The sequence below is a fragment of the Dermacentor albipictus genome, chromosome 2, assembly GCF_038994185.2.
Source record: "Dermacentor albipictus isolate Rhodes 1998 colony chromosome 2, USDA_Dalb.pri_finalv2, whole genome shotgun sequence".
Classification (NCBI taxonomy): Eukaryota; Metazoa; Arthropoda; class Arachnida; order Ixodida; family Ixodidae; genus Dermacentor; species Dermacentor albipictus.
Window position 1 is genome coordinate 29,844,477 of NC_091822.1, and position 72,089 is coordinate 29,916,565.

General features: G+C 48.4%; 1 protein-coding gene across 2 annotated transcripts; it reads left to right on the forward strand.

Moving 5' to 3' along the window:
• Positions 1–17,323: 17,323 nt before the first annotated feature.
• LOC135897764 (uncharacterized) lies at positions 17,324–59,521 on the forward strand. 2 transcript variants are annotated; one of them, XM_070532792.1, is made up of 5 exons: positions 17,324–17,634; positions 28,621–28,783; positions 32,812–32,932; positions 38,796–38,977; positions 59,231–59,521. In XM_070532792.1, the coding sequence occupies exons 1-5, from the start codon at positions 17,342–17,344 to the stop codon at positions 59,372–59,374; spliced, it is 903 nt and encodes a 300-aa protein (XP_070388893.1). In that variant the 5' UTR covers positions 17,324–17,341; the 3' UTR covers positions 59,375–59,521. The 2 variants fall into 2 exon arrangements, with proteins under 2 accessions (XP_070388893.1, XP_070388894.1); XM_070532793.1 differs by lacking the exon at positions 32,812–32,932 and having other exon boundaries at positions 28,621–28,748.
• Positions 59,522–72,089: the final 12,568 nt, after the last annotated feature.

Genomic DNA, 72,089 nt, shown 5'->3' on the forward strand with positions numbered 1-72,089 from the left:
TGCCGCAGGCGTCACGAGAACGTGATCTTTTCGGGTGAAGGCAACTGGTCAATAAACCCACATATGCTACCTGAAGGCATCGATGTTGCCGGATTCGAGACCGTCGTTATGTGATAAACGAGAAGGAAGGGGGTTAACCGAGGGACCCGATAATTATTGGTCATATAATGAGAAGCCAACAAACACTGACACCAAGTACAACATAAGGGAAATTGCATGTGCTTAATAAATGAAATAAAGTAATGATAAATATATGGAAATTAAAGTGGATGAAAGAACAACTTGCCGCAGGTGGGAACCGAACCCACAACCTTCGCATGTCGCGTGCGATGCTCTACCAATTGAGCTACCGCGGCGGCGTTTCCCCATCCACTTTCTTGGGTATTTATGTGTACTAGTAGAACCCTGGGAGTGTTAGCCAGCGCCCCCACTCACAGACCTTGGCGGCGGACGTGGAACGTCTTTTTTGCCGCAGGCGTCACGAGAACGTGATCTTTTCGGGTGAAGGCAACTGGTCAATAAACCCACATATGCTACCTGAAGGCATCAATGTTGCCGGATTCGAGACCCTCGTTATGTAATAAACGAGAAGGAAGGGGGTTAACCGATGGACCCGATAATTATTAGTCATATAATGAGAAGCCAACAAACACTGACACCAAGTACAACATAAGGGAAATTGCATGTGCTTAATAAATGAAATAAAGTAATGATAAATTAATGAAAATTAAAGTGGATGAAAAACAACTTGCCGCAGGTGGGAACCGAACCCACAACCTTCGCATGTCGCGTGCGATGCTCTACCAATTGAGCTACCGCGGCGGCGTTTCCCCATCCACTTTCTTGGGTATTTATGTGCACTAGTAGAACCCTGGGAGTGTTAGCCAGCGCCCCCACTCACAGACCTTGGCGGCGGACGTCGAACGTCTTTTTTGCCGCAGGCGTCACGAGAACGTGATCTTTTCGGGTGAAGGCAACTGGTCAATAAACCCACATATGCTACCTGAAGGCATCGATGTTGCCGGATTCGATACCGTCGTTATGTGATAAACGAGAAGGAAGGGGGTTAACCGAGGGACCCGATAATTATTAGTCATATAATGAGAAGCCAACATACACTGACACCAAGTACAACATAAGGGAAATTGCATGTGCTTAATAAATGAAATAAAGTAATGATAAATTAATGGAAATTAAAGTGGATGAAAAAACAACTTGCCGCGGGTGGGAACCGAACCCACAACCTTCGCATGTCGCGTGCGATGCTCTACCAATTGAGCTACCGCGGCGGCGTTTCCCCATCCACTTTCTTGGGTATTTATGTGTACTAGTAGAACCCTGGGAGTGTTAGCCAGCGCCCCCACTCACAAACCTTGGCGGCGGACGTGGAACGTCTTTTTTGCCGCAGGCGTCACGAGAACGTGATCTTTTCGGGTGAAGGCAACTGGTCAATAAACCCACATATGCTACCTGAAGGCATCGATGTTGCCGGATTCGAGACCCTCGTTATGTAATAAACGAGAAGGAAGGGGGTTAACCGAGGGTCCCGATAATTATTAGTCATATAATGAGAAGCCAACAAACACTGACACCAAGTGCAACATAAGGGAAATTGCATGTGCTTAATAAATGAAATAAAGTAATGATAAATTAATGGAAATTAAAGTGGATGAAAAAACAACTTGCCGCGGGTGGGAACCGAACCCACAACCTTCGCATGTCGCGTGCGATGCTCTACCAATTGAGCTACCGCGGCGGCGTTTCCCCATCCACTTTCTTGGGTATTTATGTGTACTAGTAGAACCCTGGGAGTGTTAGCCAGCGCCCCCACTCACAAACCTTGGCGGCGGACGTGGAACGTCTTTTTTGCCGCAGGCGTCACGAGAACGTGATCTTTTCGGGTGAAGGCAACTGGTCAATAAACCCACATATGCTACCTGAAGGCATCAATGTTGCCGGATTCGAGACCCTCGTTATGTAATAAACGAGAAGGAAGGGGGTTAACCGATGGACCCGATAATTATTAGTCATATAATGAGAAGCCAACAAACACTGACACCAAGTACAACATAAGGGAAATTGCATGTGCTTAATAAATGAAATAAAGTAATGATAAATTATTGAAAATTAAAGTGGATGAAAAAACAACTTGCCGCAGGTGGGAACCGAACCCACAACCTTCGCATGTCGCGTGCGATGCTCTACCAATTGAGCTACCGCGGCGGCGTTTCCCCATCCACTTTCTTGGGTATTTATGTGTACTAGTAGAACCCTGGGAGTGTTAGCCAGCGCCCCCACTCACAGACCTTGGCGGCGGACGTGGAACGTCTTTTTTGCCGCAGGCGTCACGAGAACGTGATCTTTTCGGGTGAAGGCCACTGGTCAATAAACCCACATATGCTACCTGAAGGCATCAATGTTGCCGGATTCGAGACCCTCGTTATGTAATAAACGAGAAGGAAGGGGGTTAACCGAGGGACCCGATAATTATTAGTCATATAATGAGAAGCCAACAAACACTGACACCAAGTACAACATAAGGGAAATTGCATGTGCCTAATAAATGAAATAAAGTAATGATAAATTAATAGAAATCAAAGTGGATGAAAAAACAACTTGCCGCAGGTGGGAACCGAACCCACAACTTTCGCATGTCGCGTGCGAGGCTCTACCAATTGAGCTACCGAGGCGGCGTTTCCCCATCCACTTTCTTGGGTATTTATGTGTACTAGTAGAACCCTGGGAGTGTTACCCAGCGCCCCCACTCACAGACCTTGGCGGCGGACGTGGAACGTCTTTTTTGCCGCAGGCGTCACGAGAACGTGATCTTTTCGGGTGAAGGCAACTGGTCAATAAACCCACATATGCTACCTGAAGGCATCACTGTTGCCGGATTCGAGACCCTCGTTATGTAATAAACGAGAAGGAAGGGGGTTAACCGAGGGACCCGATAATTATTAGTCATATAATGAGAAGCCAACAAACACTGACACCAAGTACAACATAAGGGAAATTGCATGTGCTTAATAAATGAAATAAAGTAATGATAAATTAATGGAAATTAAAGTGGATGAAAAAACAACTTGCCGCAGGTGGGAACCGAACCCACAACCTTCGCATGTCGCGTGCGATGCTCTACCAATTGAGCTACCGCGGCGGCGTTTCCCCATCCACTTTCTTGGGTATTTATGTGTACTAGTAGAACCCTGGGAGTGTTAGCCAGCGCCCCCACTCACAAACCTTGGCGGCGGACGTGGAACGTCTTTTTTGCCGCAGGCGTCACGAGAACGTGATCTTTTCGGGTGAAGGCAACTGGTCAATAAACCCACATATGCTACCTGAAGGCATCGATGTTGCCGGATTCGAGACCCTCGTTATGTAATAAACGAGAAGGAAGGGGGTTAACCGAGGGACCCGATAATTATTAGTCATATAATGAGAAGCCAACAAACACTGACACCAAGTACAACATAAGGGAAATTGCATGTGCTTAATAAATGAAATAAAGTAATGATAAATTAATGGAAATTAAAGTGGATGAAAAAACAACTTGCCGCAGGTGGGAACCGAACCCACAATCTTCGCATGTCGCGTGCGAGGCTCTACCAATTGAGCTACCGCGGCGGCGTTTCCCCATCCACTTTCTTGGGTATTTATGTGTACTAGTAGAACCCTGGGAGTGTTACCCAGCGCCCCCACTCACAGACCTTGGCGGCGGACGTGGAACGTCTTTTTTGCCGCAGGCGTCACGAGAACGTGATCTTTTCGGGTGAAGGCAACTGGTCAATAAACCCACATATGCTACCTGAAGGCATCAATGTTGCCGGATTCGAGACCCTCGTTATGTAATAAACGAGAAGGAAGGGGGTTAACCGATGGACCCGATAATTATTAGTCATATAATGAGAAGCCAACAAACACTGACACCAAGTACAACATAAGGGAAATTGCATGTGCTTAATAAATGAAATAAAGTAATGATAAATTAATGAAAATTAAAGTGGATGAAAAACAACTTGCCGCAGGTGGGAACCGAACCCACAACCTTCGCATGTCGCGTGCGATGCTCTACCAATTGAGCTACCGCGGCGGCGTTTCCCCATCCACTTTCTTGGGTATTTATGTGCACTAGTAGAACCCTGGGAGTGTTAGCCAGCGCCCCCACTCACAGACCTTGGCGGCGGACGTCGAACGTCTTTTTTGCCGCAGGCGTCACGAGAACGTGATCTTTTCGGGTGAAGGCAACTGGTCAATAAACCCACATATGCTACCTGAAGGCATCGATGTTGCCGGATTCGAGACCGTCGTTATGTGATAAACGAGAAGGAAGGGGGTTAACCGAGGGACCCGATAATTATTAGTCATATAATGAGAAGCCAACATACACTGACACCAAGTACAACATAAGGGAAATTGCATGTGCTTAATAAATGAAATAAAGTAATGATAAATTAATGGAAATTTAAGTGGATGAAAAAACAACTTGCCGCGGGTGGGAACCGAACCCACAACCTTCGCATGTCGCGTGCGATGCTCTACCAATTGAGCTACCGCGGCGGCGTTTCCCCATCCACTTTCTTGGGTATTTATGTGTACTAGTAGAACCCTGGGAGTGTTAGCCAGCGCCCCCACTCACAAACCTTGGCGGCGGACGTGGAACGTCTTTTTTGCCGCAGGCGTCACGAGAACGTGATCTTTTCGGGTGAAGGCAACTGGTCAATAAACCCACATATGCTACCTGAAGGCATCGATGTTGCCGGATTCGAGACCCTCGTTATGTAATAAACGAGAAGGAAGGGGGTTAACCGAGGGACCCGATAATTATTAGTCATATAATGAGAAGCCAACAAACACTGACACCAAGTACAACATAAGGGAAATTGCATGTGCTTAATAAATGAAATAAAGTAATGATAAATTAATGGAAATTAAAGTGGATGAAAAACAACTTGCCGCAGGTGGGAACCGAACCCACAACCTTCGCATGTCGCGTGCGATGCTCTACCAATTGAGGTACCGCGGCGGCGTTTCCCCGTCCACTTTCTTGGGCATTTATGTGTACTAGTAGAACCCTGGGAGTGTTAGCCAGCGCCCCCACTCACAGACCTTGGCGGCGGACGTGGAACGACTTTTTTGCCGCAGGCGTCACGAGAACGTGATCTTTTCGGGTGAAGGCAACTGGTCAATAAACCCACATATGCTACCTGAAGGCATCAATGTTGCCGGATTCGAGACCCTCGTTATGTAATAAACGAGAAGGAAGGGGGTTAACCGAGGGACCCGATAATTATTAGTCATATAATGAGAAGCCAACAAACACTGACACCAAGTACAACATAAGGGAAATTGCATGTGCTTAATAAATGAAATAAAGTAATGATAAATTAATGGAAATTAAAGTGGATGAAAAACAACTTGCCGCAGGTGGGAACCGAACCCACAACCTTCGCATGTCGCGTGCGATGCTCTACCAATTGAGCTACCGCGGCGGCGTTTCCCCATCCACTTTCTTGGGTATTTATGTGTACTAGTAGAACCCTGGGAGTGTTAGCCAGCGCCCCCACTCACAGACCTTGGCGGCGGACGTGGAACGTCTTTTTTGCCGCAGGCGTCACGAGAACGTGATCTTTTCGGGTGAAGGCAACTGGTCAATAAACCCACATATGCTACCTGAAGGCATCAATGTTGCCGGATTCGAGACCCTCGTTATGTAATAAACGAGAAGGAAGGGGGTTAACCGAGGGTCCCGATAATTATTAGTCATATAATGAGAAGCCAACAAACACTGACACCAAGTGCAACATAAGGGAAATTGCATGTGCTTAATAAATGAAATAAAGTAATGATAAATTAATGGAAATTAAAGTGGATGAAAAAACAACTTGCCGCGGGTGGGAACCGAACCCACAACCTTCGCATGTCGCGTGCGATGCTCTACCAATTGAGCTACCGCGGCGGCGTTTCCCCATCCACTTTCTTGGGTATTTATGTGTACTAGTAGAACCCTGGGAGTGTTAGCCAGCGCCCCCACTCACAAACCTTGGCGGCGGACGTGGAACGTCTTTTTTGCCGCAGGCGTCACGAGAACGTGATCTTTTCGGGTGAAGGCAACTGGTCAATAAACCCACATATGCTACCTGAAGGCATCAATGTTGCCGGATTCGAGACCCTCGTTATGTAATAAACGAGAAGGAAGGGGGTTAACCGATGGACCCGATAATTATTAGTCATATAATGAGAAGCCAACAAACACTGACACCAAGTACAACATAAGGGAAATTGCATGTGCTTAATAAATGAAATAAAGTAATGATAAATTATTGAAAATTAAAGTGGATGAAAAAACAACTTGCCGCAGGTGGGAACCGAACCCACAACCTTCGCATGTCGCGTGCGATGCTCTACCAATTGAGCTACCGCGGCGGCGTTTCCCCATCCACTTTCTTGGGTATTTATGTGTACTAGTAGAACCCTGGGAGTGTTAGCCAGCGCCCCCACTCACAGACCTTGGCGGCGGACGTGGAACGTCTTTTTTGCCGCAGGCGGCACGAGAACGTGATCTTTTCGGGTGAAGGCCACTGGTCAATAAACCCACATATGCTACCTGAAGGCATCAATGTTGCCGGATTCGAGACCCTCGTTATGTAATAAACGAGAAGGAAGGGGGTTAACCGAGGGACCCGATAATTATTAGTCATATAATGAGAAGCCAACAAACACTGACACCAAGTACAACATAAGGGAAATTGCATGTGCTTAATAAATGAAATAAAGTAATGATAAATTAATAGAAATCAAAGTGGATGAAAAAACAACTTGCCGCAGGTGGGAACCGAACCCACAACCTTCGCATGTCGCGTGCGAGGCTCTACCAATTGAGCTACCGAGGCGGCGTTTCCCCATCCACTTTCTTGGGTATTTATGTGTACTAGTAGAACCCTGGGAGTGTTACCCAGCGCCCCCACTCACAGACCTTGGCGGCGGACGTGGAACGTCTTTTTTGCCGCAGGCGTCACGAGAACGTGATCTTTTCGGGTGAAGGCAACTGGTCAATAAACCCACATATGCTACCTGAAGGCATCAATGTTGCCGGATTCGAGACCCTCGTTATGTAATAAACGAGAAGGAAGGGGGTTAACCGAGGGACCCGATAATTATTAGTCATATAATGAGAAGCCAACAAACACTGACACCAAGTACAACATAAGGGAAATTGCATGTGCTTAATAAATGAAATAAAGTAATGATAAATTAATGGAAATTAAAGTGGATGAAAAAACAACTTGCCGCAGGTGGGAACCGAACCCACAACCTTCGCATGTCGCGTGCGATGCTCTACCAATTGAGCTACCGCGGCGGCGTTTCCCCATCCACTTTCTTGGGTATTTATGTGTACTAGTAGAACCCTGGGAGTGTTAGCCAGCGCCCCCACTCACAAACCTTGGCGGCGGACGTGGAACGTCTTTTTTGCCGCAGGCGTCACGAGAACGTGATCTTTTCGGGTGAAGGCAACTGGTCAATAAACCCACATATGCTACCTGAAGGCATCGATGTTGCCGGATTCGAGACCCTCGTTATGTAATAAACGAGAAGGAAGGGGGTTAACCGAGGGACCCGATAATTATTAGTCATATAATGAGAAGCCAACAAACACTGACACCAAGTACAACATAAGGGAAATTGCATGTGCTTAATAAATGAAATAAAGTAATGATAAATTAATGGAAATTAAAGTGGATGAAAAAACAACTTGCCGCAGGTGGGAACCGAACCCACAACCTTCGCATGTCGCGTGCGATGCTCTACCAATTGAGCTAGCGCGGCGGCGTTTCCCCATCCACTTTCTTGGGTATTTATGTGTACTAGTAGAACCCTGGGAGTGTTACCCAGCGCCCCCACTCACAGACCTTGGCGGCGGACGTGGAACGTCTTTTTTGCCGCAGGCGTCACGAGAACGTGATCTTTTCGGGTGAAGGCAACTGGTCAATAAACCCACATATGCTACCTGAAGGCATCAATGTTGCCGGATTCGAGACCCTCGTTATGTAATAAACGAGAAGGAAGGGGGTTAACCGAGGGACCCGATAATTATTAGTCATATAATGAGAAGCCAACAAACACTGACACCAAGTACAACATAAGGGAAATTGCATGTGCTTAATAAATGAAATAAAGTAATGATAAATTAATGGAAATTAAAGTGGATGAAAAAACAACTTGCCGCAGGTGGGAACCGAACCCACAACCTTCACATGTCGCGTGCGATGCTCTACCAATTGAGCTACCGCGGCGGCGTTTCCCCATCCACTTTCTTGGGTATTTATGTGTACTAGTAGAACCCTGGGAGTGTTACCCAGCGCCCCCACTCACAGACCTTGGCGGCGGACGTGGAACGTCTTTTTTGCCGCAGGCGTCACGAGAACGTGATCTTTTCGGGTGAAGGCAACTGGTCAATAAACCCACATATGCTACCTGAAGGCATCAATGTTGCCGGATTCGAGACCCTCGTTATGTAATAAACGAGAAGGAAGGGGGTTAACCGAGGGACCCGATAATTATTAGTCATATAATGAGAAGCCAACAAACACTGACACCAAGTACAACATAAGGGAAATTGCATGTGCTTAATAAATGAAATAAAGTAATGATAAATTAATGGAAATTAAAGTGGATGAAAAAACAACTTGCCGCAGGTGGGAACCGAACCCACAACCTTCGCATGTCGCGTGCGATGCTCTACCAATTGAGCTACCGCGGCGGCGTTTCCCCATCCACTTTCTTGGGTATTTATGTGTACTAGTAGAACCCTGGGAGTGTTAGCCAGCGCCCCCACTCACAGACCTTGGCGCTATTGTGTCACTATATATATATATATATATATATATATATATATATATAGTGACACAATGATGTGGGGCCCCCGCGCCACGGCACGGCGCGCGCAAAGGTCGACGCCATGAAATACGATGTCTTCATTCAACGTTACATTTTTCTGGTGGAGGTGCGGGGTACATGCTACCACTCCCAGATCGAACACCGTCTACAAGCTCAGTACGAAGTGCGGTCGAGCTGACTCCTGTTCGCGTACGGACAAGCCATAGACTGCAAGGACTGCCACCTTAGCACGAAGCTCTACCCAATTGAATCAGAAGGATGAGTGCATCAGTTCCGTCTTCTTCCTCAAGGGCACCGACCGAGGTCGTCCTCAACCAGCATCGTGGGGGGACACATTTTTCATGGGGACACCTTCGAGGATGTTGAGGACTGGCTCGAACACTTTGAGCGTGTCGGCGAGAATTCCAGAGCACAAGCTATGCTTCGCCTACTTTGCCCTCGAGGAATATGTGCGGACATGTTATGAGAACCGTGAGGCGGCCCTATCTACATGGGAATTCCAACGGCAGCTAATCAGCACATACGCCAGCCTCGATCGGAAGGAGCGAGCTGAACCTGCAATTCAAGCGAGAATGCAGCGGCCGAGCGAAAGCGTTGCAATGTTTGTCGAAGATATGTGCAGGCTTTCCCGACACGCGGATCCATCCACGCCGGGAGAAAAGAAGCTCAGGAACTTGATGCGCGGTGTCAAGCAAGAGTTGTTCGGTGGCCTAATTCGCAACCCAGCGTTGAAGAGTTTCTTGCACTACAGCACTGCAGACACTGCAGCAGCGAACAAGGCAGTAAAACCGCGACGTGTCGACCCTATCGTGTGATCTTCTCGATATACCCTTGGAAAATACCAACGCCTTGCGGGAGCTTGTTAAGCTTGTTGTTCTAGAAGAGCTCCAAAAGCTTCAGGTGGCTCCCGTATCGGTACCACGACTCGCTTTGACTGAGGTCGTCCGGGATGAAAGCAGGCAGGTAGTACAAGTCCCGGAGCCAAACGAGACACCACAGCATGAGGTACGGCAGCCATAGCGTCTCAATGTCGTATGCAAAAGCTGCGCGAAGTTCATTGTCCCCGATTTTTCACGATGTGCGCGACGTCCCGGACTTTCATGGTGTGCGTGGCGTTGAACAAGCAACTGGCAACTTCAGGACTCGCCGCACGCTATTCTTCGCTGAAACACGCCTACTCCGCAAGAGCGACGTATGGCCCACTGCAGACAGGAGGCCCTTGTGTTTTCATTGCGGTGATGTCGATCACCTCTACAGGGAGTGTCCTTACCGCCCAGTTGGGCTCCGTGGATTTTCACTGAATGCGCCGTGCCCGCGCAATGGTGAACGCCTCCTGGAGATTGAAGCCTACCTCGCGAACACCAGGACCTCATTTTCCCCCTGATTCCGTGACCCCCGGTCACCGTCACCCGCCCGAAACAAGTCTTCCAGCCCCGTCTTCACACCGAGTGCAACAAGGCATTGCTCACCTAGCCTTGCCTCCCGGGAAAACTGAGTCCAGCGACCTGCGAAGGGCAGGTCGCTGACGTTGCGAACGCTTAAGATCCTTTGCTACGGCAAGCGCGATATGAAGTAATTGAGATGCAGAGAAAGCAGTGTAGTTCTGTGTCAGTATCTTGCGACGTATCAGTTGCCATAGATGACCACGAAGTCACGGCGTTAATTGACAAGGATACGGACACGTCTGCTATGAGCCAGAATCTCGCGCGTGTACTGAACAAAATTTCCACGCAATGGACCGCGGCTCAGATTCGTACTGCAGGAGGGGGCACCTCATCACTCCAATGGGCCGGTGCATGGCACGAGTCAAAATTCGGGGCTTCACGTACATCGGCGACTTCGTCATTCTTCCTCAATGTTCAAAGGACCGTATGCTCGGCACGGATTTCTTTCAGGCGAACGGTGCCATCATCGACCTGCAAGAGCCTAGAGCCAGCTTCGCTACTACGCAAGCGATAGCGAACAGTAATGACAACGACCGTGACACCACGCTTCGAGTAGCTGACGATCACGTCACGTTGCCACCCAAGAGCAGCGTGCTTACTCCTGTCCGATGCGACATGGAGGACGACGCCGAAGAAGTTACTGAAGCAAACATCCCCCGGCTTCTTAAGCGCCACATTTGCATAGCCAGAGGGCTTCTTCAAGTGCGAAACAAATGTTCAGTCGTTTTGCTAACAAACTTTAGCAATGAGTATTGGCATGTACCGAGATGAACAACAATCGCATTTCTTTTCGAAATCAGTGATGCTACTGATATTGCCACATTGAAAATCGCATTGTCTCAGCAATCTGAGTACCGCAGCCTGAAAGAACGGATTTACATTAATGCTGCACTGCCGGACCATCAGAAAGACCATCTACTGAGTGTTGTGAATGAATTTGCACACTGTTTTTCAACGTAGTCCAAAGTACGGCGCACGTCCACCATGTCCTCACTGCGATTCATACTGCCGGCCTCACCATCAAGCCTGAAAAATGCTACTTCGATTTCTAACTGTTCAAATTTCTTGGCCATGTCATTGGTCCTAAAGGCGTCCGACCAGACCCCGACAAGTTAGCTGCAGTCCACAGTGCCACAGACAAGAAGGCTGTCCAACGCTTCCTTGGTTAGTGCGCATATAGCCGCTTCGTCGAAGGATTCTCGAGAATTACTGAGCCTCTACCACGGCTTACACGCAACGATGTGCCTTTCATTTTGGCGGACGAGCAGCAGCAGTCGTTCAATGAATTGTGCAAGCGTTTGCAAGCGGCCCCAATACTTGCTCATTTTGACGAAGACGCTAACACTGAAATCCATACTGACGCCAGCAATACGGGTCTCGGCGCAGTTCTTGTGCAGTGGCAAGCTGGTGTGGAACGCCCCATTGCTTATGCAAGCCGCAGTTACACCAAGGCTGAGAAAAACTGCTCAACCACTGAAAAAGAATGCTTAGCATTTGTGTTGGCAATTTGCAAATTCCGATCATACTTGTACGGTAGACTCTTTAAGGCTGTCAGCGATCACCACACCCTGTGCTGGCTTGCCAACCTCAAGGATGCTTCAGGCATACTAGCCTGTGGGAGCCTGCGCTTACAAGAATACGACATAGCAGTTGTCTACCGATCTGTAAGAAAGCACAGCGACACTGACTGTCTTTTACGCGGATCACTACCTAGGACGTCATCGGACTCTGACCATGACTTGCCATTTGTCGGCGTTATCGACGCCACAAATGTTGCTGAGCACCAGTGCGCTGACCCTGAGCTGCTACCTGAGTCACTACAGGCCTACAGATGTTGTGCGCCGGAGGAGGTGAATTTCAAGCATCGTCAAAAAATATCTCATAGAGGGAGTCAAACTTCCGACTATGACAACCATGCATTCGACAGAGCTCAGTCAAATAATCCATAGGCGATAGGTAACTTAATATAGAACAATGTCTATGTGGTTCTGACCTCGTAGTTCCGCAATTCCACGTACGCAGATGGCCGTGAACTCAGCTAGGCAAACCCTACATACGTACCGACGACCATTCACAGTTGCGAATACATGCTCGCGATCTACAGGAGTACAAACGAAAACCCGCGAAAACGAATATAAGTGCAAATGTAGAAGAAATATATGGACGCAAACTACAACTTACTTTTTTGTACTAGATGAAAATAATTATGCGAACTTTGCAACTGTTAACGTTACGTTATTTATTTCTTATTGTTTGCGGGCTACTGCGAACCTTCTCATCATTTTTCTCTTCCTTGAGCGTTGCAATGTATTTCTTTGGGCGGGGGGGGGGGGGAGCTTTCATTAGAAAATCAGCGCGAGGCATGTCAGTAGAGTCAGTTCAAGTCCATTTAGTATAACTCAAATGCCTGAAAACATCCTTTAAGAGGAAGCTTTAGCTCGGGTTCTCCTATCTAAATACATGCAAAAAGAGAATTCATTTTTCTCGGCAACCACTGCACCAAATTTGACGAGGTTTCTTGCATTTAAAACAAAAACTTAGAATATAGTGACTGTTTGTTTGAAAGTTGCGATTTATATTATCAATGTTTTATTAAATATTGGCAAAAATCGATAATTTTCACAAAACAAAACTATGAAGCTTACAACTCTGTAACTCAGCCACGAAAAATAATAAACCAATTCTGTGAAGTGTATCGAATAGTACATCTAAAGCGGACAAAATTGACGTGTTGCACATGAATGTCAAAAAATTGAGAAATATGGAAATGCAGCTTTTGCGGAACCATTTTACACAACGTAACAAATTCACGTAAGGTATATATTGACATAACGAATTTGGCCGCTTTGAATGATCTAATGGATTCCGTTGACGGAACCGCAATATCTGTTTTTTATGCAGAGCTATTTATTTATACACTTCGTGCGTCAGTATTTTTCAAACTTCCAGATTTTTGAAAATTTATTTATTAAAATTCAGGCCCTAAATCAAAATTCCGCTACCAACAGTCACTAGTCAACAGTCATACAACAAATTTCATTACAATCAGTTCAAGGGTTATTTCAGAAAAGAGTTTTTGCGTTTTACATGTATTTCAGTAGGCCGCGTCGGAGTTGGGGCGTGAGTTAAAGCTTCCTCTTAATTATCCGTGGTATACGGGTTTTTATGATCGCGGCAGGTGGCATGGCATAGTATGTCGCAATGGTTCTAGCATCGTGGTTTCGGAGTCTCCCGTAAGCAAGCGGCCATGAACGCGACTAGACACACGGTATATTTTCGGCAGTATTTAACAGCACAAAAAAGTAGTGTGGAATGAAAAGAAAATTATAAAATGAAAAAGCTTTCTGCCCTTATCCTGAATTTACTAGTGGCGTTTGGAAGGAGGTACACCAAACAGTTCACGGTCTCGGCTGCCTGTCTCACGCATCGGAGAAGACTTTCCGAACGAAACGGAAGAGGTACTGATGCGCCGCGCAAGGCTGAGACGTCGGATGTGAGGGGGGGCACTGACAGATATATATCAAAACGTTTATTCTTTAAAAAAAGTACAGAAACGAGTGTGTGGAGCACCTAGTCCAGGGCCCCACTGGCTTGAGCAGTCTACCATGCCTGGTCGAGGAGCGCTAGTTGCATCTCCCGATCCTCGCTGGCGAGCCAAGTCTCCCACTGCTCCCTTCCGGAAAGTTTGCCGGTTATTATTCGGGTATTAATTTTGGGTGGCCTGTTCTGGCAATCCCACGTAGTGTTGGCGAGAGTTGGCCGGCCTCCGCACCAAGGACAGCGAACGCTCTACAGCGTTGGGTGAATGGCATGTTTCAAATAAAGGTTTGGAAATATGTGCGTCTGTATTCGGCGCCAGTCATAAGAGTCCCGCTTGGATAGGTCAGGGTGTGGTGGACTGTACTTTCTTCGCTCACGCCGTTGGTGCTCAAGAATGTCTGACAGAGGCTTTCGCTCAAAGGCAAGTTCTCAGTCGCGAGACGGGCCGCCAGACAATAGTTCTAAGCCACGCGTAAAATAGGCGACCTTGGAAGCCGCCTTGCTTCATTGTTAGAAAGCGCTTATACGACGCCTCCTTTAAGCTACAGCGTAAGCTTCTGCCTGCGATCAGCTAGACATTGTTTGTACAATTCGCGCGCGAAACCTATTGACGTCCCGTTTACCGCCGGACTTGCAATACATGCCATTTAGCAGATGCGGATACATGCCCGTGCCCGTGATCTACAGGAGTACAAACGGGAACCCGCGAAAACGAAAATGTATATATATATATATATATATATATATATATATATATATACAGATATATACATACATATACACGCGAACAAACTTGCGCTCCCGAACGAATCGGAAGACTGCGCCACCGGGTTCTCTGCGACAGAGAGTCGATACAGGAAGGGTTGCTGAATGTGAGTTGAAGAAAATGTTTTGAACCCTGGAGAAATAAACTTTAACCGACACACTTAAGTACATCTAGGTAATAACATTCCGAACAAGGCATATGACAATGTGAAACAGGAAAGGATATGTCTATGAGTGCAGCGGAAATTTCATTGCAGGAGGCAGTGAAAATATAATCCATATAAACGAGCCTTTAGTAAATACTGAAACGCTAGTCAGTGGTTGTCTACCCAAATCTATGTAACTCATGGCATCGGTAAGACAAGGTTGTCCATTGATTCCTGTATTATTCGCTTTGTAGTTGGAACCACTTTGCGCCCGAATACTGAAGGTTCACACCTTTCACGGGTTCTAATTGTTATCCAGTGAGGTACGGCACTTGTTTATGCAGTGACAAAGCCTTATTTTGTGGTAACAAGAAAAACGTAGACTGCCCTTGCCATAACGCAGCAGTTTTGCTCAGCTTCTGGTACAGCAGTAAACTTTGAGAAGAGTTCAGGGTTTTGGTTCGGTCTATGGTGTACAACGCCAACTCACTTCGTAAGTATTTGGTGGAGGCAAGATTTCAAGCGCTTAGGTGCACACCTTTTTCATTATTGCAATAGTAATTTTGACTGGTCAACTCTAGTCGCAGAAGTACAACGTAAGGTTAGCAACAGGTAGGGGTGGCAGTTACCCATATTTAGCGAGCTGAAGCTTCCAATGTGTTCGTAGCAGGTCGAATTATGTCCAGCAGATATTTCACTGCTCGCGGGTTAGGCTGCAAGCTTTTCATGGTGTGTTGTCTACCTATATATGCAGCTCACGAGTTGAGGCCAAGCGGCTTGATAACCTTTTTTTTCCTCTTGAGAGGGGGGTGGGGTGGTTGGCCTAGTTCAGCTTTCTGTTAGGCAACAAAAAAATTGATGTAAACAGCCTTTGGTGATGTCAACAGTCCACTTCTAAGAGAGATGTTACAAGTTCGATTAATCAATTACCTTCAAGCAATTGTTTTGTCACCATCTGTCAGAGATACACGAACGGCTGAGTGGAGCTTCATGGAGGATGTTGTTGAAGGCTTTCACTTTCTAATGGGCTAAACACCCACGCTTGCGGTTAGTGAAACTATCTGAACCATATGAATGTGTGGTACCGTTGGTGCAAAACAAATTCCAGAAGAGGACAGTTTCTATCAAGGCTTTCTTGAAAGATTTTGGGATGGTGGAACACTAGCCATTTCTAGGACAAAATGTAGACCCGTCTTGGAGCATTGCATACATCAGGAAAATGGCGGTTTTGCCAAAATTCAGCGCCAAACACGTTACATCCCCAATCCATTTTGGAGGTCCCATGATTCGCCTTCTCTTGGGGCGTCGCTTCACCAACAGAAATGCCACTTATTTTTGAGGATTCATACTATGCGAATCGCCCAACAGAGACGCATAACCAGTCTACACGATAAGGATGATAAGGAGTGATGAAGGGTTATTAGGGTGTCATCAAATTTGATAATGGTTCATCGCGGATGGATAAGGTGCGAAAGAGCGATAAGAAGTTACAATGGTCGGGTAGTTCTAATGAGGTCGATAAGGACCAATAAAGGTTGATATGGGTCGGATTAAGTCCTATAAAATTGGTGAGGACCGATAAGAGTTGATAAAGGTCGGATTGTGATAAGGTTGACAACGACCCTTAAGCTTTGATAAGGTTCGGGACGACTCTTATGAGCTTGATAACGACCGACAAAAATTGATAAGAGTCGGATATAGTGCGATGAGGTTGATAATGACCGATAATAGTTGATAAGTGCTTATATTTCTCGGATCAAGTTTGATAGGATTTATACTGACACCGGGCAGCGTGGAGATGAGGAAGTGGCCCTTACGCATACTTAGATAACTCCATCGGAGTTTCCGCGTAATTTTTTCTAAACATGATCTACACAAATCTGATCTGATGATCTCCCTGTTGTTCTCGTTCCAACAATCATTTTTTGCTTCTTTTGCTACAGATTCCTCTAAGTTAAACAATACCAGATACAGTATTATACAGGTATGGTGACTGCACAAACGCAGCTCTCTTGCTTGCTTATGTTGGCTCTAATAGTGAGAAAGCCGTGGGGATGTTTAACTGCAGTAATAACTGCGAGCGTTTAATCTTTGGGTCTACGACGTTATTCTTTTTTAGAGTATTTTGATGAATCCGAAATTCGAAATGCCCGTGTACCCTGCACTGGGTGCACGTTAAGGAAACCCAAGTGGCCAGCATTGATCCCAAATCCCGCCTACAGCGTGAGTCACAGTAGTATTGTGGTTCTGGCACGTAAAAACGAATAATGTAATCATTTTTGTCTAATATAATTTTATTTTCTTGGCTGTTCTACGTTTCATTCCTCTGTTATTGTATGTTTATTCTCCTTTTAGTTTGAGTGTCCTCACTTTTGTGTTTTCTTTCTTTCAATGTTGCTTTACATAATTTAAATTTCAGTCTCCAGAAGTTCACCTTGTACACCCCGCGAGATGCTTGGCCGCTCGCCTTCTTTGAGTATTTGTCACAGTTACTATCGCATTTATTATGAGCGTTCGGAAGCCAATGGACAGAAGCAGAAGAAGAGGAAGATGGCGCAGGACCAAACAGTGCTTGAAAAACGCCAGCGCGACTCGTACCCGCAGAGCTGCACTCCGGACCAGTGGGCCGTCATGCTGGATTTCCTTGGTGTGCACACGGGTCTGGGTCGCACCACGAACGAGATGCGGCCTGAGACGCGCCAGCGCCTGTGGTCCGAGCTGACCAGCCTGCTGAACGCCCTCGGTCCCACCGCCAGGTCCCGCGAGGAGTGGCGCCAATACTGGCAGCAACGGGTGGCCGCCGCCAGACAGAAGGCCGCAGAGCTCGCCGCCGCCAAGGGCAGGTACGGAGCCTCGGCTGTCGCTGTACACTTAGGTTGCCTGCCTTTTCTGAAAAACAGTGGTGGTTATGTGACCAATTATGGCATATACTCTACTAAAGGACCTCTCACCTGGCCGCATCGAGAATTTTGGTTATACAGCGGAATGTTTCTATACGCAATAAACTTACATATTGCTTCAATATTAAAGGAGATACGAGAAATTGAAATTGCGAGTCGACAGGCTGTCAGAAGGCGACCTTCACTGCGAAAACTAACACTCGATCACAATCTTTTGCCAGTAACATTCCTTCCCTGTCTCCCATACCGGAAGTGAGGGACCACATCACATTCATTTTACGAGGTGCACCTCTTTTTTTTTCTCCCTTTCGGTTTGTGCAGCGGGTAGCACTTCGATAATTTTGCTCGTTCTGAAGATCTATCGTTGTCAAGTGCCACAATTTGTGACGTGGAAGACAGTGCGTCTTACGCACCTTCTAACGTAGCGTTGTTTCTGCTTATGATCTTGATTCTTTCGGAGGAAGCGGGGCTTCCGTGTGACTAAGTACGTGCTGGTTTTCATACCATACTTCTGTAGCGGGCGCGAAATGGACTTCTTTGATACTTTGCCGACAGAATCGTCAGCGCGTGATGTATGCACCCTATTCTATGAGAATGCAAGCGAACTTGAAAAAGGGAAAAGTCGAGAGTTAGACATAGACAAAGTGACAGGAAGGTGCCTCGACAAACAATTGAAGTTTAATAATGAAAACGACGCCCCTCAAGTCCGTACTGAACATGTGCAAGGCACACCATATCATACACAAGACAAGCACTTTAAACAGTGGCATAGATCAAGAAATTCAAGCTCTCTCTTAGTTAGGAACAGCGATGGCGTGGTACAGACTTCTTGGGGCGAAGTTTATAGATGTGATAAGGTTCAATCAACTGTCTTTCCTGCTGAGTCTTAGCTTTTCCCACGATTGATACGTTGTCGATGATAAGAGTACAAACGCACTCCTTACAATGTAGCGAGAGAGGAGTACCTTTGGGTACCAGGTTATCATGCTCACGAATCCATTCACTCACACAGCAACCGGTTTGCCCTATGTAAACTTCGCCACATTTTAACGGGGTACTATACACTACGCATCTGTCACACATGCCAAATTTCTCTTTATAGGGTTTTACGTGCCAAAACCACTTTCTGATTATGAGGCACGCCGTAGCGGAGGACTCCGGAAATTTCGACCACCTGGGGTTCTTTAACGTGCACCTAAATCTAAGTACACGGGTGTTTTCGCATTTCGCCCCCATCGAAATGCGGCCGCCGTGGCCGGGATTCGATCCCGCGACCTCGTGCTCAGCAGCCCAACACCATAGCCACTGAGCAACCACGGCGGGTCACATGCCAAATTTGTTAGCATGCTTAGCATTTCACGCACTCCTTCGCGAATTGTGCTGCGAAACCTTCACGCAACGCTTTGTCAGCTTACAAAACGCAGAACAAGCAATACCATAATCATGTGCAAACTAGCCCAACTTAAGCCACTCTCATATACACCCTACTCGTGGGCTTGCAATGCTCGCACCTGGTGAGGGGTCCTTGAATGTGATTTTCAGCCGGCCGGTACACAGTCCACGCATCAACTTGCCTTCAATGCGCTTTCATTAACTGGATGCGATCAGATGACTTGTGTCTTTATAATCTGGCCCTAATGATTTTTTTCGGTGATCTCGGGGTGAAAAATATGTTTCCTGTCACAGTTATCGTATAGGATGCTTCCGGTGCGTTTCGCTTGGCATCCCATAACTTAGCCTAATAAAAGGTGAACCACTGAATAATTGAATGCCTCATTGAAATACCGGCGGCCGACAGTGCACTACGGCATAGAATACGCCCGCACGCAGTGCAGTAAAAATAATGAATACGAGAAAACATTTTCAGAGAGATTATACCAGTCTTGATTGCATGACCACATCTATCGAACAATATTCAGCAGCTGGCAAGCATTCCTTCAAGTGACCCTACGTCCGGCTGGTAGAATACGCAATTTGGTTCAGAAATACAAATTCCTCAAGGCAATGAGATTTGATAGGTTTGGCTTTTGAGGCTCCTATTGTTATTATTTCTTTCCTGGTAGCATCGTATACCTTTCCTTTAGCCATTCTTTGAAGTTGCCTCTGTGGATGCTGTATGTACACTCGTCACTTACAGCGCGTACATAGACGAGGGACAAAAAGGACGACAAAGACAAGCGTCTGAAAACTTTTTGTGCGCTAACAAACAGGGACGAAGAATAGGGGCAACACAAGGACGAGCGCTTTCCTTGTGTTGCCCCTATTCTTCGTCCCTGTTTCTTTGCGCACAAAAAGTTTTAAGACGCTTGTCTTTGTCTTCCTTTTTGTCCCTCGTCTATGTATGCGCTTTAAGTGACGATAGATACCATGGAATACCAACTAGCCCATACCCAAACCTTGCTTCTGTGTGTACACCCCTGCTCAGCATTGCTTAAAATTTTTTGTTGTTACAATAATGTTGTTTTCGATTGATTAGCAGAAAATCCACCTGCGCCATGCCGTGTTGATAGTTTGCTTCAAGAGAGCCTCCGCTTAAGATTTGTTCCCATGAAAACGCGATACGCTCTTGTTCTTTTTTTTTTGTCTTCTCGATTTCGAGGTAGCTGCAAAGCCTAATCATTTAACTCTAACCCGCCTCTGATTGACATTGATGTTACTGTTCTAAACCAGTCATCTTCACTGGGCTTTTGACTGGGCATGCCTATATACGGTGAATGTGCCATATTGTGTCACGAGCTTGAAGATCGCCTTGTGCTATGCGATGCGTCCTTCGCTACGAGGTAATGCTACTGCTGTTGCAGCGTGATGGAAGACATGCACACGCACGAGTAGACAGAAGAAGAGGACAGTAAAAAAGGGCCGGCGCTACGTTTTGTCTCTTCCGTTCATTTGGGCTGTCTGAAACGAGCGAAATTTGTAACAACCTGTTCATTATTACCATGTTCCTCTGAAGCGGAAGTGTGCTATGTTGCTCCCAGCCACATCCAGAAGCACTTGCCGCAACATCCGGAGACGGCATCCATGCCTCCGTGGTGGCTTCTTGGCAAGGAAACACAGGTGATATGACTCGGTCCATACCAATGCCATCACAGCGACTGCCCAATACATGGCCAACCTCTCCGGTACAGCGATCGCTGGCGGCACTACTACAACTCCAGGGAGGGGGGTGCTCCTTGAGCTCAATGCTTTTAAGGACGAGCCTACCATCAGTTTTGGCACCATGGACTCTGTTGACACCTGCCTCCCTTTTCCAGAAACATTCAAGAAATTATTTGTTAATGGAGCTTCACAGGAGCAGCGAAAACATGAAATTAGTTCGAAGGACGCGCATGTTACGCCTGGAGAAAATCGAACGCAGCAGTGCTATTTTCCGTTTCACCCCTTCCTACCCCCTCCCCCCACCTTGACTGTTATAACGTTCGCTTTACGAAGATTCGATTGCATAGGCAAGCCGACAAGCGGGCATCCTCATCTGCATGTGTAACAATTTGGAACTTCTCGATGCTCGCAGCCTTGCCCGAACTTCCCCGGCAGCTAGACAGTGCATAATCGGCGACATTTATGATGCCTTTCAGCACCAAACGCACCTTCATCCAATGCTGCAATTCCAATGACAGTATTGCCCTTCCTGTATGTGCGGTTGACGTCGAACTTTACAATGAAGATGGAAGCAAGTAAGTGGCATATGGCTGCTGTTCTCGTCTTCGCTGAATTGCCCGCCGGCTTGATTCTGGCAGATGACCATTAGCTTTTTGGCGACGTTTAGCTCACCCTTGGACGTCGCGAAATGAAACCCTGTCCCTTACAACATGTGCGTTGAGTTTGCACAAGAGTTTTTTTTTTTTCAGAGCGCACTGCGCAGGTTTCCAGTACTAGCTTGTTGGAGCATCGCATTACTGCCGACAAGCACGCGCCAATGTGCGTATTGTAGCGACAGTACGCTGTGGGAGAGCGGTTTGCTATTGCTGAACAAATACCGGTAATGTTAGCCGCTAAAGTTATCAGGCCATCTTTGAAACTGTGGGCGGCGCCCATCGTCCTTACCCGAAAAAAACACTGCTGTCTACAATTTTTCTTCACTACAGGGAACAAAATAGGCCCACAATACCCGACTCATGCCCGCTGTTTCCTATTCACGCCGCTATTTACACCAGCACGCGGCGCGGCATTCACAAATCAGCGTAAGCGAACAAGATCAATTCAAGACGGTCTTTCGTAACGCATTCGGGCTTTTAGAAGTCTATCCGAATGTCTTTTGATCTGCAAGCCGCCCCAGGTGCATTTCGGAGCGTCATGATTGTTGTACTGGGCCAGCTAGCATGTGCTGTATATCCTAACGACATATTTCTGCGCAACAGAAGGACATCTCCGATACTAGACAAATAAACAAGAACATGGGATCGAGTTCTAGTTGAAGCAAGAGAAGTGCCAGTTTCGTCGGGCCACTGTATCTTATTTCGACTCTACCACACATGGTGTAACGCCCCTTCCTGAAAGTATAGAAGCCGTAGCCAGCTAGCGCACACCGCCCTGCATTAATCAGCTGCAGGCATTTCTTGGAGTCGCATCGTACACTCGCATATTTGTCCCACCTTTCCATCAATGACAACTCCGCTCAAAGATGTGCCTAAAAAGCATCCTTTCAACATTGCTTTAAGGACCCTCACGTACCAGGTGAGGCACAGCTAATATCTGAGGCAACTCAATAAAGACTGGGTCACAAAAGTTCACACTAAAGCTAGTAAGGTTGGTGTAGGGACACTTTGGATTAAGCACAGTCCAGTGGATGTGAGTACATCCTTCGTGCGCCAGCCGCAAACTCTCGGATTCGAAGTGGCCTACCAACCTAACGAACTGAAGTGCTTTGAAAGTGTCTGAGGCGTCGACGATAAGTTCCGACACTATGTGTTTGGCCCACGGCTGACGCATAATGCCGCTGCTGCGTGGATGTTCACAAAGCAACAGCCTCAGTAAAGTTCAATTACCGAGCTCATTGAACCAAGTGTCTACGCCATTCGACTTCCAATTTTCGGCAGTATGCTGGAGCACAAAATCAGTTTGCAGCCCCTCTACTGCGAAACGCAATTAAGGACTCTACAAAACAGAGATGGTTGAATTAGTTTCTCACAGAAGGAAATTTCTAATTCACAATACATCGATAGAGATTTGGTGCCCGTAACGAACTATCTTACATATACCGGGAGCGATTCCAAATTTTGTTTTATACGAAAGTACGTTTACCGTCATCACAGAATCAATATTCAAGACGAAAGCCACTTTTTAGTTATTCCTGGCTGCTTGCGTTACGGTACTTTATGTGCTCTCCACGACAACCCTAGAATCACAGGACACCATCGAGGGACGCTGCGCACTATTGAAAAGCTCTTTTCGTGGCGAAGATCGACAGGAGCATTCGTTCATACGTCGCAAGCTGCGAAGTGCGCCAACAACACACACTGCTTTCAGGTCTCGTCAGCTTTGGCTTCCTACATTCCTTACCCCTCCTGCGACACTTTTTGCACACTGTGAGAACTGATCAAATCTGGCTTTGCCAACAACGACAGCTGCTAGCCGTTATATTTAGTCGACGTGAACTGTATATCAATGTTCCTGGAAGTCGCTGTCGTGCATTCACTCACCGACAGCTGCGTCCTGAAGCTTCCACAGGGCTGCATCGAATGGAAACAACACATTCAAAGCAAACTGATATCCGACAGGTCGGGCAATTTTCGTAGCTACGAGTTCAGCACTTATTTCCGCCAGATTGAAACTGAGCAGCACTTCGCGTCAGCCCACGACCCGCACATGAATGCTGCGACAGGGAGATCGAACCAGACCTTCGAAGCCCGACTTCTACCACAATGTAAAAGCAACGATCCCGGTGAATCCGACACAGACAAGCAGTTTCAATCAATCAGGCGATCGATCGATCGATCAATCAATCAATCAATCAATCAATCAATCAATCAATCAATCAATCAACCTTGATTAGCTTTCGAGAAGGTACATGCATGCATGCGCGTACATACGGACTAGAGTCTGTAGCATTCTGAAGCGGATGCGTGCGCTTTTAATACATCATTGTGGAGCTCAGATAGAACTTCGATGCATGAGTTTGTTAAACATCAGCTGCAAAAACTGGCCTCTATATACTCTCAGACATCATTGAAACTCGGATGTTTTTTGACACGACAGATATCTGTGACCACATCTGGGCAGAAGAAAGGCAACCGGGGGGGGGGGGGGGGCGTTTTTATTCATCAGATCATAATTCTTTGTTGGCTTCTTTTAACATATGAGCCGAGACACGCAGGAGAGCTGCTCAACAGGCATACAAGCGCTACTACCAACGTCGCCGCCATCCAACATCGGGGTGCAGGATCGCAGGAGAAGTCTGGGCAAAGCGAAGCAGCCAGTTATCGATTCATAGCATGCATGCAAAATTCCAGGGATCATTCATCGCCACTGAACATATTGGCGACTACACTTAGCGATACCATGAGGAAAACATCGTGAAAAGACAAGGACGAGAACCAAGGCGTCGAAAACAGCAAACACAGCCTGGCCGATTGTAAATATAGAGACACACATGCGTGAACAATGCTCAAACATGAAAGAGGCATTGGTTTGCACAGAAGAGGGGAAAGAGGGGATTGCGCGGCTCAGTCCGCGACAATGGTCATCAGGTTGGGAAAGGTGGAAAAGGGACCAAAACATGTGAGAGATGCGCAAGAAGAGAGTGCTCGGGGCTGATGGCAGTACTGGCATATAAGCTCATGTGCGAACACTGAACACTAAGAAATAGAAGAGGACAGTTAAGAAAGGCTGGCTTGTTGGGTTGTCTCTTCCGTATAACACGTCACTTTTGCCTCTCACGTGAATTACGGAGGTATAGCATGATCGACCGCAAGTCTATCCATCCTGCGAAACAGAGTATTGCCTCTCATAGCTAATGCACCCTTTAATACTCATACAAGGGAGCACTTCTTGCGGTAGGATCGTCTTCCTATGCATAAGCTTTATCAATCAAGCCTACTTTTTTAAACATAAGAACAGCATGAAACACGAGGAACAAGCTTTCCTAATATTTCGTCAGTTTGTCATTTGGAATTGCCAAGTGACAAACACTACAAGTTTACATGAAGAATTTCGTGGATTGGGCCTTTTCGAGAACAAGCTATGGGACCAGTAGACGTTTTTTATAACTAACTTGATAAGCCAGCTTGAAAGTAAGAACAGAAGTAACTATTATCGCCTAGTGAATGTAAACACTTAACAAAGTCAAGAATAAGTTGACTACTGTGTTTTTTCGCTACCTCAGTCGGGTCTTACCTGCCTGCACGTCGGAATTTGTGTACAAATTGGTGTGCGCATCATGGTCTTGCTGCCAACAATTTAATGCTTTTTTTGAAATCGCTTGTGGCAGATAGCACAGTTCTAGTTCATTAGCTAGTTTACTCGAATAAGCTGGCATTGCTTGCACAAAAATTTGAAATGCATAATTCACGAATTAACGAAAAATCACCAAATATGTTTTCAGCTTATCGCATTATGGCACATATTTATATCTACGAGTTTTACTGGGTAAGACTGCAAGGCACATCCACCTCAAAACAATTGTGTGAGTGACGCCATTTACGAGATATGCGCCGTCAAACTTGTCCTGAAAATGCACTGTCGTTCGACTTACTTTCCTCGCAAAACATCGTTCTATGCATTGAAGAGCAACAGCAGCTGGAACGCCAGTGCATTTCTCCGCTAAGTTCGGTAATTATTATCTCGAAACTAGTGTCCTGAGAATTCGTTCCATGCGGATTCGCCTTGCGAACTCCCAGGATAGGATTTGTAAATTGCAGTATGCCTCTTAAGGTAATTATTTACAAATAAATTTGTGAATTTTTATTAGTTAGTTTATTATGCATTTCAATGTTTTGTGCACGTAATGTGTGCCTCTTCGAGTACACCAGCTCAAAAACTAGAGTCGTGCCATTTGCCACATGCAATATGTAAAAAGTTTTGAAAGTATTCGCTGAAACACCCGGTATATACACGTCACCGCCTTTGTATATCAATATTTTGGGTACGTTCTATTCAATTGTTGCCCTCTCACAACATTACCTACGACGTCTCGTGTGACTAACTCAAATCGCACACTGGCGTACACCTGCGGACGGCAGGCTAATGACAATCTACTATTTGCTGTTGAGCATCGCGGTACATCGTTGCGGCCGCTATTCCTTTAGTCGGGAATGTAAATAAAAAGAAGAAAAATTACATTTTATATATTAGGTTGAACCAGGCATATACCTAGGATTTTTTTTTCTTGATGGTGTAACTTTTTCTGAAAATGAGGGGAGGGGGGGGGGTGTCTTCTACAAGTATGAATAACGTCCACCATTCGCCATAAAGACGCGTAAACCCCCAAAAGAGAAATGAAATAAGGTGTGCCTCACGGGTAGGCATGCGAGATACACTTCTCCTTTGCTTGCAAAGCCAGGAACCACGTAAAATGGACTCGCGCAGGAAGAACACTGCCAAGAACAATTAAACAAGCTAAAGTGTACAATGAAGATTTCTATAGTAGAATACAACTTAAGAAAACAGCAGTTAGCAACCAAGGCACACGGACCGCGCAGGGTCGTGTTACTCTGCCAGCCAATCACCAAAGCAAACAATATCGTCATCATCCGGCCTTTTCAAAATGCCGTCGTACTTTATAGCTCCGGAGCGCCTGCTGTTCTTGAAGAGTCTTTTCATCGATGGAAGCAATGAGGTGTGCAACAGACATGAACAAAGTGTATGGAGTCTGAGCATTGCACTCTTCAAAAGTCTGCGGTACAGTTAATTTCACTGCTGAACCCGTTTTACTCATGCAACTTCATGGCAACTGAAATGAAACTTGACAATAAATAGTTGCAGCGAAGCAACCATTTTATTTCAGTTCCATAAAGAATTAGGCTTTCACCATTTCATTATTGTAGACGAACGAAAATGTATAAAATTACGCGCTAATAAGCTTATGTTTGTGGTTGCCGCCTTATTTTGTTAACAGAAAAAGTTTGAAGTACCAATTCTTTGCAGCCTCGCGGAGGAACAGTGGCTGATGGTTATGAGAGAGCGGGCAAGGCCTCACTGCAGACATAAGTTGTATCTCAATATAGTAGCGTTTCTTCTCATCATCATCATTTATTTACCCTTAAAGGCCCTTGGATTAGGGCATTACATAAGGGGGAGGAGCAGTCGTTACATATACAATGGTCGGTAACAACAAAAATATGTTAACAACAAAAAATATGTTAGCTCTGAAAGAGTGAGAGAAATATTTTTTTGAGGAACTATCACAGTTCTTTTGGATCCCTCTTTTTCTGCTCTGCCAACTGCCACAACCGACTCGTATTGTTATTTGGGAAGTTGCGGAACGATGTGTGTCCGCCAGTCCCGTACAACCACGTAGAGCGCAGGACGCTGCGGTTCTAGACGCAAAAGTTAGTAAAGCACCCACATAAGCACAGCAGAGAAGTGGCTACGTCAGGCGGTTCGACTGATAACTGTAGGAAGCGTCATTCAAAACGCGCAGAATTGTTCTCCACTTCCAGCGGCGTTTTCTCTACTTCCTTGTTTAAGTAAAAAGATGTTGATTCATAAATATTTTAATACACAACAGTAAAATTTGGTAATTTTCGCTTTTCGCTCCTATTTGGTGTTGCCTTGGCTCTCTTCCTTAATAGATCCCTTAATTTCTCAACACCTTGTGACACTCGTTTCTAGGTGCCAATTTTGCACGAAAAGTGCTGTACAATTAGGGAAAAACCATGCGAGGTAACAGGTGACAGTAACATTGCTTATGAGTTGAAGGGTTATTGCAGGGTTTACTGATGGACGCTGCTTCGTATTATTATATTTTCCACCTTATCTAACCCATATCGCGGGTATATGTTTCCGCGGATGTGCCAGCGTCGTGGCGAGCCGCCACTCGAGGAAATAATGGAGCAAAAGGAAAAGTTAAATGCAATTGGCGTTTTTTCCGGCCAGAACTCGTTCCACGAGCAAACAGACCAGCTGACTAAGAACTGAATTCCTTTCCTGGTTTCTTGATCAGTCTAAACAAAGAAGGTTGGACTAACGAAGCAATAGCTATACGTGTGACCATTGAATAGATGGTGACAACTGAATGCATCTGGAATTAATCACACGGGCACCGAACCTATTCGAAAACAAGCCTTCACACCCTTAAAAGATAGCGATAACTACCGCCATCCAAAATGAGTGAAAAATGCTGCAAAATTTTGTTCGCTGAATAGCTGTCAAGTCTCCACATTCATTTGGCGGCGCTTTAGGATTATGTGAGGAGTGGTGTCGAGGGCGGGGTGGGGGGGTGTGCCGTTTGATTTCGCCCTCCGCCTCTTGGGTACGTGCCTGGGTTGAACCTTAGATAAGCAGAAATCAAGAGTAACCTAATGGTCAGCATTACAGGATTTTTCAGTTAAGCGGTGCAGACAGAAGCAACTTTTGAGTATTGTATTCTTACTTGCATAAGTAAATCACTGTTTTTTGAAGCTAAATCTACACTCGAGACGCCTGTTCGCATTTCGCTTGGCTGCATTAGGGAAAAGATTTCGCAGTTTCCATCATTTGCAAAATTGGCGTAATGCGAACTCGGCTGCTCCTGGTTGGCACGAAGAATTGTTGCATCGTAGGGAAAAATATAAAATGCAAACTGATTCCGCTCTACTATATTTGAGTTGTACCATAGGGGCCATAGGAAGGTTATTTAGCGGACAGAATTTAAGTGAACGGAATTATCACGTGTAGCTGTGTAGATTGTTCGAGCTGCTTCTGCATGAATGAATGTGTCCTTCTCTTGTTCCTGTGTGCGCTTCATTAGTGTCTTCCAAAGTCGCAATATCACACTTTCATTCATTATCGAAGGCTTCCATCTGGCAGTGAGAAACCAGCTTCTCCCGTTGGGCTGTCCGAAGATGACGCCCGTGTGCTGAGAGTCGTCGGCGACGAAGGGACCCTGGAAGTCGTCGAAGGTCACGCGGTACAAAAGCGTGGTGAGCGCAAGTCCCCTTCCAGTTCATTGCACCCGGTACGTACTATAAAAGCGCGCGCAACGTTCTTCTCATCTGGCGTGCGTGTACATAATTCATTCCAGTCGAAGTCGTTTCCAATAACAGCAGATAATGCGAAGTGCAACACGAGCACGCAGTCAAAGTAACCATATAAAACAAATTTAATGAAAAAATTAGAGGAACGTTACTGAATATAGGAAAGAAATCAGCGAATTTTCAGTAGGAAGAAACATTGCGTAAGACACTATGACACGCGTAATGCGATATTACAAATAATGAAGAGAAGAGTACAGGTGGGGAGGGGGGGGGGGTCCACCTTGTGAGAGTCCACCTAGTGGGCTGTCAATTTCGGACAATGCTGATTGGCTAGGGCCGCTCATCTCCTCCTCTCTCTTACAGCTGCCTCCAAACAGCAGCGCCCGAAATGGAGAGGCCACTAGGTGGACTCTTACAGAATACCCCCCAGGTCCCTTACATTCTGAAGTTTCTTTGTGAAAACAAGACCGAAATAGTGGTTATAAACCCCACGAAAACACACAAGAACGATTGGCGTGGGTAACGTCCTAATTCTTATTCCAATGTTTCATTGAGTACTTGTACAGCCGCCCAAAACATTTGGTTTTTACCTTTACTCCACACAGCGCGGACAGCAATTTCCTTCTCGTGATTTAGCGCTTATAAAGTTCGTACTTGTCGCTAATTATACTATTTCGGACACAAGCCGCCGCGGTGGCTTAGCAGCTAAGGCGTGGCGCTGCTAAGCACGATGCCGCGGGATCAAATACTGGGAGCGCTTGTAAAAACGCCCGTGGGTCGTGCATTGGGTGCAGGTTAAAAATCCCTAGCTGGTCAAACTTGTCTAAGTCCCTCATTACGGCGTACCTCATAACTGTATCGTGGTTTTGGCGGGTAAAACTCCACGTACTCTCATTTGTGACGCATATAACGGCAAGTGTCGGTCCACGTAGCTTTGGCTGCATCGTTTCCGTCTGCTTAAAGCTTCCCAAAGTGCTCCAGATGATTGTTTATTCAGCGAAGGCCCAGGTTACCCGCTAATCGCACCTTTTTTAAAGAAAGGAACAACCACAGTTGTAAATCACAGAGCAGCGGCACAAGTATAGCGGCGTAAATGGTGCGATAGCTACAATTTATTTATGGCCCGGGCCGATTGGCGCGCGGGAGCTTGCTTTACAGAAAACTACGCCCAATATCACCGTACCTAATTAATAAGTGGCCCGGAAATTAGCGAGATTTCATTAGAACCTTTTTCTTTAGAGCTTTTCTTGGCAAGGCTGAGTAAAAAGAGCTTCAAAGAATGCCGCAGTTTCGCCCTAGAGGCGAAGCATCTACTGCAATAGCAAGTAATTAAATAGCTAGACGAAACCAGGATACTTGTTTTATCAGGCCGCAAACATTCCCTTACTAATCGAATTAACAAGCACGTCGTCACTGGCGCAGAAGCGAACATGAACACTCGATGACCGCGGACAATCGTCGTCGGAACGCAGGCGTGAGTATGAGGAGCAGCAGCAGCAACCGCATATTCGCGAGCCAAGTAGCCTGCTGTCTTTCACTTCAACGCGAAGACTAAGCGGTGAGAGCACAACGCGTACGATGCCTGCAGCCCTCGGCGGGCCCAAACTGTACACCCACCACAGATTACTTTCATGACAGAGCCCGCGGTGCGGTGCTCAGCTAGGGATGGCCGATTATTTTTTATGGGTTCAACGAATAATCTTTTATCATTTCGGCATTTGGTCAATTATTCGCTGGCGATTGAGGGTTCTTAATTCCATAATTATTTACTGAAATTTTGTTCGGCCAGTTTTACATAGGTAGAAACACTGTTATCTACTTTTTCAGGGCCCAATTTTAATGTTTGACTGGTGGAACCAAGCTTGAAACACAAGTATATAAACACTCGATAAAGGATAATCTTTAATTTTTTAAAGGCTAAATACAACTGGCACTAGTGGCTTTGGAAGAGACAAACAATATACGGAATAAAATGGCACTTACTACCGAATTAAAGAAGATACATCGCATTGGTGCATCCCTGTACAGTACAGTTAAACAAGAAATTAAAAATTGCAAAAGGAAAGGTAAAGACCTACTAAAATATGCGATAAAATGAGATGTGCGCAGAGGGCAAAATGGATGGTTGAAGATTTTAAATCACATACTCTTTTCTACAGAACGAAGGAATGCCGATTGGCTGGAAAACTTGGGTGAAACCGACACCTTCTTTGAATGGCTACAGTACCAGCATGCGAGAATAGATGCTCGGACGCGATAGATTTGCTGGAACCAACACGAACTGCACCGCTATGTCAAATACATGCTCGAAACTGGGAGTGGCAACGACCATCAACGCCTTTGTTGCTATAGTATGATTTGAATTGCGAGGGCATGGGGGCGTGTGCGGTGGGCGGCGGGAGGAGAGGCGAAGCTCTCGGCTCGGCATCACTTGGGACTGCGAAATACAGGCGGTAGTCGCTCTACCACAGCTGTGCAGTACGATTCCAGTACATTTCAGTGCGATTTCCAAATTTTCAGGCCACTGCTGTCAAACTCTCGAAAACCACTGATTGAACTGGTCTAATCGGTTAAGTCGAATAAACGAAACGTGGACATCGAGGAAGATTAACCGTTCTGCGGCATACCGGTAATCGATCAAACGCTAATCGTTAGTGCCAACCCTACGCTCTGCCGCGCCGTAGGCAGTCGCGGCCGAACTTGAACTCCCCCCTCCCCTCCTGCTGTCTTACGCGCGGTGCAAAATGGCGCGCTTTATCCTCTCCTTCCTCGCTTGTGAGCGTGGTATCAAGCCACCATCTTTCTTGGCTCACCCTCGCACGCTTTGACTTACGCCCACATTATATTGAGCGTGGCCACGACTTTATCGCTTTTGAACTTTGTATAGAACATGATGGTGACGGCGACACCGGAAATTCGCTTGGAGTGTCTGTGTTATTGCTTAACAATTAAAAAGAAGATAAAAAGACTATGCAAAGCAAGCGAACAAGCAAGAAAGGAATCAGACGTTGTTCAAGACCATTGTAATATACTTGGGCTTGACATGACAAAACACACGGTACATATTAATGTGAAACTCGTTGCGAACGTGCTTTACGTTTTGTGATGCCAAGGCGTGAAATAGCACATTGAGCGAAAAGCCGATGTATGCCGTCTGGACAAGTGAAATACGGCGCCGAAATTCCCATTGGCTGCGATGCCAAATCACGAGTGCGCCCCAACGGAGCAGAGCGGGCGATTGGAGACACTTGCAACCGTGATAGCCAGCCAGGTGTTGCGTGAGGGGAGAGGGCATCCCCGCGACGCCACGTCACCCTCGCTCTCGCTCTGGGAAGTGTGTCATCCGCGCCTTCCTTGTCCGTGCTTGCCCTCGCCTGCGTTCTAAGCGCGCATCGGTAAGCGCGAATCAAAACCCACAAATCCCCTGAGCACTCTGCTTTATGACGTCATGCTACTTGGACCGAAATTTCCGTTGGGAGGCCCGACGTGACAAAATGGTGACGTCAAAATCACAGCGGCTTACTCGGGAGCGTCCATATTAAATTCTGTGGCAGTCGGGCAAGGTACCATGACGTCACGGATCAAAGTGCACCGCCTTGGCCTATTTGGGAAGCATTGGCCAAGCGTCTCAACGGGCTCGCATGCTCGCGAGGAGGCCATAACACGAGGGACCGCTCAGTTTCGTACAACTGGACATTAATAATTTTGCATTCACAACTCGTAAAGTGCATAGTTGTCCCCACATTTTTGTGCGTTAAACCATACAGAGTGCAGAACAACTCACTTACCGCTGTTGCTTCTTTTTTTATTGTAAAGCATGCAAATTTCCTATCAATGCTTACCGCTCACGGCGAGATCACATAGTAGGCCCGCAATATTTTTTGTTCTCGCTGGGTTTCATGGCAGTGTGACGGTTGTTACGTTCCGCATTTCTATTGCGTCTAGTTCTCTTGCAGCTGCACTATGCTTCTGTCTCTCTCTGACTTGCTTTGGTTTTCTTGCTACACAGTCGCAGTCGACATCGCACCCGTCTAAGAAGTGCATGCATGGCGGAGGCGCTTCTAAAGTTGCGTCATCTCGACGCAGCCGCCACACGGGAGAAATGTCCGGGTCCGAATCGCCTGCTTCTGGTTAGCATCTAGTTTCGCTCGTCCCCGCCTTAAAATAGTGGATATGGTTATACTGTTCTGAAGTGCAGCTTGCGTAGGGGCATTGAGTTAATGGTCGCATTCTAGGAGCAGCTCTTGTTTCTTTTTTTTGTCAGCATTATTCAAGAGTTCGTGTTCCTTCGAGTGTTCTCACAGTTTACGCTGCAGTGAACAGCAGCTTCTCTTTGCGCCTTACTGTTGAGCATTCTGCACTCTGAGTAGAGGACTGCGAAAAGCAGAGGACTCCAAGGTATCCATTCTATTTGCTTAGTGTGCGTGAACCGCAAGATCTAAGCCCGCACTACATTGCTAAAAGCTCGGCTGTCCTATGTTACTCGCATTACGAAACATAACTAAAGCGTCATCGAAGCCGAAAATAAACACGGAACAAGGAATATGGGTGCTAGATATTGCTACGGGGTATATTCCCACTAACGAAGAGCCGAGCAGGAAGAAGACGAAGACGACGGTTGGAAGCTAGCGCGGGCTGTTGCCTCTTGGTCAACTGCGGTGTATTGCCTTGTAAATATACTTGTAAATAGCTTTTCGTCGGTGTCTTCCTACGTAACATATTTGGTGGAGGTGGACGTTCCCTGTACCTCGTCACGGAGCTTCGCAGTGGACGGTACGTCGAGCCTACCTTCATGGCTCCCGGCGACGCCAACCCGACTCCACCGGCTCCGACACCTGCTGCCACTTCGACGACCTACATCACCCTCTCCGCCCCCCGTGATCCTGGCGTATTCTCGGCACAAGATGGGGAAGACGTCGAGGACTGGATCAGCCTTTACGAACACGTCAGCCGCAATAACCGGTGGGACCCAACTATCATGCTCGCCAACGTCGTGTTTTACCTCGGTGGCACACCTCGAGTTTGGTATCGGACGCACGAAGATGAGCTGACCAGTTGGGATTCGCTTAAGCAAAAGCTTCGAGACTTGTTCGGCAACCCCTACGGTCACCAAGTTGCCGCGCAGAAGGCGCTTTCCGGTCGTGTGCAGACGTCAACGGAGCCCTACGTCACGTACATCCAGGACGTCTTGGCTCTATGCCGCAAAGTTGACGCACACATGACTGAGTCCGACAAGGTCTCCCACATCCTCAAGGGCATTGCCGATGACGCCTTCAACTTGCTCGTATTTAACAACGTCGCGACGGTGGATGCAGTTATAAAAGAGTGCCGCCGCCTGGAATTCGCTAAAAGCCGACGTATCGACCAACAGTTTGCCCGTCTGCCCAACACCCCAGCGACATCTTCCTGTGCCGACACTCCTCGTCCCAACAACACTGGCGATGTTACCAGGATTGTCCGGCGTGAGATCGAGGCCGCCTATCCGGCTGCGTTCGACTCCAGCCCCTCCAATGCACCTGCAGTCACTGTTTCCCTGATCCAGGCAGTTGTCCGCCAGGAGTTCGCCAACATGGGTATTCACACCATCTGCTCGGCCCATCGCCCTGATCCCCACCCGGCTTCTTCGATTCCACCCCGTCCCGCACCTTCTTACCCACCACGTTTCCGCAACCCCTCTGAATGGCACACTGCCGACGACAAGCCAATTTGTTTTCACTGCCATCGAATTGGGCACATTTCTCGCCACTGCCGCAGTCGCTGCAGTTCCCTGAACCAGTCTACATATACTGCCTACTCTCGCCCCCCGGGTGGCCTTTCTCGTCCCTATGCTGCCCGCTCAGATAATGCCGCCACCGATTCTCCTGCGCCGAACCGCCCCTATTCTCGTTCGCCTTCGCCCCAACGACGACAATCTCGCTCTCCCCAGCCCCGTCGTTCCTATTCGCCGACTCCCTTCGGACGCCGCTCCCAGCCGGAAAACTAGACGATGCAGCGCCTCGAGGTGACGCTGCATTGCTCCCTACGCCGCCAAATCCTCTCCTGACGTTGCCCACTCATCTGAACCTTCTTGACGTGCAAGTCGACGGTGTTCCTGTATCAGCTCTCATAGACACTGGGGCGCATTTGTCGGTAATGAGCGCGGATCTTCGTACCCGGCTGAGGAAAATAATCACGCCCGCCACGACGCCTGTTGTCCGTGTCGCCGATGGCGGAAGAGCCCCCGTAATTGGTATGTGTGCCGCCCGCGTCTCCTTCGCCGATCGCTCCACTACTGTGCTATTCACAGTCATCGCTCACTGTCCCCACGACATCATCCTCGGCCTCGACTTCCTCTCCGCACATTCTGCTCTCATCGATTGCTCCGCCAGTACTCTCCGCCTCGACCTGCCTGTTCTGGATCCCGCTGAACAACCCCTTCCTCGCCTCAGTTCCGTCGACTTCCTTCGCTTGCCACCTTCGGCACTGACTTACGTTGACTTCGTGTCATCCCCACCAGTGCCCGACGGTCACTACATCGCGGCTCCTCTGCAAGACGTCCTCCTTACACCCGGGATCACACTACCTCATACTATTTTATCTATTACGGCGAATTGCGTCTGCCTGCCAGTGGTCAATTTTGCCTTGACGACACAAGTGCTGCCACGCGGGATGTCTCTGGCCCAACTTTGCTCATTCGAGGATCACTCTGTAGCATTGATTTCAGTAGACGACAATTCAACCGATCCTCCTCTACCATCGCAGTCGGCAACTTGTACCATCGCCAACTTACAGAAAATGCTTGCACCCGACTTGCCGTCCGCGCACGCTCGTGCGCTCTACCGCGTTCTGACTTCCTACCAAGATATTTTTGACTTTAACGATCGTCCTTTGGCCCAAACAACAGCTGTTAAACATCGCATTAATACCGGAGATGCCCCTCCTATTCATCGCCGCCCGTATCGAGTATCACCGGCTGAGCGTCAAGTTATTCACACCGAAGTTCGCAAAATGCTTGCCAAGAACATTATTGAACCGTCCTGTAGTCCATGGGCGTCACCGGTTGTGCTGGTAAAAAAGAAGGATGGCTCATGGCGCTTTTGCGTGGATTATCGGCACCTTAACAGGGTTACCAAAAAGGACGTGTATCCCCTACCTCGGATTGATGACGCCCTTGACTGCCTCCACGGTGCTCGCTATTTCTCCTCTATTGACCTTCGCTCCGGCTATTGGCAGATTGCCGTGGACGATCTCGACCGCGAGAAGACTGCCTTTGTAACACCCGACGGTCTTTATCAATTCAAGGTGATGCCGTTCGGCCTATGTAACGCTCCTGCCACTTTTGAACGCATGATGGACTCCCTTCTTCACGGTTTCAAATGGTCCACGTGCCTGTGCTACTTGGACGACGTTATAGTTTTCTCCCCATCATTTGCTACGCACCTCGAGCGCCTCTCAGCAGTCCTGGACGTTTTTAGGCGAGCCGGTCTGCAACTCAACGCATCGAAGTGCCAATTCGGCCGTCGCCAGATTACCGTCCTTGGACATCTCGTTGACGCGAACGGAGTGCAACCGGACCCAGGCAAGATCCATGCTGTTACGCACTTCCCTGTTCCGAATTGTGTCAAGGATGTGCGCAGCTTCATCGGCCTTTGCTCGTACTTCCGCCGTTTCGTCAAAAATTTTGCGGCCATAGCACGACCACTAACCGAGCTTTTGAAAAAAGACGCCCCTTTCCAGTGGGGCGATAACGAGGCCTCGGCATTCTCGCTTCTCATCGATCTTCTCACAACGCCTCCCGTTCTGGCCCATTTCGATCCTTCTGCGCCTACCGAAGTCCGTACTGATGCCAGCGGTCACGGAATTGGCGCAGTACTGGCACAACGCCAGCGTGGCCACGACCGTGTTATCGCTTACGCCAGCAGGCTCCTCTCGCCCGCGGAGCGCAACTATTCCATCACTGAGCGTGAGTGCCTGGCCCTAGTTTGGGTGGTTGCGAAGTTCCGCCCATACTTATATGGCCGACCCTTTTCCGTTATCACAGACCATCACGCGCTTTGTTGGTTATGCTCATTGAAAGACCCTTCAGGAAGGCTTGGTCGCTGGGCCTTACGCCTCCAAGAATATTCGTTCTCTGTCATCTACAAATCTGGCCGACTACACAAGGACGCTGACTGCCTGTCTCGCTACCCGGTAGACGAACCTGACGACGCCGACAGTAGTACCGCCGACGGCATTTTCTCTGTGTCTGCCTTCGATAACATCGCCGATGAGCAGTACCGGGACCTATCGCTGCGAGTACTCATCGAGCGTCTGCGCTCTACACCTACCGACGCATCCGTTCGCCGATATGTCCTCCAGGGCGGCATTCTGTACCGAAGGAGCTTCCTCCCTGATGGCCCTGATCTTCTTCTTGTCGTGCCAAAACATCTCCGACAGACTGTGCTCTTTCAGATGCATGACGCACCCACTGCAGGACATCTTGGCGTAACCCGCACGTACGACCGCGTCCGCCGCGGCTTCTATTGGCCTGGTCTTGCTCGTTCTGTCCGACGCTATGTTGCTGCCTGTGATCCCTGCCAGCGTCGGAAAACGCCTCAGGTGCTACCTTCCGGTCATCTCCAGCCGATCACCGTCCCTGTGGAACCGTTTTTTCGTGTTGGATTAGACCTCCTCGGTCCCTTTCCCACGTCATCCTCTGAGAGCAAATGGGTCGCCGTCGCAACTGATTACGCCACCCGATACGCTATCACGCGGGCTCTACCTACCAGTTGCGCCACTGACGTCGCGGACTTTCTCTTGCGTGACATTATCTTAGTGCATGGCGCCCCGCGACAGCTGCTTACTGACCGTGGTCGTAACTTCCTCTCGAAAGTTATCGCCGACATTGTGCGTTCCTGCTCTATTCAACACAAGCTGACTACCTCATACCATCCTCAAACCAATGGCCTGACCGAGCGCTTAAACCGTACTCTTACCGACATGCTGTCCAAGTACGTTTCGAAGGACCACCACGACTGGGACGTTGCCCTTCCTTACGTCACCTTTGCTTACAATTCTTCCCGGCACGACACCGCCGGATTTTCTCCATTTTATCTACTCTACGGTCGCGAACCGACCTTGCCCCTTGACACGGTACTTCCTCCTGCTGCGACCTCAACAACCGAGTATGCGCGCGACGCCATCGCCCTCGCCGATCATGCACGCCAGCTTGCCCGTGCTCGACTGACGGACTCGCAAACCACGCAGCAGCGTCATTACAACGCCCGCCACCGTGACGTACAGTTTTCGCCTGGTGCACTCGTGCTCCTGTGGTCGCCCTGTCGTCGCGTTGGACTTTCCGAAAAGCTCCTTTCGCGATACACAGGACCCTACCGCGTGCTGCGCCAGGTGACGCCTGTGACTTATGAAATTGCTCCTGTGAGCTCAACCTCGTCATCTACTCTGGCGTCTAGTGATGTCGTGCACGTCAGTAGGCTCAAGAGCTACTACACTGCTTCAGAGTCCAGCCTTTAGTCGCTCCGGGACGGCGCTTTTGCCGCCGGGGGTAGTGCTACGGGGTATATTCCCACTAACGAAGAGCCGAGCAGGAAGAAGACGAAGACGACGGTTGGAAGCTAGCGCGGGCTGTTGCCTCTTGGTCAACTGCGGCGTATTGCCTTGTAAATATACTTGTAAATAGCTTTTCGTCGGTGTCTTCCTACGTAACAATATCAATTGCTTTTATTGCATCAACTATTTCACGCATGAAAGTCGCACTCGCGCCAGAATTCAAGAGTAGGACATAGCTGAATCGGCCATCAAGCCTATAGGAGGACTTCTAATGCCGTAATGGGCTTCATGTATGCAATATTGCAGTAAAGTCCAGCATCAGTTCTCTGCATTTTGTGTATTTATCTCCGTGTTACTTAGCCTGGCAACCGCCGTGCTTCTAAATAAGCAGGCGCGCACTCCGCATCGAACTAAACGCTCTCTCTACCTCTCCCTCTCTCTCTCTCTCTCTGCATCTGCACGAAGGGCGCACGGCTGTTCCCCAGGCGTCCACTGCAGCCACCGAGGGCACGACCTCGGGGAAGCAGTGCAGGCACGCCTATCTCGCGCGCATCGCGGAAGCCCAGGAGCGCTTGACTCAACTGAGGGAGCAGCAGGCAGCTGAGGACACCAGTTTTCGTACCCAAGTACTGAGGCGCTTTGAAGAGGTTCGAAGGCCGCTTCGCACGTTAACACCTTCAATTACGGCGAGATGTTTCTATAGCTTCCAGGGAAAGAGGAAACTGCGCAGAAAGAAAGACGCAACGGGTGATTGGACAAGAAGGGCACAGGGCCTTCCAGCCGGTCATTTCTCTGTTCTTCTACCGCGTTTCTTTTCCCTCATGAAGTACACGAAACAGCTCAGATGTCAACGTTCTAATTAAAGCTAAGCGTCGTTCATTAATTATTGCGAGGTATTGACTTCCGTAAGTTCATAATTTGTATCTCGTCTAAGTAGCCTCCCTTTCCGATTTAGCACCAGCTTGCCTACTACCAGAGAAATCTGTTCCACTTGCCTACCCGAAAGCAGAGCCCCCACTTCTTAAATTTAATAGCAACTGACACGTGACTGTTAATGAGTTGTCATTCATCCTATTAGGATTGTCACTTTATATGAACGGTTCCGCACACAAACGTAATATGGTCCCCTTGATATATTTACAGCGGTGACGGTGCGTTGAAGAGATTTTTTTTTTAGCACACACGGAGTGACCTAACGCTGTTCTTCAGGAGCACCTCCAGAGGTGGTGAAGAATGTATATGTTTATATTTTTTTATTGTGCTGTCGTTGGGCTCCCCTAAGCACTGATTGCTCAGATCGCACTATCGTGACTAGCAGCGTAAGTACTGCGCTCTGCTTGTTACCTTATGCCCACTTCCGCAGGATGGATGCTGTGAGTGTCCCCTATGAAACGAGGTAGTGGTTTGCGCCACCACCTCGACGTGTGGTCGAGGCTGCAATGTGTTTACCCCCGCAATTGTGGCATTTCGGCCCCTGGTTGGGACACGCGTCGTCAATGCCATGCCGCTTTGGCCACGTGTGGCACAACACCGGCTGTTAAAATTAGGACAATGCTGGTGTCCGTCTCCTAATTTGTGGTACGTCTCACAAGCGTAGACCTGCGACTTGAACGGGCAGACTCGTATTGTGAAAGACTTGAGCCCGATTTTGTATGAAAGGCTAGTGCGTTTAAAAGTGACTACAGCTGTGCCTTTCTAGCCAATGGGGCGAGCGCTGAGAATACCGCATTTTAGGCAGTGCAGGTTCACCATAAGCGGCTCGGCAGTCATTCCCCATGCATTGCGGATAATGCCCCAGATCTGATCCTTTTGTATGGCCTCGTATGCTTGAAATGCGGTTTGCTTTCTATTTATTATAAGCTGTATTAAAGTCAGAAGGGCCCCTCGGGCGTGTCGTGATCATCGGTGTCAACGGCTATTTCACTACTCCTGTCCACGTATCTGACCTCAACGAACGGATCAGCTTTATTCTGTGCGTTGAAGGAGCGTTGTGATGTGATTCGTCATTGCGTCATTGATAACAATGAAGTTCTCGTCCATAATTCTGCATGGCTCTTGAGCTTTTAGCATCACAGTGTGCACGTATGAAATACTTTGCACACGCGCGTTCGCTTGTTTCTTCCCTGGTTCTCACCGTTTATATGTGACGGTCTTCCACGCTGCTACGCATTCGCTGCCATCTTCGTGAGCAGCCGCGGAGTCCGAGTCATACGCATTAATGTCTGGCGTCACGTAGCCGTTGTAGTGAGAGATGCCACGTCGAAACGCGGCTTTGGGTTTACCTGCTGCAGCTGCAGCTATCGCGGACAGCGTTCCGTGTGCACGTTTTGCCAATGTTTGGCGGTAGGTACAATGAGTTAATCATTGCACTTGCTGTTGCTTCCCCTTGATGGCTCAGGATCAGCAAGTGGAGCGAATGGATTCACGTCTGGACGGAATGGCGTCTTCCTCGAAGCGGTGGTGTCTACCATGGCGTCAGTCGATGTTTTCGTTACGGTTAGCCAGTGCCACCTTTATTTTTAACGCGACCGTGTTAAGGAGCTGGTGTCGTAGAAAAACCGATGTCGGCAGCGTTGGCCGTGAGCGAAAAATCCCGGAAGGCAATTCATAAATAAAAACAACTTGCAAGATGGGCTGGGTGGGAATCGAACCAGGGTCTCCGGAGTGTGAGACGCAAACGCTACCACTCAACCATGTGTTCGATGGTTTAGACGTGTTCGACGCACTTCCCGATTCCAAAGTGTGTCAAGGTTGTGCGCAACTTCATCGGCCTTTGTTCGTACTTTCGCCGTTTCGCGATAAATTTCTTGGCCATAGCACGACCACTAACCGAGCTTTTGAAAAAAGGGGCCCCTTTCCAGTGGGGCGATAACGAGGCCTCTTCAGTCTAGCTTCTAATCGACCTTCTCACAACGCCTCCAGCTCTGGCCCATTTCCATCCTTCTGCCCCTACCGAAGTCCGTACTGATGCCAGCGGCCATGGAATTGGCGCAATACTGGCACAACGTCAGCGCGGACACGACCGTGTTATCGCTTAGTCCAGCAGGCTCCTCTCGCCGGCGGTGCGCAACTATTCCATCACTGAGCGTGAATGTCTGGCCCTAGTTTGGGCGGTTGTGAAGGTCTGCTCATACTTATATGGCCGACCCTTTTCCGCTGTCCCCGACCATCACGCGCTTTGCTGGTTATGCTCACTGAAAGATCCTGCAGGAAGACTTGGTCGCCGGGCCTTACGCCTCCAAGAATATTCGTACTCTGTCACCTACAAATCTGGCCGACTACACAAGGTCGCTGACTGCCTGTCTCGCTACCCGGTAGACGAGCCTGACGACGCCGACAGCAGTACGGCCAACGGCATTTTCTCTGTGTCTGCCTTCTTTAACATCGCCGATGAGCAGTACCGAGACCTATCGCTGCGAGCACTCATCGAGCGTCTGCGCTCCACACCGACCGCCGCATCCGTTCGCATATATGTCCTCCAGGGCGGCATTCTGTACCGAAGGAACTTCCTCCCTGGCGGATATGATCTTCTTCTTGTCGTGCCAAAACATCGATGACAGACTGTGCTCTTTGAAATGCATGACGCACCCACTGCAGGACATCTTGAGGTAAGCCGCACGTACGGCCGCGTCCGCCGCCGCTTCTATTGGCCTGGTCTCGCTCGCTCCGTCCGACGCTATGTTGCGGCCTGTGATCTCTGCCAGCGTCAGAAAACACCTGGAAGAAAGACGGATAAAAAGCCTGTGCAGGTTGCACTAGCAGTGCAAGGCTGCAGTCATCAGCGGAGCTTGTCATAACCTAGCTTTTACGTCGCGTGCGAGGCTGTGCTAGGTTTCGCTAAGTTGTTGGTAGGCTTGACTAAGTCGTTTCTAGGTTTTGCGAGGTTATGGTAGGCTTTGATAAGTTGTTTCTAGGTTTGCGAGGTTATGCTAGGTTTTGATAAGTTGTTTTCTCGGCGGGCTTGACGCTGGAAATTTTCTAGCAGTCGCATGCCGGGATCGCTTTCTGGGCGACGTCGCGCGTTCGCGCGCAGGCCCTCGCGTTCCGTAGAATAAAACTCGGGATCCTCGACTCGGCGTCGCCTCTTCTAAGCTGCAGCTTCGGGTCAGCGTTGCGGATCAGCTCGGCGGCGGCGCATCGCTTCTCGCTTGGCGGTATGGTGTTTTTCCTAGCATGCCGCTTCTTCTTTGGGCGTCCGGCCTTTCCTCGGTCTTCCCATGGCAGCAGCACGTACGCACGGAGAGAGAGAGAGAGAATAAACATTTTTATTAGGTGAAGCAGCTAGGGAGAGGCGTCCTCAGTCCAGAATGCCTTGAGCTCGGGCCGCGTCCTGGGCCCTCGCAATCAGCCGTTGCTGATCCTCGAGGTCGGAGCTGGCCAAGGCTCTCTCCCAAAGCTCGTTAGTGGGGTAAGGGTTCGGATGATTTAATGGTGCCGCTCTGCAACCTCCTACTATGTGCCTGAGGGACCCGGGCTCTGCGCAGAAGCGACATTGCGGAGAGAATTTTGTAGGGTCTATGAGGTGATTCCTGGTTGGGTGGGGGAATGTATTGACCTGTAGAGCCCGGAGGAATCGCTCCTGCTCTCTAGGTAGTGACTTGTGTGGGGGTGCATATGTTCTGCGGGTTAGCTTGTAGTGTTGTGTGATGTCTTGGTAAGAGACTAGAGGGTGCATGCGCTCGGGTTCAGATTCCTCGGCGTCGGCTCGGTGGGTCAGATCTCGAGCCACGTGGTTGGTGACCTCGTTGCCAGGAATGCCTTGATGAGCTGGCGCCCAGATGATCATGACTGATCTCGTTTGCGGCTTTTGATTGATGATCCGGAGTGTAGTGGCATGAATTCTGCCGCTAGCAAAGTTGCGGCACGCCTGTTGGGAGTCGGTCACTATGACTTCAACCTCTGTTTGGGAGAGAGCGAGGGCTATGGCCGCTTCCTCGGCCTGGAGGGGATTGTTTCGTGTGAGCGAAATGCTGCTCCGATGTTCTGTGTTGACGACTACGGTGGCTGTTGTGGCTGCGCGTCTGGAGTAAGAAGCCGCGTCAGTGTAGGCTGTAGAGGGTAAAGTTCCGTATCGCTTGTGTATGGCCAGGGCGCGGGCCTCCCTTCGCTCTGCGTGGTGCACTGGGTGCATGTTGCGAGGCAGAAGACGTACGGTGATTTTTCTCCGGATGGCATGGGGTAAGCTCACAGTCTGAGGCGTCGGATGGCTCATAGGGGCAGAGAGCCCCAGGCGTAAGAGAATGGACCTCCCTGCTTCCGTAATCGCCAGCCTTGTTCGCTGACTGGATAAATGTGCCTCGATCAGCTCCTCGGCCGTGTTGTACACACCTAGTCGTAGTAGGCGTTCTTTGGACGTACTGATTGGCAGACCCATCGCCTGCTTATATGCCTTTCTGATCATTGCGTTGATTTTCTTCAGTTCCGTCTCGTTGAGTAGTGCGTACGGAATAGCGTAAGTTATTCGAGACACGACGAAGGCTTGGACAAACCGAAGCGTGTCCGCCTCCCCCATGCCTCTTGTCTTGGTTGTTATTCGCCGGATCATGTGCGTAACTTGGGCTGTTGTAGTCTTAAGCTTTTTAATTAATATTGTATTGGTGCGATCCGACTGGAAAACCATTCCCAATATCTTTACGCTCCGAGACGGAACGATGGTGTGTCCCTCCAGCTGTATGTTGATAGTGGGCGAGTCGCATCTGTGCTTCTTTCGCGGTGAGACCAGGAGTAGCTCCGACTTTTGGGGGGCGCAGCTGAGCCCGCATGACTTAGCATAGTCGCTCACCACGTCTGCAGCTTCCTGCAAGCGGTTCTCCATTTCCCCGATGGACCCTGTGGACGACCAGATGGTAATGTCGTCAGCATATAGGCCATGCCGGATCCCTGGGGTGTTATCGAGGAGCGGCGGTAGGCCTATTAGGTCGATATTGAAAAGGAGAGGGGATAACACTGCGCCCTGTGGTGTGCCGCGCCCGCCCAGTAGGAAGGGGTTTGTGGCTTTGTCCCCGACCTTTAGGATGGCTTTTCTATCTGAGAGGAAATCTCTGATATAGGAGTACGTCCTGGCCCCACAGCCCAGCGCGTTTAGCCTCTGTAAGATTGCTGTGTGCTTGACGTTATCGAACGCCCCTTTAAGATCTAAGGCGAGGATAGCCGTGGGGGAGTTGCGTGTCGCTGGTACAATCACCTCCTCTTTCAGCTGAAGTAGGATGTCTTGAGTTGAGAGGTGTGGACGGAATCCTATCATCGTTGTTGGAAGTTTCCCCGAGTCCTCCAGGAATGGTTGTAACCGATTGAGAACGATGTGCTCTAGGAGCTTTCCTACACACGAAGTGAGGGAGATCGGTCGTAGGTTCTCAATGGCTGGTGGCTTGCCGGGCTTCGGTATCAGACGAACCTCGGCTATTTTCCAGTCCTCAGGAAGGTTTCCTTTCCTCCATACTTCATTAAGATGAGCGGTAAGCTCTAGTAGTGAGGGGCTGTCAAGATTTACGAGTGCCTTATTGGTAATTTGGTCCATTCCCGGGGCTGTGTGGCGTCTCAAGCCCATTATCGCCGCTGTTACCTCATGTAGATGAATGTCCTCATCTAGGAGCTCGTTAGGGGTGCCGGTGTAGGGTGGCAGAGGCTCCGATGGCTGTGTGGGGAAGTACTGGGCTTTGAGAGCCAAAAGGAGGTCCGCCTCATTTCCAGGAAATTGGTGAATTACTCGGGCCATATTGTGGTGGGATTCCGTTTTGCTGCTGGCCGGGTTGATTAAATACCTCAATAACTTCCACGTCTTGGAAGTACTCAGTCTTCCTCTCAAGCTGTCGCAGAGGGATAGCCAATTCTCTCGGCATAGTGTGGTAGCGTATTCCGCAGCCTCTTGTGTGAGTAGTGCTATTCGCCTCTTGAGCTTGCGATTTAATCTTTGCCTTTTCCAACGCTTCAGCAGGCTACGCCGGGCTTCCCACATGTGGAGCAAGCGAGCGTCGATGCTTGGAGTGGTGGTGGATGTTTCAAGCATTTTGGTGTGCGCCTTCACATCCTTCTGAAGCTGAGTGATCCAGTCCTTAATTGACTGAAGCTGTTGGCTCTGTTCGTTCGCAGCTCTTTCTTCTCTTATCTCCCGCAGCTTGGTCCAATCCGTGAGGCGAGCCGTGCCTATCCTGGCTTTGTATTCGAGCCCATGGAGAGTGGTGGCTAGCAGCGCGTGGTCGCTGCCTAGGTACTCCTCCAGATTGGTCCAGCAAGCTTGGGGGATATTTCTGGTGAGGGTTAAGTCGGGGTTCGTGTCTCTTTGAACACTTGTGCCGAGCCTCGTGCTATTCTTTGGATCGGTGACGAGTGTGAGATCCATGTCCTCAATAACTTTGTGAAGCATGTTTCCCCTGGGGTTGGTGTACGTATAACCCCAGAGGGGGTGGGCTGCATTGAAGTCGCCCACAATTAGAAGCGGATGGTTGCGTGCTGCGTGCGTGGCTTGCTCCAAAACCAGTTTGAGGACCGATGGCGCGCTTTTCGGCCGACAGTAGACGTTTAGAACAAACATGGGACTCTTCTTTGTTGCCTGTGGGATAATTTCGAGCAGAATGGCAAGCGGGTCGGATTGCTGGAGATGGTGTTGAACGGCCACTAGCTTCTTACTGACCAGGGTGTGAAGGCTGCTGCCTGTATCGGTGCCATAAGTGACGTATCCGGGTAGGCGGACGTGTGTGTTCGTTTCTTGCAGTGCGATGATTTCGGGTGATCTTGTTGATGTAGCGATGTATTGTATCAGTGATCCATACTTGTTCTTGTAGCCCCGGCAATTCCACTGCCACACCGTGGTTTCGCCTGAGGAGCCCCCGCGCTTACTGCATATATGTTGAGGCGGAGCCATCTTGGTTATCAAGGGGTGGTGATGCGTGTACAAGATGGGGTTCTGGGGAGCCCAGAGAATCTGGCAATTCTGGTAGGGTCTGATGAGCTGTTTTCTTGGGGCGCCGGCTCTGACGAGCTTCCAGTGCTAGTATGCGTTCCTCTAGCCTCATGATGCGTTCCGCCAACTGAGTGTTAGAGTGTTGTTGTTGAGTTGCGTATTGTTGTTGTGCCGCTGACTGTTGTATAGCTGTGAGTTGTTGCTGCATGGTAGCTTGTAGGGATGTCTGAAGGCTCTGAATAGCTTTTGCTACTACCTCTTCTACCTTCTGGAGAGTGGCATATTGGACGGGTATGACTCCCTGCGGTGCAGTGGGCTGCGCGGTTGCTCGTTGCGGTGTCGGATTTGAAGTGACTTTTTGAGCTGGCTGTTCTTCCCGTTTCCGCTTCTCCGGGGGTGGGGTTGAAGTGTTTTGTGTATGGGTAGTGCTATTTCTTCCAAGTAATTCATCTTTAAGTGCTACGAATTCTGCGTGTACGCTAGTGATTTCTGATTTGAGTTTTGCGTTTTCTTCAGTGAGACGCCTAATCTGGGCATGTGCCTGTGCCAGCTCTGTGTCAACAGGGGGGGGACGAGCTTTGGGAGAAACAACCTGTGCCCAGCTCACCTGCTGCGTGACCTGCGCTGCTCCCTTGCTTCCCCTCCTGCCGCTTGCGGAACGACCACGGCTCGAGGTCCTGCCATGGGATGGCGTCCGTCGTCGCGATGAGGTCCTACGCCTGGAACCGGAACGCGGCCTGGAACTGCTCCTCCCCTGGACAGCTCCGCGTCGTTTCGGGGACCGCGACTTGCGGGATGCTGAGTGCTCGCCACGCGGCCTCGGAGACGAGGAGCCTGCTCTCGGGGTCTGCTGCGGTTTCCGGCGGTTGACGGGCGGCAGGAACCTGTTGGGGCAGGCTTTCGCTGCTGTCGGGTGATCCCCGCCGCACAGAGAGCACCGAGGGTGGCACTCGTGCTGCTCCGTTGCTAGCGAAGTGCCGCACTCTCTGCACTTGGGTGTGGCGGGGGGCCGCGGGCAGACGTCCTCTCTGTGGCCTGTCTCGTTGCAGGTTCGGCAATGTGGCACGGTTCTCTTGTAGAGGTAGCACCGCAGAAGAAGGCCGGAAAATTCGATGTAATATATCACATTCTTGGGAAAACCCAAGAATGTGATCACCATGGTGGTTGTGTTTCCCAGTCTTCTACATGTTAGCGCCTCGTATCCGGGAGATTCAATGCGTTTAAGTAACATTTCGGGCGTGGTGTCGTGATCGATGTTGTGTATTACCCCTTTGCAAGAGTTATCGGGGGAAATTCCGTATGATGCAATATCATATGTTGTTGCATCAATTGTAATTTTTTGCATCTTGCTTAGTGCCGAGGCCGTAGCTTCTGAGGCAGTGCTCAGAACAAGGATGTTTTGGTCTTCGTCGATGCGTACTTTGAATCCGGTGGAGCCGATTTGCAGCTTTGCGGCATTTGTGATGGCGTCCACCAACTTCCCTGGGCTCACCTTGTTGAGCTGCAGGCCGTTCCGTGGACGAACCGCCAACTTGTAATCATCGGCAGGAAGGGGGGGTTGTCGGGGCTTGCGCATCGCCGGTCGGCTGTGGCGGAGAACGGGCTTCGGTGGCGTTCGGGAAAGTTGGGGCGTGGTCGAGCGTGTCTGCAGCCGGCGGCGACGGGCACGACTGGTAACATTGATCCAAGGCTCATTGTCTTCTTTGTTCTCCTCAGCGGCCGGAAGAAGTCCTTGGGATTCGCGAATTTCCATGTCCTCGTCCTCCGGGGCCCCGGAAGACGATTGGTGGGCTTTGTCGGCGTCGGCATTGAGCAGCGCGTTCGCCATCTGCAGCGGTGCGGCGGCCGAAGCCTTTGCTAGGCCTCGCCACTAGCGAAGTAGGTTTAGCGGGGCGGCCCCGCTTCGAAACTTGATGTGGCCGTAAAATGCAAAATATAGCACTTACACCCTCAAGTTTGGTGTTGACGTGCTCGGGCTGACTTCAGGCACACGATGATTACATAGAATCTGGATGCGGAGGTGATTTCGCCGAAAATGTAGCTTCTGTGCGGAGCAGATGTGGAGCCCATCCGACCCGTCGCCACACTTCGTCGTCTTCCTTCCGTACGCACGGAGTTAGGAAGGCGAGAGAGTGCATCGCTGCGCCGGCTGTTCCGAGCTTTCGCTCGTCTGTGACGTCATGACTTCGCCCTACGTGCGTGGGGGCATGGCGGTTACGTGGCTGTGTTTACCCGCCGTGGTTGCTTAGTGGCTATAGTGTTTGGCTGCTGAGCACGAGGTCGCGGGATTGAATCCCGGCCACGGCGGCCGCATTTCGATGGGGGCGAAATGCGAAAACACCCATGTACTTAGATTTAGGTGCACGTTAAAGAGCCCCTGGTGGTCCGGGGTCCCCCACTACGACGTGCCTCATAATGAGAAAGTGATTTTGGCACGTAAAATCCCATTATTATTACGTGGCTGTGCGCCGCCTCGGGCTGCTACGCGCGCAGGCGTTTCCCGCGTGGTTGTCCAGAGTGGAACATTGGACCGTGCTCAAAGAATTCCAAAATAGTCAGCCGAGTAAGGCTGACACCTGATGCTTGAAAATTACTATTTTAAATTGTTTTCTTAACTTCCCCTTGTTGTTTGGTCTAGTAGTACAAAGCAGACAAAGAAAAAAATCGTCCGTGACGTAATAGTTTCAATATCGAGTTCCTGTGCTAGAAGTCCCTTGTTCGAATCCTGCATTCGGAGAAGTTTTGTAATGTTTATCTAATTATTCAATACACAGTACTATGTTGAAAATGACGAACTTACAAAGTCGCGGAACATGTGAAGCCAGAAGGACGAACTATAGGGAAATCTATGTAATTCGAGTAATTCCCTTGCTGGCTGAAGCGCCCCGTTGCAGCTCCCGTGGACACTCACCAGAGTTCCCTTTAATATTTACTGTATGAAACTCTATGATACACCCTAGCTCTGTCTACTAAACTGCAATGATGTTTAGACCATAAATCTATTTGCCTAAACTTCGTCCTTCCGGCCTTAAACGGCTTCTTACTTTGCAAGCTGATCATGTTCAACAAAGCACTGTGCAATAAATAATTAAGTAAACATTATTAAAATTGTCCGATGGTAGGATTCGAATTCACCACCTCTATAGCACAAGCTAGATGCTGAAACCATTACGCACCGGACACAAACTAGCAAAACCACTGCAACTAGCAGCAATTAAGCATGTTGGCTGAGTCTTATTACCTTTTGCATTTATAAATGTACTAAATAAAGGCAAATAAAGTGAACTAGCAACAAAGCCACAAGAACGTCTTAAGCCGTAACCACGAAGATCGGACAAATTCATTAGTCCCATTGTGGGGGAATGATCGCTGCGTCAGAGCTTCATCCAGTAATTTTACGAAAAAACTATATTACCAGCATAAAGGTGCGCGAGGAAGACAAAAAATTATACAGATCCCATGCTTGGTGCGATAGGCACAAGCGAAAACTTTCTGTAGTGTTTGCAGTCATTGACAATTATCGGTGACATTCATGGCGAATGTCATAATTATTGAGCGCTTTGTGTAATACGAGCGGTGAGGGGATGTTCCCCTGCGTGAACCACCTGTGCTTGTCCACCTAGCAAACAGAACGCGCAGCGATACGTGTTTCTTGAAGCGTTCTGGTGGGCCATTGTTCATAGCCTGCCAGAAGGTTAGCGCTATCATTGCCTCACACGGCGCATCATATCGTGGCAGAAGTTATAAAACCCGCCGAAGTTGCTTAGTGGCTGTGATGTTGGGCTGCTAAGCACAAAGTCGCGGGATTGAATTCCGGCCACTGCGGCCACACTTCAATGGGGGCGAAATGCAAAAACATGTCTAGTGCTTAGATTTAGGTTCACGTTAAAGAACCCCAGGTAGTCCAAATTATTCCGCAGTCCTCCACAACGGTGCACCACATAATCAAATCGTGGTTTTGGAATGTATAATACTATAATATTTTTAGAAGTGTTAAAAATTAATGAAATGTTGTTGTGTTACGTTCCAGAGGCACAATCTCACCATAAGTCAGGCCGTAGTTAGGGAATGCGGAATCATTTTCGCCAAATGGGGTGCTTTAACGCGCACCTAGATATAGGTGCATGAGAGATATTGCATTCGCCCCTCCCCCCGAAACGCGGCCACCGCGGTCGCGATCAAACCCACGACCTCGGACAATGCCACAGCCACTAAGATACCGCGTCAGATGCAGAAATATTGATTTGCTTGCAGTCCACTTGCGTAGCGTCCTCTTAACGCTGATCTGCTTTAATGCAGCTGAGCGTCTGCAATTTCTGCGTCAGTTCTTCACATTATATATTTTCACGATGTGTTTTTTTTTCAGAACTAGCAGAGACTCACCATACCGTACATAGCTTCGATTTGAATTTACTCTCTTACCGCCGTATTACCGAACGGAACTCAAGTTTCATAAGAAGGCATCCTTTAAAAGTGCGAGAAAAGTAGAAGTTTGAGGGAATTTCTAGCTAAGTTCCAAAAACTCCGCGTAAAAACCACTTATGAAAGGATCGTTGTTATGCGTAAGCAAGGATTATGGGAATGAGGCTACACCATGCGCTCTATACTGACGATACTACAGTTTGGACCCACACCGGCTCTCCGGCTCAAATCGAAGAACGCCTAAAACATGCGGCCCTTGTGATGGACACTTACGCCGCTTCTTGGGGCCTGGAGTGTTCTCCAGCCAAATCGGCCCTTCTGTCGGTCTCCCCCCTTACCGGCACCCCAGATTTCTCTCCCGTCCGGCGCCGTCCCGTCGGTACAGGATCTTGGGAGCCTAGTGCTTCACCTCTCGTACATCCTGGGCCCTAACGGTACCATAGCTTCTTTCCGATGCACCAGCGAACAAATGAATCATATGATTCGGTGGGCCTCTGCCATGCGTGGCGGTCTCCGAGGGACCCAGTCCCTCTGGTTGGATCAAGCACTTGTGGCCAGTCGGGTCCTCTACGCCTCACCCTACTTTCACCTGCGTTGGCATTCTTCGTCATTCTTCTCCGCTCCGTGTACAAGCGCGCGCTCTACCTTCCCATCGCTACTACCAATCACCGCGTTGCGGCTCTGGGGGTGCACAACTCCTCCCCGGAGCTGTGACAAGCCCATCGCATCAATCAACTCAATTGTCTGTCGTACACGCCCTGCCGGCACCACCTGTTACACACATTTCACTTCAACACTATCTCTGACCTGGTCACTCCTTCCCCGGTACCGGAACTCTGGAGCCAGAAGCCACTCCCCCGCAACATGAATCCTGAACACCCCAATCGCAGCCAAGCGCGTGCTGCTGTCCTTCAGGCGCCCCACTCCCATAGCCCCGGCGTATTCTACATAGACATCTCGGGCACTTCCCCTTCGGGTCACTTCACGGCCGCATTGATCACAGAGGGTCAGCACGTCAATGGCCTCTCCTTTCGAACCGACACCATAACTCAAGCAGAGGAGGTTGTCATCGCTTTGGCTGTCTCCCACCCCACTACTCACGTTATTTGTACAGATTCGGGCTCAGTATGCTCTCGATACATCCAGGGTTCCATCACCCCACTGGCGGCTCGCCTCCATCGGGCCGCCTCCTGGCGCTTCAACCCTCACTCCATCAGAATAGCCTAGACCCCAGGCCACGCATGTCTGGCCGCCAATGAAGTGGCGAATATCGCTGCCCCTCCAAGCCCTGAGCCGGATCCTGGCAACTAGAGCCTCAAAGGCTACCGCGATATTCTGGATTGTTATGGCACGTCGTGCTGGTCTATCCTGACACCGCACGTGGCTTGGCGAAAGCGGACGAAGGACTACTACGCCGCCTTCAGACCAATACTTTCCTTAGTCCGGCGGTCACCCGCACTTCATGCCGGAAATCTCTGGCATGTGCCTTACTTGTCAGGCCTTCGCCAACACCTTTCACGTCGTGGCTTCATGCGCCACTACTCCACTCTTTTTCTCATCCCCTTTCCCCATCCCTTCTAGGGAGACTTGGGAGGAGTAGCTGCTCGGCTGCTCTACTTTGGGAGCTCAACGTTCCTTGGTGGCGCACGCCCAGGCAGCGGCCATGCCGGGCAGCGGCGTCCCAGACGAGGGGCTACCACTCAGGCGCACAGCAAGCAACTGTTTGTTAACACCTTGAATAAAATGTTTCTACCACCGCCAGCACCACGCCATACGTGGGCCGATCCTGAAGATAATGCAATACCGGGTCGGTCTGCGGCGGAGATGTAGTTCGCCATAAAGGGGCCCACATTCACAGCTTCATTGGTCATCCTTCTTCACAGAGTGGAAAGGCACTGAATTTTTTCTGTTTCAGGATTCATGTGATTTCAAGTGTGTTGTTTGTTAATTATTTTTTGTGAGAGCATTGTGCGCACTGCGTGTGCTTCTTTTCTTTCTTTTCATTTTCTTGTTGTCCTGTTTATGTCCCTCGGGTTCATGCCTGCGTGGTATTTCCATCTTTATCTCTCATTTCGGCTGGTCCGTGTGTTGCGTTTCCTGACTTCTTTTTATCCTTTGCGAAGCCTCGTGTGCATCTCGTTTAATTTTAATGCGAATACGTTGTATGCCCTGTGAAAAGGAAATTCTGGCACCCGTCCGGCATTAACATCCGAGGGTACCAATACCCGCAGGACCAAGCGATGACCTCACCTTCCTGACGCTGGACTTGCTGCGGCTTCCACTGAGAAATCCCACGGTGAACAGTCACGGCATCGGACAGACACTGGGGCCCATATAAAAGATTTCTTTGTCCAATCCAAAAAAAGACTTTCAAAACCACGTTCACAACCAACCTGGTCCATTCGTAAAGTTGACTTTGCCCACCCTCAAAATTGATTTTGCCCTAACCTAAAACTGATTTTCCCATGTTCAAAAGTATACGGGCGATGGCACCGGTAAGGTAGCTGCGAGTCCACTCAACTTATTCATACATAAGCGTGACTGACGTGTGGCTTATGTAGAAGGTTGATTGCTGAAACGCCTTAAAAGTCAAACACTACTTAATTCATAGGTCGGATTATAATTTTGCTTTGTGAATACTACGGTTCTATGTCGTGTACATGTCGGCCATGTCGCCCACTTCTAGAAGATACCACTATTATAAACAGGGATAAGCGCTAATGTGTAAGAGTAATAATACAAACGGAGTAGAACATTTCCCCCGCTGACCAATGCATCAGCAAGCCGTCACTGTCATTGTCCGCGAGAGAGTTATATTATTATAGCATGGCATGAAGGCTGACCTGCATATACAATATGTCATTTAGATTTCCTTGTATTTTCCTGATGTAGCTGTTTTAGATTGTTTTCATACCTCCATGTTTGTCAGTGTATCTTCACGGTTGATTTCATAGCTGTGCCTGTGATTGTTTGGGTGTATAAGTATGACCAATCCCGGAAGTACATTTTTCTAGTTGATAGTTAGCGCGTGTCTTCGTCTTCGTTTCTTCTTGTGTCCTTGTTTTGTTGTGCTACAAAGATAACTTTCAATCACGATGGTTAGCATTAAAATTACCACGTGTAGCAGTAGCCTTTCCTTTATTGGAGACTCCGAACGACACATGCTTTCTGACTGGCACTGCCCCTCTACCGCACCGTGAAGGCAAGCTATCACCAGCGAAGAGTTGTAAGGTTGTCGTTCACTCATTTCGCGACTGCCTCAGTGCCTGAATGAGTCGGGCATCCGGTTCTACCCATTCTCTTATTCCTGTCTCTACTCCCTCTCTCGACGGTTGCGTGTGAGCTCAAAAGCAAGTGCTGCAGCTTCCGCAGTGCTTTTGCGGAGAGGGCATTGTGGCGGCTCTCAAGGAGCTCCAGGGGACAGTGTTCTCACGCTGCCTTCACATGGTGCATGCTTTTTGTCACCACCTTAGCGAACTTGTTGGGCAAGTTAGTATTGGTTTATTATACCTATTTTTAAGGCGCCAAAAAACAACACGCCGCACATAAGAGAGGACCACGGGACACAGTGCCACTTACAAATACTTTATTTTTACATAACAACACGTACATGATGACACGTGCACCTGTTTATCTTTAACGGATGACCATGTTTCACCACGTAACAAATGTTAATGCAAAGCGCAGGACGCGCCGGCATGTATTGGAAGTTTCCCGAATGTTACCGATGGTGCATTCCGCTGTCTGTTGTCGCTGAACCTTGTGTAATCTGATAATATGATTTCGTCGGGCGTCGCGAATAGTGGAAAACTTTGTGGAAGACACGCGGATGCCCGCGATTACTCTGGAACATTCGACGACTGATGCATAAAATCCGACGCGCTTGACCCGCTCATCAGATTTTCGACGATCGCCGACTGTGTCCGCCGCTATCGTTGTGTTTTGAGTGTAGACGGCTTTTGAGGGCACAGGTTCGCCAAATAAAACACTAGTTCGACCATTCGCAGTTTTTGTGCTTTGTTCATTGTCAGTACTGCGTAAGAATGTATCCTCAGTCGGCGCCTGCGCAACAAGCACACTCAAACATCAAGGGTGGTACAGTAAGGAGCCTTCAACGATCTTTTCTCTGACTTATACAACGATAAGGACGTTTCACTAACACACTAGCTACCTTTCTTACTGATATGAAACGCGTCCGTGATATTCCTAGTTTCATATTTTTGCTTGTGGCCCGAATCCACGCGTCAGAAAAGTATGGCTCACCAGAGCGCAAAGGGTAGTTTCTAGTAAGCTTAGGTATATTAGGGCCAAGGTATATGTAAACTGGTAGCGAAGCTTCTATAGACGCCCACATGCCCAGAAAATGGGGCTCTTTGTAACCATCAGTATCTACTTATAGTGGGGACAACTAACAGCAAGCAAAAAAATAAAGAAGTGCCGTCAGAACCGGAAACGGTGGTGACGGAAAGATTCTGCGCTGCTTGGCGCCAATGTTTAAATTTTTTTAGCATCCGGCGTTGCGGCTGCTACAACTGCAGTTATTTTTCTTTTGAGGATGAGGCTAACTTGCGACTCGCCTCACCTGCAACGCCAGTGTGTGCTTAAATTATTAGGAGTGGACTTCGCTTTTTTTCGTCTTGAAGAATGCAAACAGTATAAATGACCAAACAAAACACGTTTCAATGATGACAAGTACTATGGCCAGCACACAGTCGTAATACATAGCAACCTATGCGAGTCCTTTTCACAGAATCATTTGCAATTCCGTGCCACACCGTGTATTCATATACAACAGTTATCAAACAAGATAACATTGCGCCACATAATCATTTAGAAAACATTCCACTCACTAATTTCGCTGCCCGTCGGACTCTCGGAGCCTGCGTTACGGAGAGTAAACGAACATAGCCCGACCTTGATTCTCGGGGCGTTCCGAATTTCTCGTCACGACAACACAAGCGCGTTGGATGCCGTGAACTTGCACGATAACAAAAACCTGCGTTCACACCTTTCGCCAACGAATTCAGTACGCTCGGTCACGCAAAATTTGGAGTGAAGCGCACGCCACACGTTGAAAAACCACTCAAGGAAATAATAATGCAGGAAAAATATCTGAAATGAAAAATTTACTCGTATGCCGGTATTCTGATTTAAAATTTTAGAACAATTTCTTTTTCAATTAGGCTTTCTAGTTTCAATGTCTGTCTCACCCCCCCCCCCCCTCCCACTCCTCACCTAGTTGTGCTTCAATCATGCACCACCAACTGATATCCCTGGCGATAGGTGTTGGTACGGTTTTCGTTCCATTCTTCGCGATCTATTTAGATGGACCTTATTAGGGCCCTATCTATTTCGGTCAGTGTTTGTCATGTTCCCCAATCCGCTCATTCGTACAATGGCCAGTCTGTCCTATATAGGAACAGCTACAAGAAAGAGGAATTTCATAGACTACCCCTACGGCACATTTCATGAACTGTCGCCCACGCTTGGTTCCGCCGCCTTTTTCTTTCTCTGTTCTGTTTCCTTTTTCTATCCGACAGCAAAAGCCTCCCAGCTTCCTAGGAGCTGCAAAAGCAAGCGGAGCACCATGCCTGCTCGCAACTTCTTCGAATTGTGGCCCAACTTGTGCACATACGGCACGGCCACCGGTCTCACCTATTTTGAGGTGAGACCGCTGGCCGAAAATACGAAAATAAGAAAGCTAGGGAAATAATGGCAGCATATTATATGAGCAAGAAAATTAGTTTGTGTTAATGAAACATTTTTATCATTGCGTAAGTCAGAGAAAAAGTGTTGAAAGTTCCTTGTCTTACCGCGGTTGATTCTTAAGTGTGCATGCTGCGCATGCGCTGACTGAGGGTATGTACGTGCGTGTCTTCTGCAAAAATAAAGTATTTATGAGTGGGGCGCTCTGTCTCATTGTCCTCTCTTGTGTGCGGTGTGTTGTTTCTTTGTGCCTTAAAAATTGGTATTATTGAGATCAGCTATCCCTTCTCCGGAATTCCTACCCTGTGTTCTCAGCCACTACACGACACGGCGTGCAAGGCAGCGATAGCAGCAACAGCAGCAGTGGGAAAGTATACGTAAAACACAAGGAAAGTGGCGCTTGAAATATAGTTGGCAACGATAGCGATTACCGCAGTGGCCGCCACTTCCATCCTAACAGAACCAGTTTTCAGCACTGTCAAAACTTGCCTCTTGCCGCGAAAGAAGAAATGAAAGTGCCACCAATAAAAGCAAGCATTGTGGTTTCACCATCGCAAACAGGAGGCACACAAAACACGGCAACACAACCGCCAAACAGCCTAAACGGCCGAGTCATCGCCGGCAAACTGACGGAAGACGCATAGCACACACGTGACTGTAAACGGGCCATGTGACGCATTGCTACAACGGCGTCCATGGTGGGTGGCGCAAGTGGAATTCAAGTAATATGTAAGAACCAGCTGAATGTAGTCGCAGGCCTCTTTTTCGATAAAACCGAACAAGACTGCCTCCCGAACTGCCGGCAGAAGGTACCATGACTGTATCCGTGTTTGCTATTCAGCGAACAGTCGGGCAAGTTTCTCATTCATTGGTTAACTCACGGGCACGCCACGGCGAAGCTTTTCCCCCTACACCCCCAACTTAACTATTGTGCAGTTTAGCTGATGAGTTGCGTGACAACAACTACGCTGGTTACGGCGACAAGTCAACAACATTATGCGGATGCCTAGCGCGATGGACGGATTGACAGAGGAGAGGGAAGTATTTAACTTCTGGGATTGTAAAATGAACTCTATCTGGTATACGTATTCTGTAACATAGGTGGCGTGGAGGACCGCGCCATTAAACACTCCGCAGCGAAGTGCAGCGGTTATATGCAGCACACATTTTCGAGGTTATAGTCCCTCTTCACCTAGCAGTTTGCTCTCTAGGAGCAAGATGGCGCTACTGGCGACGCGGCGCACGTTGCCTCAGCAGAAGCTCACGAATAGGAAATCGTTACCGCTTCTTCTCCGCTCATCCATTCATGCCACAAAGTGAGGAATGGCAGAGGAAAGCTACCAAAATAGTGATCGGCATATTAAAGAACAGAATGAATATGTGTGACTAAATTCACCGACCACAGCTACATATAGAGTATCTGTTGCCGGCCCTTCGTGATGCGTGTCTTTCGCTGGAGGGTAAAACAATTTACTCATCCGCCAGCATTGTATCACTAAACTAAAAAAAAAGACCTCGACTCCGAAACTTCAGGAAGAATGAGTATCACTCGTTGAGTAGTGACAAATAGAGTAGCGCTGCTTCTTGGCGTAGGAAGTTTCTCGCACGTTACCTACGCAAATCACACGCATCTCACACACAGGCTTACGTCCACTCTTTTGTCAACATATAAAGAATACGGGAATGGGCGCACACTTGAATAAATGTGTCGAAACATGGGTGACAGTGAATACACCAACAGCTAACGAACAGTTGAAGCAGAGCGTTCAGGGACGGTCCACAGTGACTAACGATAATACGTTTTTGCTACAAGTTTTTCCTAAGTGGAGAACATCTACGTTCCAAACCTTGTGCGGCGCGAGAAGAAACCTATCATAACTGCGCCCACTCACGAGTGATTGCGCCAAATTAAACAAGCAGATGGTGACCACACCGAGAAACTTTACTGAGACAGAAACATGACTGGCCGCTGCTTCAAAGATTTTGCAAATAAAGAACGGGTAGCAAAACACACTGATTCAAATCTAATGGACAAGTGGAAAGTTCGAACAGCTGGAGTACATTTATAGCCCAACATTTAGTACAAATACTGTATACGCTGTTCGCACCGCCTGGACAAGACGTAGTCAGCTCTGCAAGCCCTTACATGTCTTCTGAAGATGTGGTCAAAGCTGCTGTGTGTTGGCCACCCAGTCATCGTCCGCCATATCCGCCGAAACAGGTTCCTTAGCCACACCGACCATCCTGCGCATCCATTGTATACACGGAGGCAGCATACGCGATCAATGGACGTGCCACCACTTGATCAAATATGGCCGCACCCACGGAATCGGCGTGAAAAGAGTCTATAAACGATGCTCAAGTAAGAAGGCAAAAACAACAAAAGTTACTTTGCTAAAAGTAGCGAGCTTGTATAGCCAGCGTAAAAATACAGTGTACTACCAAAGAATTTATTTTTATCTGCTGTGGTAGCTCACTTTGTATGGCATTGGGCTACTAAGCTTAAAATCCGGGTTCAATCCAGGCCACGACAGCCACATTCTGAAGGGTTATGATTCAAGAACACTCGCGTACCATGCACTGGTTGCAGGTTAAGGAAACCTAAGTGATCAAAATCAATCAGATCATGAGTTTGCCACCTAACAACACCCCAGATTTAAGTTTTGTTAAATCGATGCAAGGCGATTATGCTTGTCAAGCAATGTGTTAAAAATCAAGAAGCCTAACTGTTCCGCTTTGCGATTGAGACCAATGTAGCAGAGCACCCTACCTATGGCTGGCTTTAATTCTTGCTATGCTCATGGTGCTTAAGTTTATCGCAAAAGGAATGGAGAGCCTAAGAATGACTAAAGTTGAAAATTTTATTTTACAGGCTCACGCCAGTACGTCTCGCCAGATAGCCATCGCGGAGCACCAGGGACGGGTCATGGATGAGTTGGCGGCAACGATGCAGAACATCTTACGACTACTTGCGGGAGACAAGCAGCAGCCGCCTCCAAGAAACCCGAGGCAGTGATTTTAGCTGTTTGTTTGTTTGCCTCCAATTCTCTGCGTATTGATGCACGTAATCAATTTATTCTACACAACAAGGGCTCGCTGATACCATGCACGTATTGTGTTAGTAAAATAGACGGACAAAATAAAAGCGAATTGCGCATGAAAAGCTTCCTCTTTTTTGCCTTGGGAGCAGTTTTAGAAGGAGAATGCTCAATGCAACGAAAGCGATCCTTAATGAAGTGAGAAACTAAATAAAAGTTTATAGAGGCTGAAGAAAATTTATCTGAAAATAATTGGCGACCGGCTCTCACAATACCAAATGCCTAGTCACAGTCAAGCAGCTGTCGTCCAGGAGAAGCACTTTACTGACGAAAAAAAATTCAAGGCACATATTGCAGGCACTCCCATGTCATGAAGCGAACCTTGTCGATATCCCTGAAAAGAAAACAACACAGTGCATTCTAATGTTAGTAACGTCAAGAGCTCAAATTTGGGCGATGACTGAGAAGCTGAAGAAGCGAAAGACTGCAATAAGCGACTAGTAGGAAATTGGTAGGGGTAGCGTTAATAGTCGGAAGTCGGCATACGAAATTCAGAGCGAAGGGGTGTCGGCTGTAGCTGAACTTCTAGTTGAAATTATTCAGATCACATTGGACGCAAAATTGGCTGATGGTGATGATGTCCACCTTTGATTAGTGGGCAGGAATGGCAGAATGTATCCCGAAATATAAACAAAGGGTTCGCATGAAGGTCAATTGAGCGATCAGCGAAAGGAAGCCTCATGGCGGGAGTGACCGTTTCGAGAAAGGGGCTTGTCCTGACAAAGATGTGTCCCATAGGAGAAACGTTGCCTGCAGGATGATGCTTCCTTTCTTCGGCTATTGACAATTCATCCCGAAGTCTGCAGCACAACATAGTACATAGCCAATTGCAAACACTGAAATACGTAACAACAGTTCTTGAACAGAAATCGGCACACACTTAAAGTCAAGTTTGAGGAATCATTGTCACAATATCCAATCGTTGTCGACGGAACAGCGCTCCCTTTAGTCACCCCCCACAGATTTCTTGGCGTGATAATAGACAGCAATCTTTCTTGGACCAAACATGTTACTGCGCTTAGGGCTAAACTGACCAACTTCATACATGTTCTTCGTGTAATACCTGGACTGAGACGGGGCCCCTCTGAGCGAAGTTCACTCCAAATTTACCAGGTACCTTTTGTGGGCTACATACGCTACAGCATGCCTGTGCTATCTAACGTGGGATCATCTTGGAGACGCACGCTGGAGAGCCTTCAGGTACAAGCACTGCGAATATGTCTTGGCTTGCCACGCTGCACGTCAACTAAGGGCACAATAGCGGAAGCAATGGCTTGTCCAATCGACATATACAGGTCTTGTGAACCTGTGCTAACCTATCTTCGCCTGCTGACCACACACTCGCACCATCTTCTGTCAACACTTCGAAGAAACAACCTTGACTGTAGTTTTCCTAAAGCAATTGCATGTCACGCAGACATTATACCTGCAAGGTTCCAGCCCGCCAACATACCCGAGACACCTCCATGGACATTGACAAGACCACTAGTGAGGCTTCAGATACTCGGAATTATGAAGAAATCCCACGTTTCATCCACTGGTTTAACAGCGCACCCTGTTCCATATATTTACATTATATAGTGGGACTGTACACGTATATAGTGATGGTTCGGTCACGCCATCTGCCACAACGGCTGCATTTGTCATCCCACAACTTTGAATTACTCGGCGATTTCAATTAGGACACAAATCGACATCTACGGCTGCGGAACTTGCGGAAATATGGGAGGCTGTCCGTTTCATGAGAACGCAGAAACCTCATAAATGGACGGTATCTGCGATGCCAAATCAGCGATACAGGAGCTAAAATGATTTTTGAAGAAAGGACCATACTACCTGCTCGTGCTGAAAATCGCCGAACTTCATCACAGTGCCGAGTTAGGTGGCCACGTGATCACTTCTTAATGGGTGCCTAGTCATTGTGGTGTGATTGGCAATAAACTCGCTGACAGTGAGGCAATATCGGCTTTCTCTTCCTCTGATGAAGTACGGATTGCCTACACATGACCTGACACCGACTCCATGATCAAGGCACTCATGCAGGATCTTACAAAGGCATACAGCCCATGATGACAACATTCACAGACGCCTACATATGATCGACCCAGACGGTAAGTTCTGTTTGCCCCCGAAGGTTACGTGGAGCAAAACGTCATTGCTACACAAAATTTGGCTGGGCGTTGCTTTCACCCGTGGCTACGCGCACCTCATCGGCCAATCGAACAGCCCTGATTGTAAACATTGCCAGATGCCTGAAACACTGGTATACATGCTGTGGGGCTGCCCAGCATATATGCTGGAGCGAAGGACGTTAGAAAGTTTCCTAGGCAGTGTTGGCAGGCAACCACTGTCAGAGGAAGCTATTCTTGGCCCATGGCCTGGCACTGAAACTTAAATGCATGCAACTAAAGTGTTGTTGATGTTTCTGCAGAACACCAAGCTCGACGAGTGGCTTTAGCAAAGCAACTGTGTCGTATACATAAGCATTCACCACTTCTCCTATAATCATCACCCATCACAGTACTTTCACTCCCCTTCCCTCTTCCCCATTGCAGAGTAGTAGACTAGAGCGCACTACCTCAGGTCGAACTCTCTCTTTCCAATCAATAAACTATATTCTATATATATAGTTTCTCATCAGTGCCAATTATGCTATATGTCTTAGATAAAGACAGAAAATTGGTACTATGGAGCTGTATTTCTTTCGCAATAATTTCTCACGAACGAAACAGTGACTGTGCATGATGTAAAGTAGCGAAAAGTGAGAGAGCGAGAGAGACAGAGAGAGTGGGTCGATATATCACTGCTTTGTCGGTCCCTCTTCGCTGAAATATTAGGCGCTATCTTCTATTACGTCCCATCACTATGCAACTTGCCCAATAAGGCCATTCTGCTATACTAATCGTGCGGGCGGCTTTCCACAATTCCTACTACACGTAGACTGCGAAGCGCACCGCTGAACACTTTGGCTGACAGCTCCCGCAAAGCGCATTTTCTGTTGCCTTTGTCGGGAGGGCGTAAGGGGCACGTAGCATCATTCCTGGCTGCAGAAGCGCCATCCCTCTTTGTCTAAACAGCGTTCACTGCACTGCAGAACTCAGTATGGGCGCGACCCACCGTGGTTGCTTAGTGGCTTTGGTCTTGGGCTGCTAAGCACGAGGTCGCGGGATTGAATCCCGGCCACGGCGGCCGAATTTCGATGGGGGCGAAGTGCGAAAAGACCCGTTTATTTAGCTTTAGGCGCAAGTTAAAGAACCCCAGGTGGTTCAAATTTCCGGAGTCCCCCACTACAGCGTGCCTCGTTATTAGATACTGGTTCTGGCACGTACAACCCCATAATGTGATTTAATATATTATGCGTACAAGTCAAGTTTTGTCACCTTGGCCTCGTAGCGCTGATCACTAGCGCAGGTATTGCATCATAACAAGACGAACAAACCCAATGTTATGCATTCATTACATGAAAGGAACATTTAAAAGGAACCAGTGTGACCAGCGGCCAGGAACTACACCACAAAGCCCTTGTACTTTATGATTACGCGCAGTCGAAACTAGTCAGGACAGCAATCCTATTTTCTGCCACGATGTACCCTCGTTAAATCAAGGTCTGGTACAACGCAGGCCAGTTTTATTATGTGATTGCTTGGACTCATCGTAGCTGGTTATGCGTTGTGAGCCTTGCAAGTGGTCTCGTGCTCCATAGAAGCTGCAGGGCACCATACTAAAAAGGACCGTCGCAGCACAAAAGACGTCCACAAAATGTCCGACAGCCTCAAGTAGGTGACAGGGAAGTATCGTCTCCCTCGGTCTTTTGGCCACCGCGTATACTTGCTGGCCTGTTACTCTGCAATTTATGCGAAAACAAAGAACGCGAGCCTGTTAGTGGAATAGGCAAATGTGGTATAAACCCTCAAAAGCTAGTGTTGTTTGCGATTATAATGGAACAGTTCTTTAAACACAGGGACACCTTCCACATAAAAAGGCTACAAGGCTTTTTCACCAGTACTGTCAGTGAACGTAAAAACTAGGAGCACTGATGGTTCCTTCTTTCCTTTTTTCTACAACGCCTTGCTAGCACTAAGGACGGCTTGTTCCCTTACCTTGTTTCTCGGGGACTCGAGAATTCCGAGCATATATTGTAGTATTATTTCTTCAGGTCTAACAAAAACTGAGTTCTGGTTTCGCCCTAACAGGGTAGCATTGATAGCGATAGCAAAGTGTGCCCAATTGCACAAAGTATGGTTCGTAGTTCTATTATCCATATAAATTGCAGTGAATAACCGCATACTAATTAAACTAACGAGCATGGTGTCACACGAGCATTGCAAAGCATGACCATATCTCACTCGATGACCACAACAATCATCACAACGCTGACGTCCTGATGAGCGCCAGCAGCGGAGTGCGAACGCTTCTGGTCCCTCTTGCTTCACCGCCTCTCCGAAAGTCTAGGTTAGTCGACCTCCATCTCTACAGGCACGTGGGAGCCTAACACGCATGAAGCAACCAGCTACCTTCGACTCGTCCTTAGGCTTTGCACGTGTCGTAAATCACCTCTCAGGTACCGCGCGTGGGCCGCGTATGCGCTCAGCCCCTCAGACAACCATGCATAGCCACGGTCCTGCAATGGTCCAAACTCGCTCAATCCAGCCGTGAATTCCGCCTGCGTGCGGACTGGTGCGGACACTCGCCAGGCTGCGCAAAGCTTGGCGTACGCTGAGTCCGCCCGAGCGGATCACAGGCGCACTCCGATTGGACGACCCGACGTCCGGTGACAGCTTGCAACTATCGCCAACAGCAGGCGCCATTGGCACATTTCTGTCGATGTGAGTTCGTTTCCGCGTCACGGTGATAACGCAGTTTAGGCTGTCACATTCTGTTCGGTGGCCGTATGTGTTGCATTGGCGCGGTCATGCATGTTCGAAACACTGCGCAGTTATCTTACCTGTGCCACCTTTTAGCGATATAATCCAGTCGCATAATCTCGCACCATAGGGTGCATTCTTGGAAGATAACCGTAAGTGGGCACTGCATTGGCTGGTTGAACAAAACCTCCCGAATCATCGAACGTGCCACGTACTATATTACGCCACAATGATAGTATAGTCGTACGCTGTTCGACCGAGAATGCCCATATATTGCTATCTATAGCCCCTTGTGTTCGTCCAACGCCTCTTAGAAGGCTTGAGCAATCTTCATTATGACGTCATGCTACTTGGACAGAAATTCGCGTAGCCAAGCCCGTCATGACAAAAGTGGTGACGTAGCTGAAACCAGCATGTATTGCTCATTTAGAGCTCGAAATGATCAGTGAAAATTATTTCTCATGTGTCACACATTCATATTCTCGCGTGCACTTATTTATACTTTTCCGGGGACGGCACTGCACAAGCTAACAACTTAAAATTGCCGTTGATTCTATAGTGTATGTTTTTCCCAAACGTTGTGTAATCATATCGCATGCGTGACACGAATTGCTCAATAGTTTGGAAGGCACGCGGGCACCAGCGATTACCCTGAAACTATCGAAGACTCACGTATAAAAGCCGATGCGCTCTACTCGTACATCTGATTTCCCTGAACGTCGACTGTGCTCGCCGCTATCGCTGCCTGTTTTTGTGGGCATATATTCAACCAATACAGTTTATTTCGTGATTCGGTTTCCCTAGTGTCCTTCACCTTCGCTGTAATGTGAGATTTGTTGGAGGTGCTTTGCTTTCATGTAAAGGACCCCCCCCCCCCTCCAAAGCCGTGAAACAAGCCCTAACCAAGGTCAGTTCACATGGTCCCGAAGGCGAGGCTTAAATGCGGTTCCAAACCAATTAGCACCTACATCAATTAAGGTCGTGCGATTGAAGCGCGAATACATCTCAGGGGGCAAAACACTGGTTGATGAAAATGATGCATCCAATAGGTTACCAATGGTAACATTTGAAAAAGCACATACAGTGTCATTACAATAAAAAAATGTGAAGCCGCAGGCCGTTTTATTGTATCCACGAATAATTATGAGTTCTCAACTGTGCAGGCTTTATAAATCTTGCTCGTAACGATGCGTGCTGAGGTATGCCGAGATTGTATTACCGCATTTAAGAGTGTAATGTCATCAATACTCTCTTATGTGTAGCCATAAAAAGTATGGGGGATATATAAGGTAATAGCGTTATAAGATTTAATCAGTAACATTATTTTTAATGGCATTTTCACTAAACATTATGTTTTAGCTGTGTCTTCAATACTAGAAGAAACTACAGGTGGCACGCGTGCTGTGTTAGTGAAGAATAACGTGGAGTTTATGGGAATTATTTGGATGCAACTTCGATTTTAGCTTAACAATGAAATAACAGATGTGTGTTGATGGCCACGATATGGTACTTAGTGCAAAATCGGGGTGAATCCGTTGCTATGAATTCACGAGAAACTTTCAAGGCTCCCTAGCGTAATACGTGGCGTTATAGAATGGGGCCTATTAATACAGGTGGGTGTATCCAGATTACATTCTGACGCGATGTTGTGCCGTAATTTGTACTGTTGTGTGCTTTGTATATACGATGTCGTGTGAGCTGGCGCAGTAGACATTGGCGCAACAAGCTTCAAGCGGCAAACGTAGATTTTTTTTCCCCACCGAGAAGCTGGCCCCGCGAAATGTAGATGGCGCTACCATAGTTCTACAAGCCGCCATTGCAGGAAGTATCGGCTTCCATGACACCTGCGCTACCATGTGTACATATACCTTGCCCGAACCGTAAAGACAACACAGGCCTTGTCCAGGACAATCTAACTAGCCTCAGACTACGAAAGCAACCTCCAGAGTACAGATTTCTTCGCGAAAACACCAGGAAATGCACGGCCACGACAGCCACAACAATGAGAGCCCCAGTGCCGCCTACACCGGCCATGTCGCAGCACACCAGGGAGCCACCGACATTTCGCGCATCAACATTTCAGGACCAACAAAGGTGACTGGAGACGTATGAAAGGGTGGCTGAATTTAACAACTATAACGACAAAGACAAGCTGTGCCATGTCTTTCTCATTGGAAGTCGCCGCCAGGACGTGAGGAAAAAATCGAGAAACTACCTTAACAACGTGGGACCTCCTTCGCCACGGCTTCCCACGAATCTCTAAAAGCTTCGTGCGCATAGCGCCGCAATGCGCCGCGACCACAGCTGGGCGAGCGACCTTGTGAAATCGCCGACTACCTCACCGCAACACAGGGGACAGCACGACGGCCTTCCAAGTCGCTGTCACCAGGCCGCTACATCTCGTCGCATCTGCCTGCCTACGTCTCAATCTGCGGCCGGTCGATCAGCCCTCATCCGGAAAACTAAAAGAAGCAACCGATGGAGGTGCGGTTGCTGTGCTTCGAAATGCCAAACACCCTCCGCACCCGCCGACGACGATGTTGCAAAAGCCACCTGAACGACGCCGAAGCGAAACGCTACCTAAACAAGATTTGACAGCACGACGTAACGCATGTAAGACAACGCGATTCAACCATGATCCAATGTCACCGCCCAATTACAGTGCAAGAGCAAGGACCACTGACCTCGACGTCCTTCTCCACGGCCACATCGTCACCGCTCTGGTAGACTCAAGAGCCGACTACTACATCATGAATGCATCCTTTGCCACCAAATTACAGGAGGAAGTCAAGACTGCATGGGAAGGCCCCCAAATCCGTATAACCGGAGAACACGTGAGGAAGCCGATGGTAATGTGCATCGCAAGAATTACTGTCCATGACCGGGCCTGCCCTACGACCTTAGTTATTATCCAACAGGGCTCGCGATACGTAATTGTCAGCATGGACTTCCGATCCAACAAGGTGCAGTCATCGACCTGAAGTAAAAGTCGATAACGCTGTCCGAAGAACACGTGATAACGCCGGAGAGCGCTCTGAGCCACCATACCTTGCGTATGCTTGAATATGAAGTATGCATCCCGCCTCGCTCCAGTGTGATCATTACCATCTGCACCAATGCACCGGCTGACATAGAATGCATCGTCGAGGGCGACCAACATGTACTGCTAGAACGCGAAATTTTCGTCGCAAGAGAAATGGCTCGACTGCATGGGGGAAAAGGGAAAGTAATACTGACATGCTTCAGCCAGGAGTGCAAACACCTCAACAAGGGCACGGCGATCGCATACATCGAGAAAATTGTGGAAACCTGCGATGCCTTTGTCCTCTGGCACCCTGCCGCATCTACCTCGACGACCCTAGTTCCCGAACCAGCCTTCGACACCAATCCGAGTATCCTTATGAGTAAGCATAAACAGCTCAAATGTCTTATTCGACGGTACAAAGGCTGCTTTCCGATGTCATCAAGGATTCAAGACGCACCAGTTACTAAGCATCGCGTAATAATCTACGAATGTGCTCGGCCACACCGTCCAAGCCCATACCGAGTTTCGACACGGGAACGTGAAGTCATGAAGCAGCAAGTCGATGAAATGCTAGGCGACAAAATCATCTAGCGTCCGAAGAGGCCGTGGGTGTTTCGTGTAGTCGTGGTGAACGAAAAGGGCGAAACCCTGCATCTCTTCGTGGATTATCGTTGGTAGAACATGTAAAAAACCATATACCTGCTCCCACGAATAGACCAGGCATTGAACCGACTCTGCAGCGCTAAGTGTTTCTCATCGATTGATCTCAAGACTGCCTGATGGCCAATAGACGTCGACGAGACGGATCGGGAGAAGACAGCCTCTACGAGCTCAATGGCAAACTATTCGGACTGTGCTCGGCACCTGCAACGTTACAATCCGTGAGAGACATGTTATTAGCAGGGCTGATGTGGCAGAGCTGCCTCGTCCACTTGGACGACGTCATTGAGTTCTCCTCGAAGTTCGACGATCACCTTAGGCAGCTTGGGACAGTACTAGAGGGGATCAAGTCACCAGGGCCCATTCTCAAACCTAAAAAGTGTCGCTTTGCCTACAATGAGCTTCGGCAAGAAAATGAGCCCACCGACATGCCCGCAATGAGCCTGCCGACACGAAAAGACTGCGAAGATTTGTTGGCCTGTCTGCCTATTATAGGCGCTTTGACAAGAACTCTCATAACGCCACGCCATTCATTCATCTGACAAAATCCGACGACGAGCTTCTGTGGCAGGCGCCGCAAGCCGAAGAATTCCACGAACTGAAACAATGCTTGCAGTCACCGCCAATAATCGCCCACTTCGACGAAAACACCTATACGAAAATTATCTGATGTTTTACTGGCGCAATGGTTACTCGTCCAAAGCTTTGCGCACTGAGGCAAAGGTGCAGCTTGAGTAGCACATTCCATAATGGACTACTAAACAAACAATCCATTTTGCATGTCTCTTTTGATATTCTGCCTTCTGACACAGAAGGCGAAATCCAGACTGGAATATTTGTTTACGTGAAAATTGAGAAGGAAGGAACGTTTTCTACTTCGCAGGGCTTTATTTTCCACACATGGTACTTGTAACAACTTCTCAATTTTCATGTATTGTTGATGGTACTTATTTCTATCTAAAACACTTTGCTGAATTATCACCATCACATTTTATAACATAAATATCCTACAAGTTCTCTCAGCTGTACATTTACAGATACCTCCTTCGGTGGACGCATGCGTGCTGTCCTTTCATTAGTACAGCGAATGATACGAAAGTGGTAAATTCGTAAAATAGAATGCCTATTATATACTAACAAGAAACTTGCAGACAAGAGCATCATGACGAAACAGCTGAGGTAGTGGCACTACTCTAAAGCTTCGGTTGCTTGTGCTGTTGCATTGTTGTGAGCCATTTGCTTACGAAGGTTTGGCTCATTCACATTTCAAGCAACATATCATAGTTGCAACGTGCAACATCGTCTTCCGCATCTGTCTGCGACTTAACAGGTGTAGCGAGTTGAGCTGTGTGATTACTGACATAGCTGAAGTGATGTATCGTACACAGCTTCCGCACGCAATCTGATTGGCTGAAAGCGTGCCGAAATTGGTCTCGGAGCTATCGGTTAAGGGGTGGCTTGCCACACAATTGACTGTTGAAGAGCGACAACTCATGCCATCAAATGCAGTCGCCATGTATGACTGAAGAACGGATGTCGAAATGTTGCGGAGCGCAATTTATCTCACTAGTGTACAAAGTATTCTAGGTGCGTTCAGTATTTCAATGCTGGTATCAGGCAAATACCCAGGATTTTTTTTCGGGAGAGGGGGGGGGAGCAACCCAAGGTAACTTTTCTATGCAAATTAGGGGGGGAGGGCACCTTTTCTGCTACAAATGTGAGTAACGCCCGCCATACGCCATAAAAACGCGGAAACACGCAAAAGAGAAATGAAATAACGTGTATCTCACAGGCGTACCTGTGAGATACATCTCTTGTTTACTTGGCAAACAAGGAACCACATTGAATGGACTCGCGCAGGAAAGAAGCACAGGAAGAACACTGCCAAGGACAAGTAAACAAACGAAAGTGTAAGATAAAGATTTCTATCATCATCATCAGCCTATTTTATGTCCACTGCAGGACGAAGGCCTCTCCCTGTAGTGCATTTTGCATTTCTATATTGGCATACAACTTAAAAATAAAGCTGTTGACAACCAAGGCACACGGACCGTGCGCGGACCGCGCCAGCCAATCACAGACGCAAACAAACTCGTCGTCATGCGACCTTTTCAAAATGACCTCGTACTTCATACCGGTTTTTGAAGAGTCTTTTCATCAACGGAAGCAATGAGGTGTGCAATAGACATGACAAAGCGTATGGAGTCGGTGATGGTCGTCGTCCCTCGTCGCCATCGCGGGCACCGGCTGGCCGCGGGTGCATCGAAAAAGAGGACGCCTTTTCGCCTTCCGTGCTCCTCGAGGATTGCTACCGCCCTGCGTTTACATATTTGCACGTCATGCAACGGGCTCACGTTCTTCGGCATGTTTTCCGTCTGTATAGCGTCCCTGACTTTCAGTAGCAGTGTTTCCTTCAGTCCCCGCGCCTCGTGATATCGAATCTGGAGCAGGTCTAGGATTCGCCTTCCCGTTCTGGTGCTCGACTGCCTCTCCAGCTGCGCGATTCTCTGTGCCTTGGCTATCTCCTCGAGCGTTTTGTGTACGCCCAGCTCGAGGAGCCTGTGGGTTGGCGTGCACTGGGGTACACGCCAGGACGGTCTCGAACGCCCTGCTGATCGCAATGTTCAGATTGTCGGTTTCACTCCTGTTCCAGTCGGCGTAATGGGCGACGTACGCTATGTGGCTCAGCGCATCCGCCTGTATCAGCCTTATAACGTTCTCTTCCTTCATTGCTTTCCTATTGTTCGCGACCCGCTGCACGAGGTGTGTGGTGGCGGCCACTTTCTTCTGCAGTCGGGCAACCAGCTCACGGTTGGCCCCGTTCTCTTCCAGCCACAGGCCGAGCACTCGCAACTTCGACACCGTCGGCATTCATGTCCGCCTTGTTTGGGTAACAGGAAAAGTTTGACGTACGAATTATTTGCAGCCTCATGGCTCTGGGGATGCATCTCTATAGCGAGCCCTGACCTCAGCTCAGCTAGGTGGGAGGCGGCCCTCCGCAACCCACTCCTGGCTGAGCAACGTTGGGCTGTCCAGCAGGCCCACGATGCGGCTGGCAGGCTAGGCCTGTCGGTCCCTACATGGGAGCGGCCCGCGACGTGCTAATACGCGCTCTGCAGGACTGTAAAATAAAACTGACTCAATCAATCAATCAAATCACGGAGGAACAGTGGCTGGTGGTTATGAGGGCGTTGTTGGAGCTTCACTGCAGACTTAATTTGTATCGGACTATAGTGGAGTTTTTTTATTAGCTCTGGACGAATTATAGAGAAGTACATATTTGCGGAAGAATCACAGTTCTTTTGGATCCCTCCTTTACTGCTCTACCAATTGAAGCGCCAAAACCGACTCGTATTGTTATTTGGGAAGTTACGTAATGATGCGTGGCCGCCATTCCAGCGAAACCGCGTAGAGCGCAGGACACTGCGGTTCTAGATGTACTATGCGCACCGCGGAAGGTTAGAAAAACACCTGCATAAGCACAGCAGAAAAGCGACTATGTCAGGCGGCTCGACAGATAACTGTAGAAGTGTCATTCAAAATACACAGAATTGTTCTCCACTTCCTGCAGCGTTTCTCTACTTCCTTTTTAAATAAAAATATGTTGATCCATAAATATTTTCATAAACAATGGGTAAATTGGTTAATTTTCGCTTTTCCTTCCTGTTTGGCTGTTGCCTTGGCTTAATTTCTCAACTCCCTGCGACTCTTGTTTCCAATTGCCTATGTTGCACAAAAAGTGCTGTACAATTAAGGAAAAACCAGACGAGGTAACGAGTCACAACCATATTGCTTATAGGTTTAAGGGTTCTTGCAGGGTTTTATGATAGACGCTGTTTCGCATTATTTTAATTTGCACTTTATTTAACCCATATCATGGGCATATGGTTACGACGATCTGCCAGCGCCGCGGAGAGCCGCCACTCGAGGAAATATTGAAGCAACAGGATCAGCTGAACAGAACATGTTCAATTTATTACGTAGGTGGTGCGACATGTCTTGACAGGACAAGTGTGCGGTTTCATTTGCGCACGCATACAGGTAAACACAATGCCTGCATACATTTTGTGTTTACATGCTACT

Coding starts and splice junctions, on each gene's coding strand:
- LOC135897764 (XM_070532792.1), top strand. CDS start 17,342: ATGGCGCAGGACCAAACAGTGCTTGAAAAACGCCAGCGCGACTCGTAC. Junction 17,635..28,620: donor CTCGCCGCCGCCAAGGGCAG/GTACGGAGCCTC, acceptor TCATTATCGAAG/GCTTCCATCTGGCAGTGAGA. Junction 38,978..59,230: donor TACTGAGGCGCTTTGAAGAG/GTTCGAAGGCCG, acceptor TTTATTTTACAG/GCTCACGCCAGTACGTCTCG.